This window comes from Glycine max, chromosome 16 (assembly GCF_000004515.6).
Source record: "Glycine max cultivar Williams 82 chromosome 16, Glycine_max_v4.0, whole genome shotgun sequence".
Taxonomy (NCBI): Eukaryota; Viridiplantae; Streptophyta; class Magnoliopsida; order Fabales; family Fabaceae; genus Glycine; species Glycine max.
Genome location: NC_038252.2, coordinates 28402739 through 28474827, shown reverse-complemented (window position 1 = coordinate 28474827; position 72089 = coordinate 28402739). Strand labels below are relative to the sequence as shown.

The following is a 72089-nucleotide window of genomic DNA, read 5'->3' as shown; positions in this document are numbered from 1 at the left end:
AAAAGAGAATTTTTTTGGAAAACAAAATAAAAAGACGAGTGTGTGAGAAAATTGTGGAATTGGAAATAGCAACTGCCCGTTTTTGTTATATAAGAGTAGATTACATACCAAATTCTTCAGGTCTAGAACGAAAGCATTCTGTGAAAAAAGCTCATGCTTAACAGATTCCCCATGCAACCTTCTCAGTTTGGCCCTAACCTTCTTGGTTTGGGTACTTACTCCTTAGCATTTAAATAAAGGGTGTTGCTAGGTGCACCCAGCATTATTGCTGGTGCACCCAACACTTAAGATGAAATGACGAAAATACCATTGATCTGTAGGCCTTTTAAGATGATCCGTAAGTCTTTTATGGATCAACTTGATCCATAGAAGCCTTACGGATCAACTTGATCCGTAAAAGACTTACGGATCAAGTTGATCTGTATGTTTAATATCAACATACGGATTAACTTGATCCGTATCAACCTTACGGATCAAGTTGATCCGTACGATTTACGGACCACCCTCACGCACACCTATCACAAATGCAAAAAAAACACAGAGACAATTTTGATATTTTTTAAAGATGTTGGGTGCACTAGCAATAATGTTGGGTGCACCTAGCAACACCCTTAAATAAATTAAGCTAATTGTTAAACTTATTTATTTTATTATAACTAAATATAATTTTCTTAGTGATAACTTTATTTAAATACTTTTTAATCTTTTTTCACTCGTTTAAACATCTCTTAGTTTTCTCTTTACTGTTACTTTTTCTTCCCTTTGTTATCTCTGACACTTCTAGTTTTCCTTCTTTATTCCTTTGAAGTTTGATCATCTGGTTCTTCATTATAGTGACATTCTTCTTTTGCAATTTTTTTATTACCTTTAATCAACATAACTTGTACAAAAGAATTTTTCCACCTTAGAATTTTTCCTATAACCCCAATAGCATAACTCTTGCTCAAAGTTTTCTCTAAGTTATTTTGTCGTTATGCTCCAAGACCTGGTGATCGATGCACCATTACATATGTTGTAGGAAAGTTCGTAAGTACTCAAGATGAGGTATGAGTCCTTTGTATGTGTGGTGTGTGACTCAAAAATCATAAATGGCACAAGTGGGAAGACTTTAAGAGGTGCTGGCATAACTGAATTCAGTTATGATAACTGAATTGGTTTTGGCACCAAAGCATAGCTAGAGTGTATATATATATATTCTTGATCATGTAATGCAGTGTGTGGTGGTTTTGAGAGTGGCTGAAAACAGAGAGGCAAAAATCAAAGTTGCTGCAGAAAATAGAGAGTTCAATAGAGAGAGAGAGCTAGGTGATTGAGAGAGGTTTTCAGAAAGAAACCAAGAGAGATCAAAGCTAGCTGCTGCTTGTATTGAACTTGTAATTTCATGATCAATGTGATGATGAGGAGCTGCACTTTCCCGTGGATGTAGGCACATTGTTGAACCACGTAAATCTTTGGGTTCTTGCTCTGCTGTGTTTGCTTGCTGTGTTTTTCTTGTTTTTTTTTTATCTTGTGTAGGTTTAAGAGTAGCAGAATTTATACGAAGAACCAACAAGTGGCGCCATCTATGGGAAACAAGATCAAGATCAAGAAAGATGGGAACAACAAAGTACGATATTGAAAAGTTTTTAGGGGAAAATGACTTCGGGTTATGGAGAATCAAGATGGAAGCAATCTTGATTCAACATGGATGTGCATAAGCTTTTAAAGGAGAAGAAAGGATGTCTGAATCTCTAAGCTCAAAGGAGAAATCAGAGATGATTGTTAAAGCCAGAAGTGCAATCATTCTATGCCTTGGAGATAAAGCTTTAAGAGAAGTTGCAAGAGAAAAGATAGCAATCTCAATGTGGTTGAAACTGGAGTCATTGTATATGACAAAGTCCCTTGCAAATCGGCTATGCTTGAAGCAACAACTGTACACCTTCAAGATGACAGAGTCAAGAACAACCACAGAAAAATTGGCTGATTTCAACAAGATTCTTGATGATTTGGAAAATATTGAAGTAAAGCTTGAAGAGGAGGATAAAGCTCTTTTGCTTCTAAATTCCTTACCAAAATCCTTTGAACATTTCAAGGATGCAATTCTTTATGGCAAAAATCAAGACATTATTACCCTAGAAGAAGTCCAGACCTCAATAAGGACCAAGGAGATGCAAAAACAACAAGACTCCAAATCTGAGGATAATGGTGAAAGCCTGAATATTTCAAGGGGAAGGAGTGAAAAGAAGGGAACAAGAGGAAAGAAGTCCAGATCAAGGTCAAGGGATTCAAAGAATGGCCAGAAAACAAAGTTCAAATGCTTTAATTGTCACAAAACTGGTCATTTCAAGAAAGACTGCCCAAACAAGAACAAGAAAGGATCTTTGGACTCTGCTGACATTGTTGAAGCCTTTGATGGTTATGAGAGTGCAGGTGTTTTAGTAGCTTCTAATACCAAAACACAAACATAATGAATTATGGATTCTGGATGCTCATATCACAGCAGCCCGAGAAAGGATTATTTTGAAACCTTGGAACTGAAACCAGCAGGAGTTGTACTGCTAGGAGACAACTACCCCTACAAGGTACAAGGCATTGGAACTGTGAGATTGAAGATGTTTGATAATAGAGAGTATCTACTGAAAAATGTAAGGTACATTCCAGAACTCAAAAGAAATCTTATTTCCATAAACATGTTTGATGATCTAGGATATTCAACTAGAATTTTAAATGGTGTTCTTAAGATTTCAAATGGATCTTTAATCATAGCTAAGGGTAACAAGAATAAAAGTAATGGCTTGTTTATTCTTGAAGGTTCCACTATTGTTGGACATGCATCGGTAGCTAGTAATACTTTGATTGATAAAACAAAACTTTGGCATTTGAGATTAGGTCATGTTAGTGAAAGAGGATTACATGAACTTGAGAAACAAAATCTGCTAGGTGGTGATAAACTAGATAAACTTGAATTTTGTGATCATTGTGTGCTTGGTAAATCACATAGAATAAGCTTTGGCACGGGTATTCATGTTTCATCTAGGCCTTTTGAGTATGCTCATTCAGATTTATGGGGGCCATCTAGAGTGAAAACTCATGGTGGAAGCTCATACTTTCTCACCATCATAAATGATTTCTCAAGAAGAGTATGGTTGTATGTTTTGCAAAATAAGTTAGAAGCTTTTCAAAAATTCAGAGAATGGCATACTCTTGTTGGAAATCAACTTGGTACAAAATTAAAAGTTTTAAGAACTGACAATGGCCTGGAGTTTGTTTCAGAGCAGTTTAATGAGTTTTGCAGGAAAATAGGCATCAAAAGGCATAAAACAGTCCCTCACACTCCACAGCAAAATGGTTTGGCAGAAAGAATGAATATGACCATTTTGGAAAGAGTGAGGTGCATGCTTCTAAGTGCAGGACTGCCAAAGACCTTTTGGGGAGAAGCTGCAAATACAACAACATATTTGATTAATAGATGTCCATCATCAGCCTTAGATTTCAAGACACCAATGGAAGCTTGGAGTGGTGAACCACCTGATTACTCAGAATTAAAGGTGTTTGGATCACTGGCCTTTGCTCATGTTAAACAAGGAAAGCTGGATGCAAGGGCTGTAAAGTGTGTGTTCATTGGCTATCCTAAAGGAGTTAAAGGGTACAAGCTGTGGAAATTGGAACCGGGTGAGACAAGATGTATCATTAGCAGGGATGTGACCTTTGATGAGAGCAGAATGGAAATGCTAAATAAGGAGCAGAAGGATAACAACTCAAGTGGTGAGAGTACCAATTTTGAGGTGGAGCATTATGAGATTTTAGATCATAGCAGCGTAGATACTATTGATCACACTGATCAAGGAGAAGCTGGAGATAATGAAGAGCTAGCTACTCAGCATGACTTGTCCAATTATCAATTGACTATAGATAGAGAAAAAAGGGTGATAAAGCCTCCAAAGAGGTATGGTCATGCTGATATTATTTGCTATGCCTTGAGTGTTGCTGAGGAGATTCAAAATTTAGAACCAGAGACCTGGAGGGAAGCAATTGAAAGTGAAGACAGCCAGCTGTGGCTTCAGGCAATGAGTGAAGAAATGAAATCTTTGCGAAAAAACGAGACTTGGATACTTATGGATCAACCCAAGAAGCAAAAGGCTGTTGGATGTAAGTGGATTTTCAAGAAGAAAGAAGGCATTTCAGGAGTAGAAAGGCCTAGATTCAAGGCAAGATTGGTAGCAAAAGGCTTTACACAGGTTGAAGGAATTGATTACAATGAGATTTTTTCACCAGTTGTAAAGCATTGCTCAATTAGAATCATACTTGGTTTGGTAAATCAGTATGATTTGGAACTTGAACAACTGGATGTTAAAATAGCTTTTCTCCATGGAAATATAAAGGAAACCATTTACATGAACCAGCCTGAAGGTTTTGAAGAAGGAGAAAACAAGGTGTGCTTGTTGAAAAAAATCTTTGTATGGACTAAAGCAAAGTCCTCGAATGTGGTACATGAAATTTGATGAGTTCTTGATCAGATATGGCTTCATTAGAAACATATATGACAGCTGTGTATATATCCTGAAAAATGGGAAAGTGTGTGTTCTTTACCTTCTCTTGTATGTGGATGACATCCTCATAGCAAGTGCTAATAAGGAAGAGATTAGGAAACTCAAAGAAAGCTTGAACACAGAATTTGAGATGAAAGATCTAGGATCAGCTAGAAGAATACTCGGGGTTGATATTCATAGGGATAGAGCAAAGGGTGAATTATTCCTGTCCCAAAGCAATTACCTCAAGAAAGTGGTTAAAAGGTTTAGGATGCATCTAAGCAAACCTGTTAGCACACCACTTGGCCATCATACAAAGCTATTTGTTATTCAAGCACTGAAAACAACTGAAGAAAGGTCTAAAATGGATCAAACACCTTATGCCAGTGGTGTTGGAAGCATAATGTATGGAATGGTTTGCAGCAGACCTGACTTAGATCATGCTGTAAGTATTATAAGAAGATTCATGGGAGATCCTGGTAGTGCACATTGGGAAGCTGTGAAGTGGACACTAAGGTATCTAAATGGATCTCTGAAAGCTGGATTAAGGTACAAGAAGACAGCACACGAGGCAGCAATCACAGGCTATGCAGATGCAGATTTTGCAGGAAATGTAGACACAAGGAAATCTTTAACAGGATATGTGTTTACTTTGTTTGGTACAACAATCAGTTGGAAATCAAATCAATAATTAGTTGTTGCTCTTTCAACAACTGAAGCAGAATACATGGCCCTAGCTGAAGGAGTGAAGGAAGCAATTTGGCTTAAAGGTATGATTAATGAACTTGGAATAGCACAAGCTTGTGTCACAATTCATTGTGACAGTCAAAGTGCCATTCACTTAGCAAATCACCAAATGTACCATGAGAGGAAAAAACACATAGATGTGAAACTACACTTCATCAGAGATGTGATTGAATCTGAGAAGATAAAGGTGGAGAAGGTTTAAACAGAAGAAAACTCGGCTGATATGTTCACAAAGTCCCTCTCTAGTGTCAAGTTCAAGCACTGCTTGGACTTGATAAATTTTGAAGATGCCTAAAGCAGATTGGTAGAAGTGCAGCCCTGAATCGCAAGATGAACACTCGCTGATTTGGAATCAAGGTGAAGATTTGTAGTGTGTGACTCAAAAATCACAAATGGCACAAGTGGAAGACTTTAAAAGGTGTTGTCATAACTGAATTCAGTTATGATAACTGAATTGGTTTTGGTACCAAAGCATAGCTAGAGTATATATATATATATTCTTGATCATGTAATGCAGTGTGTGGTGGTTTTGAGAGTGGCTGAAAACAGAGAGGCAAAAATCAAAGTTGCTGCAGAAAATAGAGAGTTCAATAGAGAGAGAAAGAGCTAGGTGATTGAGAGAGGTTTTCAGATAGAAACCAAGAGAGATCAAAGCTAGCTGCTGCTTGTATTGAACTTGTAATTTCATGATCAATGTGATGATGAGGAGCTGCACTTTCCCGTGGATGTAGGCACATTGCCAAACCACGTAAATCTTTGAGTTCTTGCTTTGCTGTGTTTTTCTTATTTTTTTTTTTATCTTATGCAGGTTTAAGAGTAGCAGAATTTATAAGAAGAACCAATAGTATGTTTTATCTCGTGCTCATTAATCTCAAATATCACAAGTAGTGATCGGGGTATAACCACTACATCAAGAAAGATTGCAAATAATGGTGGGACCATTTAAATAACTTGTTGTGTGGACAAATCTTCCTACTCTACAGTTGAAGGGTACGTTTAACAATTATAAAAGTATTTTGAATAGAAAAATATAAAAAATAGAAAGGGGTATGTTTAACAATTACAATAAATTAATGACTAATATCTCTTTCCAAAAAAAATAAATTAACGACTACTATCTATGTTGATAAACATGATCTCTTTTCTTAAGTATAGATAAAGAGGAAAAAATAGAAAAGAATATGATAGGTGAAAAAAATAAAAAATAAAGAAAGTCTTGTTTTTTTTTTTTTTTTTTTTTTACTATTCCGTATAAAAAATAAAAAATAAAACCTCTTCCTAGCTAGCTTGGCACGAAATTGGGGTGGCTAGTGGGAGGAGGAATGTTTGTTGCATTATATTATTTTTTGGTTTATTTTTCTAAAAAATAAATAATTTTATGAAAAAAATTGTGACGAAATAACGATACAATAAAGTTAAACTTGATTGGTTATTTTTTATTAATAAATATTTTTTAATATAATTCATTTATTTATTTTTAACTACCTTTTTACTCATCGAAACAAGTAAAGAGAATTCTCTTCACTTTTTTATATTATTTCTATGAATTCAAATAATACATATTTTTTATTTTATTTTATTTCTCTTTTACTTCTATACTTTTTATTTTTTTTCTTGTATTACTGTTTTTTTTAACTTCTAATCCAAATAGAGAAGAAGAAAAAACTTTTTTTTTTTCTGTTTGAGGAATTATTTTTTACAAAATTTTTGTATATTTAACAAAGAGAGATAATAAATATGAAACGATATGGTGAAAAGAGTTAAGGAGAAAAAAACAATATTATTATAGAAATATTATATAAACTAGTGCAAAAAAGGCATTATGTGCTTGTATTTGAAAATTACATGTATATGTAGTTAGGTGTAACTTATTTGAAAAGATGTAATTTTTTTGGAAGTTAAAATAAAATATGGTAGTGTTTATAATAATTGAGGGTACAAATGTCCAAAATAAAGATGACATAAAATAAAATAATTATCTTTATTAGTAGTTATAGATAATATATTAGATTTACATCTTTATCCTTATCTCTGTTCCCACTCAAGAGTTATCTGTAATAGAATTTTAAGTAGAACTTGCATCAAATATAAAATATTCTATCAGTCAAGTGTATTATAAAAGGTAATGTAAAGATTAAATTGTAATTTTGATCCTTCTATAATTTTGCATATTCGTGATTTTGATCTCCCTATCTCTAAATTAAGACATTTAGTCATTTTATTATTTTGAATAAGTAAGTTTGGTCCTTCCATAAGTTGATTGGTAAGAGTTAAACTCATGATCTTTTATTTAAAGACAAAATAATAAATCACCCAAACTCTTGCTTTGTTTAGTTAATTTTATAAATATTATTTTACATGTATCATTAGTCAAGAGTTATTAATTTTTTGAATTATAAAAATTTATGATTTAAAATAAAATATTTAATATTTAAATATAGTTAATATTTAATTTTACATATATATATTTTTATTATAAAATTTTATTTTAATATAAATGAATAAATGATTATATATAAAAATTTGTTCTTATTTTATAATAGTTTTAAAAAATTAAATAAAATAATATATAGATTATTTGAAAAATTTATTTTATGTAATTTAAACAAATTAGTAAATTTAAAGCAATTTTAAAATAATCTTTAAAAAATTATTTTTTATAATTAAAATAAAATTTTTATTATTTTATATATAAAAATAAATTTACATAATTTATAAATTACATAAAATAATTTATATATTAATTTATGAAATTTAATTATAAATTGGTAAAATAAAAATAAAAATATGTAAACTATTTAAAATAAAAATATATAAAATGATAATAAATAAAATTTAAAAATTTGTATATTAAATAATTTTAATTTATAAATTTTTATTATTTTAAAAAAATTGAAAACTCTTGACATATGATATATAAAAAATAATTTTTATAAAATTAAATAAATAAAGCTAGCATCTTTATAATTTATTATCTTATATTTGAATAAAATGTCATGAGTTTAACATTTATCAATATTTTTTTTATTTTTCATTTTATTTAACTTCTTGTCACATAAGTCATATCAACATTTAACTTTAGATGATTAATTAAATGGCAAAAGGATTAAATTTTTTTTTTTTTTAAAAATAGAAACACTTCTTAAAAAGAGTTAAGGAAAAAAAAAGAATATTATTATAGAAATATTATATAAATTAGCACAAACATGGGTCTTGTCATGTCTGTACTTCTATTACGTTAAATTTTTTATTGCATTAAATTTGATATATCTCGAAGAAAAAATTATTATTATATATTGATTTAAGTTTTATTTTTTTTTCCAAATACATGTTTATTTACATGCATTCTTTTTACTTTTTGTATTCTTTTTTATCCAAATACATATTTATCTAGTTGGAGTACTGGAGATGACATGAATCTTAAAAATGACAAGGTGTCTGAAATTTATATTTTTCTGAGAAGACATTAAATTTGATAATTTTTTACTCGTAAATTTTCATTGATATAGTTTTGATTTACTAATATCTTTTCTTATCAATCGTTTACATTTTTTAAGTTCTTTAATTTTCAAAAAGTAAGTACACATAATAATTTCATGAGGGGAAGTCCACACGCCCGTTTCATATTCACTTGTTTTTTTGGTTAAAAGTATTCACCCACTCACATATTCCGAGGGGTAGTCCACTTGCTTGTTCCATATTTACTTGCTTTTTGGTTAAAAGTATTCACCCACTTACATATTCCTCTGTATATAACTCTTCACATTTAGTAAGTTTTTTTTTTCTTTTGAAGAAACCTTTAGTAAGTTTTTAAAGAAATAAATAATGAATTACGAAATCAGATCTTCAAACTCAACATTTTAATTAATCAACCAGCACCCGTAAAAAGAAAAAAAAAGCTCTAATTGACTATAAATATGTTATTATAATGAAAAATCATAATATCATAAACAATGACAGCAATAGATGAGTCACTAATGTTGTTGAAATTAGACTTTTAAATCTTTCTTGTCCAACAGAATTCCAAGGATATAGATTACCCATTTCAAACTATAATTTATAACCTTTTCTCCATTTTAACAATCTGTCACATTGAAAAATTATTCCAGAAAAGGATAAATATTAGAGCACAATAAAGAGCTGACTTGAGCAAAACCAATGTTACAAATTCACTAATTTTCCATCCTCAGTTACGTATACTATAGAGTATGCAATCAAACATGCATATTCAAGAAACAAATGCCAAAATAATAACAAAAAGAAACAATTTGTTATCTCTCAACAATTTGCCATGTGATCAAATTTTTAGTCACGTGAAGAGGGTGAGATGAAAAAACTCGTTGAACAAAATCCCAAAACGTACGAAAGATCCAGTGAGTAAAACAGAAACAATGGAGGAGAAGAAATAGAAAAAGACTGAGGAGAAAATATGCAGAGAAGTTAGTAAATCTTTTAAGCCCTTCATGTTAGAATTTAATGTGGTTCATGACCTTTGTCTGTTCTATCTTTATTTCTTTTTATGATTTTGTATCTTTGACATATATATATGTCTGTTCTATCCAACATTGTTTCGTCTTGCTCTTAACGCGTGTCCAACTATCCATAACATTGATTTTCTTTTTTCTCTTTTTTGGAACTTGCATATACCCTTCCTTCCACTGGTGGACAAATCAATGAGCCCTTTGGATGCTGCTCGTAATTAAAACCTTCTACGTCGTCAGCCAAGTTTGTAACGCGCATGAAATCTTCATGAAGTGATACTAAAAATTATCACATATTGATATCATAATTAAATACCTCTAAAAAATAATAAAAGAAATAAAGCAAAATAAAATAAAATTAAGACATGAAGTTAACCCTTCAAATTGAGTAGATTCAAACAAATAGTTACTCTTGAAAATAATTCAAGTTTCACGTCGATTAAAAGTAATCCCACCTTAAAATATATAAGTGAGAGACAATCCTCACCCCTTAAGCTAACTTTTGGAGTTGAGTTAGATCTCTCATATTATATAGAGTTACGTTAACAACTCTTTTATATCACTTATATCACCTGTAAAGAGCAAAATAAAATAAAAGGTTAATTTAAAATTGTCATAACATCCATAAATGGTTTATTTTCTGTAATGACCATGGAAGTATTTGGAACAGAATCGAACAATTTTCCAAGTTGGTAACAAATGAACAAATGGCCCATTCAAAATAGAAAACAAAAATAATTTGTTAGTAATAATATATAACTATTAGAGATACCGCATAACACAAAATTAAGAGGCTACATAAAAAAAGTCAATTGACCATAGAAAAACCACAATAAGCTTTGTGCTTCTGCTGCAGTTCTTTTCAAAGTGGAAGGGATACAAAGGATAAAAAACAACAAAGAATGATGTACTTTCTCTACAATGGCAAAAACGTGAACTTGATTAATGACTTTTTAAAAAAGAAAAACACATTTAAAAGGCCGGAAATGTTCAAATAATACCTTTCAAAGTAAGCTTAAGAAAACAAAAGCAAATCCATAAGTTATCTTCTCACTATAGCGACATGTTTTCCACTTCATTCACTAATCAATAGCAAGTACGAAACACATAAAGGGCAAAAGGAAATGCAGAAACAAAAGTCACCATTTTTGTTGCTATAGGCAAGAAAATAACAGAGGCGGACTATTGGAATTAATTGACATATTAGGTGCATGTTTGGTTTCAAATTTGATTAAATTGATTTTGATGAAATTAATTTGGACCATATATTTACATTGTGCTTTTCATTAAAAAAGTGTTATAGAGTTGAAGTGTTTAACACATGAATATATAACTTGAAACGATGCCATAATCTTGCGCAAGGTAACAAACCCGCCACGCCATGAAGAAAACCAAGCAATTTACGAATGCAATTAACCAGTTGTAATGACTCTGTAATATGCATAAAATACAAAGAGACTATGAAATTAGGCCAATAATAAGAAAATTTATGGCAAATAATTATTTGAAGGACGAGATTGTCGGGAAAACATGATTGTGGTGAATAACATACCCACAGGCACTGCATAGATGCTCTCAAGCACACGACATTTGGGGGAAGAGGAGGGTAACAGGCATTTGAATTTCATTTGATGAATGAATCAGACAAAAAAAGAGAAAGAAGAAACTAAATAGAAGATAATAAAATGTTCAGAAAGAGGATAAATGATATATCCCACGTTTTAGTAAAGGGTAAATATCTTAAACAAAAGTGGATATCAAGAACAGTTATAAAAAAATATATTTCCTTTATATAATAGTATATATAATATAATATGTTTTATATTAGCTATAGGCCCTTTTTATCCTATCTGGTGTTTTCACCCAGCTGAAGTCATCTTTAATAAAATTCTTACGTAAAACTTGCATAAAATAAGGAATATTCTACTGGTAAGTGTCTTTTAAAAGGTAATGCAAATATATAGCAAAAATCAAGAAATCCGTGATTACCTTCAATTATTGAATGTGTAACTTTAGCATGTGAACTTAAAGTTGTTAAATAGTCGATACGATCCTTCCTGGAAAGTGTTGTTCTCATTTGAATGTGTAGTCTTTTCTTTCTTTCATGCAATTATTATCACTAATTAAACAATTGATTGTCATTACTTTTATCTTTCTCAGATAACAATAAAATAATAAATCCGTTCCTAATTCCTTGTCCACCATTACCGGCCATATGATCAGACTTCTAAAATTAAGGGTATGCTTGGTAAATATTTTGATTATTTTAAATTTTTTTATTGACTAAAAAACTTGTATGGTCATATTAATAATATTTGATAAATAAATTTATTTTAATAGCTTAATGTTTTTTATATGTTAGTCCAGATAACGTGTAGATTCTAATTTATTATATTTTACTTTTTTATTTAAAAAAAATTATTAACTTTAATTTTTAATCTTTTACATAAAGTGAGTTTTATTATTTCTTTTTGGTTTTTCTACTTTAATTTACTCCTTTTTTATGTCTACTTAAGTGTATGTTATATTAAATTTGATTAGAATCTTTTAAGATATAATATATAAGATTAATATGAAGCTAAAAATGCAATTAAAATAATTAATCTTTAAATAAAAAATTACAAGAATTCAAAATTAACAAATAAACTAAAATAATTACCATAAATAAATTTATCTATAAATAAAATTATAAAAATATCATATAAATATATAAATTTTAATATTTTACATTTATCAAATACTTTAATAGACAATTTTACTAAAAAAATTATATTTCAATAAACTAGCATAACAACTTTTAACTTTCAACTACTTTAATCAAAGATAACAAAAACAACATTAGTGGGTGATTAATTAGTGAGCGAAGTTAAAGTTCTCAACAATGCCATGCATGTATAGGACCACAGTTCGATTCTAGATGGACTCTTTGGGACTCCCTGCCACAAAACCTACACGTTCATAGCAGCCATGAAATATCAAAATTAAAACAAGAAAGAAAAACTTTTGCTCTATTTATGGGGCAATGGTTTCACATCATGTTAAGGAAGGACAAAAGGATTGAGGGTTTAATTGTCTAGACCCCGGATGGCTCATTCCATAGACAATGAGGTCCCATTTACACGTACATCAAAACAAGATTAAGCATGTGCTTTTTATCATCAGAGGCTTATAATTTAACTGTGATATCATCAATCATGGAGTTTGTAACGACTGTTGAGTTGGCACTAATATAAGTCCAATTATCAGAATTCAATTTCAAATATATTGAGATTCAATCAATCAGTCTAATTCTGATTCTAACAGAATAATCATCAATTATAATTACATGTTTTAATTCATGTAGAGAGATAAATTATTGTACAAAGATGAATAGAATCTCTTTGTTTTCCTATACTCAAAATCCATGATGAAAACTAAGCGTACCTGGATTATAACCCGTTATATTGGTGACGACCATCAGTTACCCTAAATTTGATAATTATAATTTGGTCTCTCATCAAATTATAATATCATTATCTACATAATTATCCTTTCATGACATATATGTCCTTAGCCATACTTTTATATTGATTAGACCACTTTAATATTCTAGCTAATTATATAATGGTCCTAACTCATTCAATTATGTGATATATATATATATATATATATATATATATATATATATATATATATATATATATATATATATATATACTTATGAATGTGTTAGACTTTATGAGCTCAAAATTTGTCATTACATGCCTTGAGCATATTCCAAAAATTTTGTCCATTGATTACATCCGCATGTAGAACCAAAGTAGTTTTCATTGTATCAATCACAACTAAACTCATCAATGATCATTAATGTTGACATAATCAAATTAATGACATAGATTCATCATGAAATGTGTAACATAAAAATTATGTGAAGGTGGTCTGTACATATCTATTTTCAACTGGTCCTACTTTACCTCAATGAGATCACTTAATAACCTTAATGTACAAAGTGTAATAACTGAATAATAAACCATATTTATATATATAATCAAATATATCCAAAAGTCAATGTATGCATACATAAAATCTAACATATAACATAAAATACATAAAAGTGACTAACTCCCACTAAACCAAAGATTCCTCGAACTGTAAAACACCCATGTGAGCAACATGCTCATGAAAGACCTTGGGTGGAAGTCCCTTAGTAAGAGGATCTGCTATCATGGAGTTTATTCCTAAGTGTTCTATGGAAATTTGTCCATTCTGTACCCTTTCCTTAACAACTAGAAACTTGATGTCAATGTGCTTCGACTTGGTCGAGCTTCTATTGTTGTTAGAATACAATACAACTGATTTGTTGTCACAATATAACTTAAGTGGTCTTTCAATTCCTTCCACAATTTGCAGTCCTGTGACAAAAATTTTCAGCCATATTTCATGATTTGATGCCTCATAGCATGCCACAAATTCTGCTGCCATAGTGGATGAAGTAGTAAGGGTTTGCTTAGCACTACGCCAAGAAACCGCACCACCGGCTAACATGAAAATGTAACCTGAAGTGGATCTCAAACTATCTTGGCATCTTGCAAAATCTGAGTCAAAATACCCAGTGATCTCCAACTAATCTGACCTCTTGTATGTAAGCATATAGTACTTTGTTCTCTTCAAATACCTCATAACCCTTTTGGCTACTTTCCAATGATCCATTCCTGGATTGCTTAAATATCTGCCTAATACTCCAACTATGTATGTTATATCGGGACGCGTACATACTTGGGCATACATCAAACTCCCTACAGCTGATGCATAGGGAATCTTCTGCATTTCCTGAATTTCCAAATTTCCTTTTGTGCACTATTTGAGACTAAACTTGTATCCCTTAGCAACTGGAGTATCCCCGGATTTACATTCCTGCATGCCCCGAGATCGATCTCAGTGTATCTGCCTAATACAAAGGAGGCGTCATCAAGATCTTTCATTTTGAAGTTTCTTGATAGAAATCTCTTGGTTTCGTGCAACATGCCTATATCATTAGTGGCAAACAGTATGTCATCAACATATAAGACCAGGAAATTGCTCGCACTGAATTTGTGATACACACAATCATTAACAGGATTCATCTTGAAACCAAATGAGAGAATTAGTTGATGAAATTTGTGGTACCATTGACGAGATGCCTATTTTAACTCATAAATGGATTTTGTCAGTTTGCAAACCATATTCTTTGGGTCTCCTGACACAAAGTTTTTTGATTGCACCATATAAATTGTCTCATCAATGTTCCCATTGAGAAACGTCGTCTTAACATCCATTTGATGAAGCTCCAAATTATAATGTGCAACAAGAGCCATGATTGTCCTAAAAGAGTCTTTCGATGAAATTGGGGAGAAAGTCTCTTTAAAGTCAATCCCTTCCTTTTGGGTATAGCCCTTCGCCACAAGACGAGCCTTATACCTCTCCACATTACCATTGGAATCCCGCTTGGTCTTAAATATCCATTTGCAACCAAATGGGTTTCACACCTTCTGGTAATGGGACAAGTTCTCAAACTTTGTTGTCTTGCATGGACTTATACTCCTCATTCATTGCTTCAATCCACTTTTCTAAGTTGGAATCTTGCATGGCTTGATGGAAGTTGACTGGTTCATCTTCCATCATACCATTATTTTCATCATGTTCCTGGAGAAATGCCACATAATCATCTGGAATAGCACTTCTCCTTTCTCTTGTAGATCTCCGCAAAGGTACTGGCTCATGAAGCATAGGTTCTTGAGGATCTTGAGTTTGTTCTTCATGAATGACCAGATTATCTTGAGTGGGGGATTCAATAACAATATCTTGTAGAGGTTCCAAATTTGCTTTATCAAAAGCAACTGTATGAATCGGTTCTGGAATTGTTACTGATTCTTCCTCTAAGACAAAGTCTCTAACCTTATTCTTCTCCCCAAACTGAATATCCTCAAAGAATGTAGCAGTTCCCGTCTCAAAAATTGTCTTTAATTTGGGATCATAAAATTTATAACCCTCGGATCTTTCAGAATAACCAATAAAGTAGTTGCTCACTGTTCGAGAGTCCAATTTCCTTTCATTTGGCTTATAAGGCCTTGCCTCAGTTGGACATCCCCATACATGAAAATGTTTTTGACTAGGCTTTCGCCCAACCCAAAGCTCATAAGGTGTTTTGGCAGCTGCCTTGGTTGGCACTCTATTTAGAATGTAAGCTGCAGTCTTTAGTGTCTTTTCCCAGAGTGGCTCTGGTAAGTTAGAATGACAAATCATGCTTCTTACCATATCCTTAAGAGTTATGTTTCATCTTTCAGCCACACCATTCATGCTAGGTAACCCTGGCATGGTGTACTGTGGGATGATTCCACATTTCTCTAGGTACTTGGCAAAAGGCCCCGGACGTTGTTCACCTGAACCGTCATATCTGCCATAGTATTCACCACCCCGATCAGATCTGATACACTTTATTCTTTTGTTTTTTCAACTTCAACTTTAAATGTTTTGAACACATCCAAAGATTGTGACTTTTCATGTATAAGAAACAAGTATGCATATCTGGAGTAATCGTCTATGAATGATATAAAATATTGTTGACCATTCCATGAAGGTGTATGAAATGACCCACAAATGTCTGTATCTATAAATTCCAAGACGTTTGTAGTTCTATATGCACCTAATTTCTTGCTTTTGGTTTGTTTACCTTTAATGCATTCAACACAAACATCAAAGCTTGTGAAATCAATGGAATCCAAGATTCCGCTTGACACAAGTTTTTCAGTTCTGTTCTTAGAAATGTGACCTAAGCGCTTATGCCATAATGCTCATGAGTTTGTATTATTAATTCTACGCTTAGTACCACGCAATTCTGCATTAAAGGATTCACCATAGGAAGCTACAGTATCAAGTAAATATAGATTATCATTAACCAAGAGTGAACTAGTTCCAACAATATCTGAATTAAAAGGCAACTTGAACACATTGTTTCCAAATGAACACAAATAACCTAATTTGTCCAAATAAGAAATTGAAACCAAATTCCGTCTAAATGATGGTACAACAAAAGTATCTTTCAAATCCAAATAAAAACCAGTACATAATAATAATCTAAAGTGTCCTATAGCTTCCATTTCCATCGATTTACCATCTCCAACATAGATCCATCTTTCAGAATCAATTGGTTTCCGGTAGCTTAGGCAACTCTGCATTGAAACATTGATGTTAGTTGTGGCACCAGAATCTAACCACCAAGTGTAAATTGACCTCAGAACAGACCAAAGTAAGAAACATACCCTTCTTTGCACGCCAAGCATGATATTTGGTACATTTCTTCTTTACATGTCCAGGCTTACTGCAAAAGAAACAGTTGTCACCTTGATTTTGTTTCTTTTGTCCTGAACCCTTAGCAGCTTCATTCTTGGGCTCCTTAGTCCTTTTTCTTTTGCCCTTGTCTCTAGAGGTACTCACAACATGAGCACTTTTTGTTTCAGCCTTTCCATAAGCTCATTAAGAGACCATTTCTCCTTGACAATTGATCTTAACTGACTAAACTGTGAAGGTAGAGAAATCACCACTAAATGAATAAGCAAGTCTTCTGATAGCTCAAGCTTTAGTGCCCTTAATTTTGAAGCAATATTTGACATTCCCATAATGAATCCCCTGACATTTCCTTTGCCTTGAGACTTCATGGAAATCAAGTTCTGAAGGAGAGTACTTGTTTCCGCCTTATCGCTTTTTGCAAAGCGCTTTTCAATTTCAGCAAGGAAATCTTTGGCACTAGTTATGTCATCTGAAACAGTGTCCCTAAAGACCTCAGGAATGGCACGCTTAATGATCATAATGCGCTTTGAGTGATCCCACTTCTGATGAAGTCTCCTCTATTCAGAGGTACTGGAATCCGTAGGAGAAGGGGGTTTCTCAATCCTTAATGCAAGGTCTAGATCCATGCAGTAAAAAACAATTTGCATATTCTCTTTCCAGTCCTTAAAATTTGCACCATTAAGAACTGGAACTGATAAATATCAAAACAAAAATACGCTCACATGTAAAGTCTTTGGACAATGGTATTAATTGCTAATGATATCCTTGTTGTAATGTTCAAACATTGATGAAAAAAACATGTCAAACATCGTACATGAATCAAGTATGGGATGCTCTGATACCAAATGTTGGGATTCAATTCCAAATATTGAGATTCAATCAATCAGCCTAATTTTGATTCTGATAGACAATCATCAATCCTAACCACATGTTTTCTATTCATATAGAGAGAAATGACTGTACACAGATGAATAAAACCTCTTTGTGTTCCCATATTCAAAATCATGATGAAAACTAGATGTGGAAGCGTAACTGTATTAGCCATAATGGAATGATGATGATGATGAAAGGTTGATAAAAAAATTGGTTTTATGACCTTCCAATTGTAGAGAGCCCTTCTTTTCTTTTTCTCTGAATTTTCTCTTCTAACGAGGATACAGAGGATCTAGCGTTGCGTTGCTCCATACAAATGGGGACCATAGCCCGTTATATTATTAATTACCCCAAATTTGATAATTATAATTTGACCCCTCATTAAATTATAATAGCATTGGTATCTACACAATTATCTTTTCATGACATATATATCCTTAGTCATACTTTTATATTGATTAGACCACTTTAATATTCTGACTAATTATATAATAACCTTAACTCATTCAATTATGTGTTATATATATATATATATGATCCAAATTACTAACACCAATGTCGCGCGTAATTCTCCGGTGATGAGAAGAAAATGATGTCTAAGTATATCAACAATTCGTTAGTCCAAATTATTTCAATTTTTTTTAGTAAAATCTTCAATTCAAATTTTATAAATAAAAAACATACTTAGGCGAAAAGATTTCACCAATAATTCAAGTTTTCCAACAAAAATTTATAATCGACAAAGTCAGGAAATTAATACATAGTACTAATAATATGATAATGATAAAATCAAATAATAAAAATAAAAAGAAATAATATAAGTACTGTTCGTATGGACAACTTTATCCTATATGTGGGGTTGGAGAGTAAATGAAACATTATTATTCAGAATGGTCAAGTTTGGATTAGGACTCTCTAACTTCCTTAATCATGCTTGGGATGAGAGTTTTAAACTCATACTACTACTATTTCAGTCATTGAAGTGTATGTCACACTTGTTATCTGAGATAGCAAGAAATTAATGCTTGATGTCGTTACTCGGAGTCATTTTTTCCAATGCTTGGCTACTTCTCCCATATTTACATAATTATTTCCTTTGGTGAATAAAACTTCCTTTCAATGAGAAAGGAGAATGTGACATAATGGTCAATTATGTATCAATTATCGTGCATGATTAATCACGACGTACACAGGGTGGCCATCAACTAAGCCGATATTTTATTCACAAACTACCAATTAGAAATATGTAGCCCTGCAGTTTTATATTGCAATTCGTGATGCTAATAAAAGGTTGCAATTTCATAATGGTGTACCAAACTGTCCAAATACAAAAAGTATCATGGTCCATCGGTTCCTTTTGTCTATACAAAGTACATTTTTGATGATAAAATAAAATGAAGCTGTTCACGACAGTCGACATAGCACATATTTATTGTGCAGTAAGCTATGCCCTATTTATTGAGTGTGTCGTGGTTTCTCGAAATTATTATAGTGGTCTGATTAAGAATCAAAGGCTCACCCATCTTTAATCGAACCGTCCACAACTTCAAACATTAAGCTTAAAAGGTGCACTTGTTCACGAGTGATCAATCCACAATTCCTTAAGAGTGCGTTTGGATATAAAATTTTAATTGAGAAAAGTAATTTATCAGAGAATTTAAGTTTTTGTAATTTAAAATTCATTGTTGGGATGTTATTTTATGAAGAATTTAAATTTTTTGAATTTTAAAACAGAATTTTAAACAACTAAAAATATGGAATTTCAAGGTGGGAAATTAAAATTGTCTTCTTGATGAAAGAATCTTTCAAAATGTTTATGTATTTTCTTTATAACCTTCATCCTGTTTCTTCCACATGAAAGTTTCTGAAATCTTGTTCTCGAACTCGCGACTCTTTCCTCACGCCGATGATCTTCTTCTCCAAAAACATCGTCTCAGCTCGTGGAGCATCAATTGGGTGTGGACGTAGGGGAACACGTAGAACTGCACCCGCCAGTCAGGAGAGCAGCCGTCGCTACCCATCACGCGGTGGAGGTGCTAGTCGGCGCAGACGACCTTAGCCATGCCTTGCGTCATTGACTGAATGTTGTGCTCGGGTGTAGTGGTGTAAGCCGCCGTGTCTCGGTTCCCCTGCAACTTCCCATGTCACATCAGTATTCTTCTCTTTGGAAGAACACCAACCATATCTTTTCTTCTCTTTGCATTCAGTTTTTTTCACCCTCACAATTTTAATTTTTTTTATCCAAACACAAAATTTTGAAAATAAAAGAATTTCAATTGTAGTATTTGAAATTCTTAGAATTTAAAATTTCTAAGAATTTTAAATTTCCTCATCCAAACAAACTCTAAGTGTCAAAGTCTAAAAGACACAAACACATAGTCGATCAAACGATCCATAATCAGTTGGTCCATAAACAATTATGAAACAAGAATAAGATCAATATAGTGATATCTAGTGCCATCAAGATCTTGTCTTGAGATTTTGGGATTTGAGAAACTGGAACTTGTAAAATAACATAATTAGCCCTCCAACCCCATTTCTATATGGTAAATTGTAGTCATAGGAATTGATCGACTACCAAGGGATGGCGGAAAACCCCCTAGGCCAGGATCAAGGACATCAAGGAGACACTATCCTCTAGACATGGATGGATACTCCCTCAGCCTTAGACAAATACCTTCACATTTAATACATACCCTTCAGCCAAAGCCAATCACCTCTTAGGCCTAGTCAAACATCCTAGTTTACAACATACTCGTCGGCCATGCTTGAACACCTCGGCAGCCTTGTTTGAACACCTCCTCAGCCTTAGACGAATACCCCTTCTAACAAGGCTGAACACCCCCAACGATTATGGCAATACAAAGAGCTCATTAAGAATTAAGAGGAGAGAGGAGAGGATTACTTAAAGGTAATATAACCACCATCAAAACTTCTTTAGAAGGCAATCACGGATTAGCACCCTCACTAACCTTTAAGTTAAGACCCATATGGATCCAAGATAGGATAAAATTTTTGAGGTAATATACTGTTGATTCTCATTTATTATTCTCATTTACTATATTTGGGAAGATCGCTGACTTGGATGTAAGAGTTTCTTTGCAAGTATCTTCCGTCGGGAGTTTACAGAGTAAGAGGAGGAGGCGACACCACACTGAAGAAGAGAAAATTAATCTTTTACATGTCAAGTTTAATTATTATATATAGTAATATAATATTTTTTACACTATCAACTTATCATATATGATAAATTGGATGATAATATTGTTGAAAAAAATCCAAGTCCCACATCGGCTAAAAATAAAAAGTCAAATTAGAATATATAAATGAAGGACAATCCTCACTCTTTGAGCTACCTTTTGGAATTGAGTTAGATCTATACTCATGAGCGGATGTGTTGGGAAAAACCCAAGTCTCATATCAGTTAAAAATAAAAAAATCAAATTAAAATATATAAATAAGGAACAACATTGTAATTAAATTGTAGTGGATTCTAATTAAGTTTTAATAAGTTTCAGGTATCCGGGTATGAATCTTAGACTTAGGCAGTTTTCTATTAGTTTGGCTCTTTCCCTTGTGCTGGAAATAACTGTAACTTCAAAGCTTAAAACTTGGTACTAGCTGTAACTTGGATACGAGTTGGAACTTCAAATTCGAATCCGGACGTTGTGAACTTAAAGGGGAAAAAGAATAACTATAGGCACAATCATATCATACAATTATTAGCACGATACATTATTTACTTCATAGATTTTCTTAAAAAATATTTCGTTATTTTTAGGATTTTATTAAAAATTATAAATCATTCAATATACTACCAAATGAGTGATTTTAAAATGAGCTCTCATATAATTTTTAATAAAATATTTTTCTTTTAATTTCTGATTAACAAAATAATCTAAAATGATTTTATATTATTAATTAATAAAAAAATTATCAATATCACTTTTAAAATAATTATTATAATAAATTTATCATACATAATATTTATCTTATATTATTAGCATAAAACTTTTTCCTCATTACATAATAATTATCTTATATTATTGGCATAAAACTTTTTCCTCATTACTTAATATGTGTTGTGGCATCCATATCCTAATATTTTTTAAAAATTATCATACACACGGATTAATTATATCCATTGTTGCATTCATACTCATAGTCATAGACGTGCAACTTTGAATAAAAGAAGAAAGAAAACATCTTTTACGCTTGACACATTTGAACGTATGAATTAAACTCTTTCCTTGAAGGAAGCCACTGCTCTTTCAATTTCCATTAATTATCAAGCAAGCAAATGCAGGTAATCAAGTAAAAGCAGAGAGAGATTGTAAAATTTGAACAGGGTAATACCCCGATGAATACCATTGCTTTATTGAAATCTTCACCGGTTAACGATCAAGAAAACAAATGGCATGGGCCAAGGTATATATACAATCACAATACCAAAAGTAAGAAAGTTATTAGTTCCTTAGAATTTGGCACTTAGAAAAGGGGCTAGCTTTTAATTGTGGATATAAGCCTCAAGAGCGATCAAATTGCCTTAATTCTCATCTAATCATTGAGGTAAGAAACTCAAAAACAACTTCATCACATGGGATGGTAAGGCCCATGTCATGATTGAAGCCAAACTCCTCCTCAGCTCTTTGGAGCAAGCTTTGAAATTGTGGATGAGCTAACCATGAAATTGGGACAATATATCTTGTCCTGTTTTCACCAACATACACTGCAAAGTGCCCTTTTGGCACATCTTCTGGAAGACCACCCTCTTCATTGTAGCCCTGCTGCTTCTTCCCAAAACTTGAACACCTTCTCACAATTTGCTTGATCACATCTGCTTGGGGTAGCTTATTGGATTTTTTGATGGCCATTGTGATTTGTGATTGTGTTACTTAGTACTCTTTGCACACCTTCAAAAGGGTCTCTTGAGGGTGCTGAAAGTGTGTGATTCATGGGGCGAGTTTGGATAGGCATTTATCATTGGGACATTGGTGTAAGTGGAAATGAGAAATTGAGTTTTAGAGAAACAGGGTCACGTGGCTGTGGGGACACATGTAGCAGACCACACCCAAATTGTTCGTACATGTCTGCGAGAGTTGCAAGCATGAAAAGAAAAGATTGAGATTTTTTAATGGTAGAATGCAAGAAATTCAAATATTTAATTATTCATATGTAGTTAATAATTGTTTTTGGATCAAGAAAATGAGGATAGGAAAAAGGATAGAATGAAACTTGGGTATTGTTGTGCACAAGTCTACTTTATACAACTCACTTCGCCCTGTCCCATCATATTATGCTATTCTAAGGGTCCCAAAGTGTGATTAGGCTAAATTTCACAACAAATGAGATAATTATAAGGTGAATTGAATATACCTAAAATAGAGAATCATATTTTGATTAACAATAGTCACATAGTATAACTTTTGAGTATTTAAGATAGTTAAGATTCAAATCCAAAATTAGTAGTTACGTTTAAATAATTCTGACAATTAATTTATGCGTTCAATGGTGATGTGAGGTATGTTTTAAGGACATTTACTGTTAATCTACAAAAATTATTTCTCCGTTTAACTTTTGAGTATCTTTGCAACTACTTCAACCTTTCGCTCCTAGCCTTCGTTGAAACAAGAGGGATAATCATCATATTGGTTGGAACAACTTGCAATTATGTTAGAAAAGATATCAGACATCTAAAAACTAATTTAGATATAATATTATAATTATTTTATATATTGTTTTTTTGACTAAAATTAAATCTCAATGATAAATATAATAAATGTCAGTAGTTACTAGTTAGTATTAATGGCATTGAAATAATACTCTAATTTTAATTAAAAAGTAATAACAGATATTTAAAGTACTGCCAAACTTTTGTCTAATGTAAAAATATTAATGTGCCTGAAAAATTTGATCTCATTCCATATGTTGTTATAACACAACGCATATATAAGTAGGACAGACCTAATTAAATTCCAACTTGTTTAGTTAAGCAGATAACGCAAGTTCCAAGTCCAACATCACTGGATTTTCGTTAGCGTGTTGCTTCCCAAATAAGCAATGTGGGCCACTTTCCTTCTTAGATTCAAATCTTTGCCATTTCGTTCTTATCACTGGTCTATCACTCATCCTATAATCTGGCTGCCAAATCTGAACTGCAAATATAATTTTATATTTGAATAGATCTCTTTTAAAATTATAAGTATTATTCATTTGTGTTTGATTTTATTAAATTTTTACTTCTTTTTATAACATTTTTACTTCTAAATCATTAGGTGTGTGATTGTCGCTGATCGATAAAAATTTTACGCATTATAAAAATTAAACATAAATTATTTTATTAGATGGATCACACATGCAAATCCAATGGTGTTTTACAAGATTGTTGTGCATCAACGGGTCAACAGTTATACAATTTTTACTCTAATCCTTTATTTTATAAAATTACATTTACTTCAGTCATTTTTTATTTTTAGAATGATATTTTATAACATTTCATAGAATTAAAATAAAAAGTATTTTTTTTGCAAAGTGGAGCATTAAATGGATCTACGGGAGAAACTAAAAAGTCATCTCTTTAAATAAATAGTCGTATATTAAGAGACCAAAGTATACACTACTTTTGGAACTTTGTGCTTTAAACCCGATTAATCTATAATCTATACTAGTTTACAAATCAACTTGACCACTACTCAGAACAAACAAATTATATAGTTGTGCCATGTATACTTAACCCTCTCTCCTTTTTTTTTTTTTTAAATTTAAAATATTATAAAATATAAATATTATATTATATAATTTTTTTAATTGGTTTTAAAATTACTTATTTATTAAATTAAATTTTATAATTTTTTAAATTTTTTTAAAGAAAGATATACAGATAAATTAAGAAAAATAAAAAATTGAATAAAATTAGAGTACAATTTTTAGTTACGTTGTATGTACTTTTGCAGTTAAATTTATGTACTGTTGATATTTTTTTGTTATGTTCGTTAATTAAAAAAATAAGACATGTATCCTGCACAACATATTTCAGATCATCATTTGTTTTGTCATATTTGTGTTGTAATTGTATTTTTTAATATGTTTCATTATTTTCGACTATCATCTCAGTTATTACTATTTGAAATTTTATGTCTATAGTATAAGATTGATGTATCAATTATTTTTTTATTGTTTTTTAGTTTATTTTAATACTACTAACTAATTTTCTTATTTTTTAATTAACGAACATAACAAAAAAAATATCAACACCACATAAATTTAACTATAAAAATACATATAATGTAACTAAAAAATTATACTATAATTTTATCCAATTTTTTTTATTTTTCTTTATCTGTATATTTTTCTTTGAAAAAATAAAAAATAAAAAGAAAATTATAAAATTTAATTTAATAAATAAGTAATTTTAAAACCAAATAAAAAATTATATAATATCTATATTTATATTTTATAATATTTTAAATTAAAAAAAAAACTAAAAGGACAGAGTGTATATTTACCTTCATACAAAGCAAAAAGTTATTCATGGAATTAGTGTAGATTGTATTCTAAATTTATCGGTTTCAAGCACAAAGTCTCAAGCAATATAGATTGTGAATTAAATTATAAAGTAGTTTAAATTGAGAAAAAATAGGAGAGAAATGATGTATTAAAAAAAAACATCTTTAAACCTCAACTGGAGATATGAAAGCAAATAATGCTTTAAATTTTGATCCTAGAAATCAAAATGGAGATTTAGGACATGCTTAACTCTCTTCTCGTTTTTATTTTAAAAATTATTTTTTAAAATAATTTCACACTACTCAACAACTAATTTTTCATCCAAAATCTAGTAAGTTTTAATTATTTTCCCGAAACAATTATTTTAAGCACTAAAAAAAACAAAAACTAAAAGATATTTTTTTTCTCATTATTTTCATTTACCTAAGTCTCTTCCTCAATTTCACACTATTTTTTCGCCACTTTCCTCCAGCATACTGAACTAGCCTTTTAGTTGCATTTTAAGATCTAAATAATTTTTAAAAATAGAAATCAAATAACCTTTACTCTTTTTTTAGCATCTCTTTTCTTTAACCAAAGGAATTATCTTTTTCTTTCAACAAAATTTACCTTCCACTAATAAACTCGTATTATTAATTACATATCTAGTACGGTAGATACCAATAATAACTGCAAATATGGGTTTTCTATCAAGTAGTGGCAATATTAGATCCCTATGTTTAACCCTAATTAAACTACCTTAGTTAGTAGAAACTCAGCAAATCTGCAATTTTCGCGTTACTGCAAATTCCATGGAAAAGTGTTTCCTTACATCTACTTCAACGACAAGAATAAGCAAATCTCCCATTCAGAAGTTCAAGTGCCCCATGCATAAAGTACAATGAAATCCCACTTGTGCAAACACGATGTGAACCCGGAAAGATTGCAATCACAATAAATTTAATGGCATATATAGTCCGCATAATGGAAGCAATATATAGGTAGAGGTGCCTTAGATTATAATGGAACAAACAAGATTTTGTTGACATTTGATTAATAGTAAAGATTGTATCTATTTTGTGAAAGAAAAATATTTTTAAGATAGTAAATGAATTTTTATTAAATGATTTTATTAATAAATAAATATTTAAAAGTAAGAAATAAAATTCATTTTCGATTATGAATTCTTTTAAGTCAAATAAATAAGTTCACAGTTTTCAACTTAATTAAGAATTTTTTAATATTTAATATAAATTACGAAAATAATTTCAGTAAACATATCCATTTTAGTTATAACAAGGTTATAATTCATAAGATAATAGAATAACTTTTAATAAAATTGTTTTTAATTATGTAATTAATTTGTAAGGAATTTTGATAATAATAAGAATTAGGGATGGGAAAAGTCAAGTTTTGAGAAGAAATAAAGATTTAAAAGAGTAAATGGTTTAAAAATGTGCAGTAAAATAAACATATATGAATTCATAAAAGTGGGGAATTGAATACATACACAATGATTTGCTCAGCATTTGCTAATTTCGATAATAAGTGTGTTGGTGTTGAGGAATTAAGTGATTGCGTGTATCAACCCTCTTGAAATTGGTAGTCAATAGTTTTATTTATAGGTTCACAATACTAATGACAAAATTATATGATTTCGACACGTGTACAAAGATATTCCTAATTAGATTGATCTGATACTAGTAACTATCTTCGTATAACTTTTTCACAATTGTGTCAATTGGTACCTCGATTTGTTGAAAATACTTTACTCTTTAGCACTTTTCAATCTCATGTGCATGAATGAAATTATTGTTATCAACAATCTTAATTGAAATTACTCCCTTTGATCACAGTCTCGTTTCTCAAACTTTTGCCCATATTTCAATCACTTTTGAAGGAATTCTTCTACTCATCTCGAGTCAAGTATATCGAAATTTGATCTTCATAACTTAATCAAATTTCACATAACAAAGGTAACAAAAGCCCTCAAAAAATAATGTATTCGAGTAATACCTTTCGAGAATGTAATATTTTTTTAACAAATATTTAGATATTACTTTAATATCTTGTCTAGTAATAATTAGGAAACATCATCTAATCATGGTTGTGATTTTCACACTAACTAATAGGAAATGATTGCCTATTTTACAGTTATAACAACCTACCTTATTAATGTGTCATATGATTGTATCATTAGTTTAAAAGATATTTATTTTATTCAAAATTTGAAATTTCCCAATCTTTTAAACTCTATATATACTAAACTCAAATGTTAGTGACATTCTCACTGTTTCCTTGCTACCCCTAACTTTCAAAATTGAGCTTTCTCTTTCTCATGATTGTTCTTCTCTCCTCTTTTACCTTCTTGTTAACAATGGTCGTTTCCTCTCAACGCACCAACATCATCAAGCAAGATGCTTTTGCTAACACTGGAAGGAGCACACCACTACCAACACCCATTGTGTCTTCAACGAAGACAAATCAAGGCCTAGAATTACTCTCAATCCCTAGGCATGAAGAGGAGTGCAAAAAAGTGTGGCAAACTCAAGTACTACTTCCAATTTTCTTGAACTCTAAAGAAATTTGTTTTGCAGGTTCGTATCGCCCTGAGTTGGATTATGAAGCCATTGACTCTTGATTCCCTACTTATGAGAACACATATCCCATAGTTCATAAGGAAACTATTAGGGACGAGTTTTTGAAGGAGAAAAGTGGGATTTTTAGGACCTCCCCTCCAAAAGATAGGAAAACCTTTTTTAACTGGTTTGCTAGGGTAGAAGCCAAAAAATCCTAACACTGGAAGAAAATAAGCATTTATGGTTTAGTCCAATTAAGAAAATATGACATTGTAAGTTTGGATATTCCTATGTTGATGGCCTTATTCCTATTCTGGAATCGCAACTTACATGCACCGGAACTCCCCTATGGCCCAATTAGACTAACCTTACTAGACATAGTTGTAATCACTGGTCTTAAACCCTTAGGCAAGACTTATGTTCTTGGTTTATTCAAGGACCAAATCAAAAGAAATGAAATATACATAGATTTTAATGTGAATTCTTATGGGTCTTTTATTGAGAAGAAAGTGAAAGATACTGAAGAGGTTTCTAATGCAAAACACATAACATTCTTGATGTATTGGGTATCTTGGCACATTATTTGTACTTGTTCTCTTCAAATCCCAATGTACAACTACAATTTGGCACAAACTCTTCACTTTGGAGAAGATATATGCCTTGGTAAATTTCTATTAGCTTCAGTTTACAAAGTTATGAAAGAAGTTGTCGAAATTATGGACACTCCAAGCAAGATGAAACCAATAGTTAGACCATTATGAATTGTGAAATTGTGATTGAATTCCATTTTAGCCAATCACATAACCCTCGAACGAGATATCCCTACTCACTTTAAACTCAAGATCGAATGGGCTCAACTAACTTATCTGAGTCCAAGTAGAGAGTTGTGTACATATGAATGCTATATCAAGTACATTAAGGCTTTTGATCAATTTTGATAGTACTTTAGCTTCATTTTTTATTGCTACTCTGATAGGCCCCAAATGGTTGAACTTAAGGTTCACTTGTGATACACCTGGTCAACATGCTGAATTAGTCGAAATCTGGAGTAACTTTCTCACTTTAGATATCATATTTATTGGAACCATCTCGAAAGACCTTAGATTTTACCTCTATTAACCATAAATTTTTTCAAGATTGTTTGGTTTGTGCCAACTTCCCCCAACACAAATATAAAAAAAAGGATTAGGCCTAATCAACTCTTGGGAGAAGAGTCATTAATCCCAAAAGTCATTCGAAATGGGATCCCAAAAGTGAAGCTGCACTTTCAACCATTGTCATTCGAGAATTATTATCTAAGCACACAAGATTTCCACTCTTAATGGACAACTTCTTATTCTAAGAGACCTATTTTGATTGCAATTTGCTTAGATAAACTAATTAAATCTCGTAGTTCTGTGTAGAACACCAGCAAGCGAAGTAAAGGTAAACACAAATTATCTGTCAAAATTACTTGCTTGAAAATTTCTATCGTATTTGTTATCATCCAAACTATCTCATACAAACTTATCGAGAAGTTGTATTTGCCATTAGGGAAAAATAAGAGAAAAACAGAGCCACTGGTAGAGTTATTAACAAGAAAGGAAACACCAAATTTTCTCGATATTGTCCAAAACACCTTCCTTTCTTTCCAAGAGCCTATTTTGGTCTAAGTCTTCAAAATCCTCCTTGGGTTCGAGAACTATTGCCTTTCTCAACCATGTATAAACTCAAAAATACTCCCTCTTCTTGAAAAGTAACCTTTGCTAAAATTTACCTTGGATATTACCTTCACTACCCAAAAGACATTTTACTACTACGATGTGTAGAAATCAAAACTAAACAATTAAATGGTAAATTTTGTATTTTATCATATTAAGGTACATGAATCAATCTTTACTGAATATTGCAATGTTCTGATTTCAATTTTCAGTTGTTCCCATCAAGGGGAAAATGAAGACTGTGAGAATGATGATCAGGGTCTTCAAAGAAGACTTCGTGAAAGAGAAAAACTCCATTTTCAAGCAACATAGGACAACGGGTATTCAAATTTTTTAACACTCTTAGCTTTATTTTCTAACTTTTCCTAAACATGATTGATTCTATTGTAGGTATAAAAAAAACCAATAAAGCCAAGACTGATGATTAAGTTAGGCTTCCACCAAAACCACCTAAATTTCATAAACCATCCATGGTTTAAACTTTCTATTTAACTTAATTTATTTATATAATCTTCATAATTTAGCCAATTTTCCTTATCATTTTAGTCTACCACCTCCAAACCATCGAAGACCAATGTCTTGAAGGGATTGGATGATTCTAATGAGGGCGTACCTATTAGTTCCTCTTTCAAGACTACTTTTGTTACTACCACAAAACAAAAGGTATTCCAAGAAACTTTGAAGAAAATTTATTTCACCAGATCTTGATCTAGGGAGTTTCTTGAGACGTATCTTTCAAATGGAATACCGAGGGATAGATCCTAGCTTTCTACCTTGCAGGCTGGAAAAATAGTGGATATTTCATCATCTCAATATCCCTCTCAAAGCAGTGATAAGGAGGTAAATTTCCAAGCATTCATAATTTCTTTCTCGTTGTAAGTTCTTTTTAGAGTTATAGGATTGGACTTATAAGACTAAACTCTTTATCTTTTGACAGGAAATAGAAAAATCAAGATACCCTTGCTATTAGTTTGAGTGCCAAGAGTGTAACTAAAGAAACAATTGGTATTGAACAAGCTTTGTCTTTTACATGTCCAACTCTCTTGAGTGACATTTGTATTGATTGTTATATTATAAGTTGCATCTTAGTCTCTATCATAACATATGTGCATCATGCATCATCATGTGTGAGTAAGGAAAAAGTTTCTAAAGTTAGAAAATTTCTTCATAAGGCACAACTCTTTGTTTTAATCGATTACAACATTACTAGAAATCACAGTTTTTACATCGGTCAAAAATGACATTTTACATCATTTTTGGACCGTTTTTGAATATGATGTTGTTGAAACTTAAAAGTTTCGACATCGTTCCTCGATTGATCATTGTAGAAATACAATGTTTTCTACATCGGTGCTATCCTGACCACCGATGTAGAAATTATACCTTCTAAGTCGATGTTGTATTCGTGAACAATGTAAAAAATGTGTTTTAACATCGTTGGTGATGTAAGCACCGATGTTAAATGTTGAATAACTTGCAAACAATTAAAATTTAGGTTAATTAATAATCAAAATTTATATTATCAATATTGCTAATAATCAATAAATATTATTATATAATATTAAAATCTCTCAACAAGAATTAATTATACATAGACCAGAGACAAAAAAGAATTTAATGTCTAATCTGGAAATTAATGGAGACAATAAGCCAAATAAGGGGGAATGATTTACCTCCTCCTTTTTCTCCTCTTGCTAAGGTTATTTCTTCTTCTTTTTTCTCCTCTGGAGGTTTAGGCAAAGGTGAAATGAACTCTACTTTCTTGCCACTTTTCTTTTAAGATACTATACTTAAAAACTATATGAATGTCATAATCATAATCTACGCGTACAAATATAAAAAAAAATAATACCAAGCTTATTCACTTTAAACAGACAACAATATATGACAAAGACAACAAAGAGAACTAAAATCAAACAATAAAACAAAACAAAATTTAGATAAATTTTGGGAAAATACATGGTACCTATGTTATAAAGAGTCTCTACAAAAAATTATAAATTGCAATACTTCTTAGAGCCACAAACCAGCCAATGTGGCTACTTATGCAAAGTTGCTACCTCTAGCTTATCTTGCTACAACACCAGGTACTAGCAATTTTAATCAATTACATTTACTTTCGTGGTACTCAATTTTTTAATACAGTGCTGTTGCAACTACAACATGATCTCATGATTGGTCTCTTTCTCTTTCCTCTTATCTCTTATCTCTTGCCCTTCTCGCCTACAACAACTCTTTGAACCTTTTGTCATGACTTTGGGCTGCTTTGGCTCGAGAACCAAATTAAAATGCATATTTAGATAGGTTCAACAAATATCGTATCCTGTTAGTCAAATTGTAAATATTGAAAAAGACACAGGAAACTAATTCCTCCACTTCTAGCTAAATGTTCCATTAAAACACAAGATGAAATTAAGAAAAATCAAATAATAAAGTGAAATGATATTAACATCACACTCATCCCAAAAAAATTGCTCCTAAAGAGTGATACCCACTACTGATTGTAGACAAGATTATAGTCTATGGAGGAAGTTCAATTCTTAAAAAAAGGCAATGTGATTTAAAAAGACAACAATAACATTATATTCCATAAAATTACTTCATTATATAGTTGACAACATTTGTGGGTAAAACGAGTACGATCTCCAACCTACCTTAATTACTTCATGGCTCTATTATTAATGAGACTTGGTGAATCTTAATTATCTCCTCTCTACCTACGTCCTTGCATTATGGTACTAAAGTTCTCAAAGAACTTAGATACATTCCACCATGTCTTGGAATGTAGCTCTTAACTTTCTACTACTGTATTTATTTGAAAAATTGAATTAGTGTCCCAACAAATTACTTGCTTAAAAGTGCAAAAGAATCATGAACCACAAAAATTACATTTAAAACTAAGTAAGGAACTTTCATCCCAACAATTTAAAGAGACCTGAGTGTCAGTGTCATTGTCAACTATCTAAGTAATGTGTAATACACATTTTCTTTTCATATTCAGATTTCAGTTACAACTTTATAAGCACAGTATATCAAGTTAATCATGGTAATTCATATTTGAACAGGATGAAAAACTACGTTATTTTACCTGTGATGCGCCTATTTGGATCAAGGACAAGCATCTTCTCTAACAAATCAACAACACCAGGAGACATGCTTGGAAATCTAGCAACAAATTGTTGCCTTGGATATTGTGGAAGTTGTCTCACATATCTACAATATACTAATTAGAAAACAAAAGAAGAAAACTTTTTTTCCCAAAAAAATAGATATAAAATGTTATGAAGGATGTAAATATCTAAGTAAGCCTAAAACATGGTACTCAAAAGCATATATAATGTAAATATATATATAAAAGGCAAAAGTTCTATTATATCAATGTATATTGATATCCTAAAAACATAAGTCAGAATACACAAAAGAGATATTTTGGTATGGTCTAATTTTCAAGAGTTTTAAATTTATCACAATAGAAAGGGTAACCAAAAGTATATCAATGAGTCTGAAAATCCTAAGGATTGTGTTTAAGTGCCAACAAGTACACCAAATTCTCATAGTCCCGGCTATGACACTCAGGTCAGGTAGCTTCAGCCAAAATGTAAATTAAGCTCTATAACAAGATAATCTGAGGCATAACCCTGCTGCCAGAGGTTTACCATTTTTGAACCCCAAATCCTCTTTGATGCACCCAAAGAGAAGGAGTTCATAGTTATCCTGCGCAACACATGGTATCAATAATCCTATATGGCACAAAATTTGGAAAAATGCAAAGCACAGTCAATCATAGCTTGTGATGAATATGTTTAGGTATAAAATTGATAATAAACCCTCTACTTGAAGCCCAATCATACTATCACACATACTAACACTAATATACACATAATAGGGGAACAAAAGTTTGAAAAATGGAACCTGATCAATGGCGAAAACCAGCAACGCCTCTGCCACCACCACCATCGCCCCCACTGGAACTGCTGCTCTCCTCTGTCAGTTGGATCGTGTCAGCAAAGATCCCTCTTCCAAGGCCCATCGCATCGGGCTCTCTGCGTAAACCCTAACCGCACTCTCCCTCCTCTCTTCCCCAATGGAGGTCGAAGTCAAGCTGCGTCTCGCCGATGCCAATGCCCACCACCACGTCACCACTCTACTCTCGTCCTTTCCCAGCATCACCCACTGCTAGCAGAACCTCTTCTTCGACAGAGCCGCATCTGAGATCTCCGTTCACCGCATCGTTCTCCGCCTCCGCTTCTATGGTGATGACGAGCGTTGTGTCATTTTGCTGAAGGTGCGGGCGGTGCTGGTGGACGGCGTCAACGCATGGAGGAGGACCCATGCCATCCTCCCCCAGAGAGAGATAAAGTGAGAAAAGTGAGAGAGAGAAAATGAGAAAAGCAAGAATGAAAGAGAAAATAATTCACTAATGACAACATAAAATCTTGCTCCTTATGAGACTAAGATGTTATTTTCGATATGTATTGAGTATTCTTTATTGATATGTAGATGTGAACACAAGTTGATAATTTATAGAGAAAACAATTATAACCATTTGTAATCAATTAAATCTATAAGGTAATCAATTATTTTAACAAAGTAATTGATTAGATCATCTATGTAATCGATTAAAGTGTTCATCCAACATCTAGAAAACAACTCAAGAACAATGTAATCGATTAAAGTGTTCTTGTTTACCTTTGAAAACATGAACAAGAGAGAAGTCACTATCTCAAACTTTAACAAGGTAATCAATTAAAGCAAAGACTCTTGAATAAATCAGTCACTATCTCAAACAGCAGTGTAATCAATGAAATCGATACGAGACTTAACTCTTTAAGTTTCAAAAAACTTGTTGTAATCGATTACGACAACTTTGTAAACGATTAAAACAAAGAGGTTTGTCTGTGAAAAAAATTTCTAACTTAGAAACTTTTCTTCACACACTATGATGATGTATAATGCAAAACATATATCAAGTGTACTAAGATACAATAACCAAGATAACAACCAATACAAATGTCACTCAAAAGAGTTGAGCATGTAAAAGTCAAAACTTCTTTAAAGCTTCTTCAAGCTTTTCCTTGAACTTCAAGCTTTAGCCATAGGTTGTTCACCATGTTGCTCATATTGTTCCCCCTATCTCTAACAAAATTCTCTGTCGCCAACCAAGGAAAGCTATGAGAAGAAACTAATTCATACAATTCGTTCATATTTAAAAGCCAGAAACTAATTCAAAAGTCAGGAACTAAATATTCCATATTAACTTCATAAAAGGTTGCTAAAAAAGTAGCAATACAGAGCTTTTTACATAATCTTATCATATAAAACCCAAAAAGCCCTTGCACAACTATATATCAACTAAAAAAAATTCACTTATTAACTATAAGGACTAAAATGAATAAGTTTGAAAACTATAGGGACTAAGTGGATAATTAAACCTAAAGAAACATATAAAATGAGAAATTTGCAAAAGACAAGTGTAATCCAATGTATTGGATATAAACAGTGTAGCTTTGGAGAAATTACAACGTACAACAACGAAGTAGCATTATGTTTGACTCATTTTTAACACAGTAGATAAAAACTTAACTATAACACTATTTTTTTAGGCCTTGGTATTTAAAATTCTTATTAGATCACAACTAATTTGAGATAAGTAGGGTGGGGGTTAAAGTTCTCCTGGCATCTATTATTTTTTTTTAACAAAAGGTTATTTGTACAACAAATTTAATGCTGTGATGGAAAGAAATAGAGAGAAAAAACAAGTATTATATAAATTCTCTAAGTACTCTTTATTTTTATTTATAAAATTAAAATTTAAATCCCATGGTAAGAAAAATTCAATTATGTCAAGAAGATCTAACTTGGTTGAACTTGATATATGAATTATTATAAATTTCCCACTATTATCTTTAATTCTCACTTATAAAAAAAGTCAATTGTTTTTTCATGGTAAAGCAAAGCAATAAATATTGCATATAATTTTTCATAATTTCACCATAATTTTGAAGAATAGAATCAATTTTGTGTTATCCAAACACACTTACTTATTTCTTAAGGAAAGCTAAGTTTTCTCCTACTTAGACCAATTTACTGGTGACACTATTACTATACAACATGAAGGTTCTATAATTAACTTCATTGCAAAGGCAAACATAAAGGATCCTTCCTCATCTCTTATAACCCATTGAATGGAATCTATTTTGTTTTAAGTTTAGTAAAATAGCTTCATGCCTTGGATAAGTTAAATATGTTAAGATGAACATACTAGAAGCTCAAAATTGTTTAAAAAGCAAATTCTGAACAAAATAATTACTGCTTGAGTTCAAGAAAATTTGATATCTTAATTTATAGGAAAATAGATATTTTATTATAAAATAAAATAACATGTTAGACTTCTTTAGAATTAGCTAGGTACCTGTTGTTGCATGGGGCAATGGTGTAATCAAACTCGCTCATTGGAAGGGGGATGTAAAGGGATACAAGCATTCTCCAGATTTCATGTAAATTAAAAAAATCTAAATATAACACCCAAAATGTTAAACCAAACCAACCAAAAAAATTCAGCAGCAAGAAATAAAGTAATAGAATTGAAATTAGCAGACTAAATGCTACACTTCACATACAGTTATTAATCAAGGATGTTTGGGTGTTCCAACCAAAAGGTTGGCCCAATAATGTCAATATGTCCTACAATAACCTTTCCATAATTTTCAGGAGTCTCTCCATTCTCCTGATGAATTAGAGCAGTGTCTACCTTGTCCCTATAAATTATTTCAGTACATGACTGGTAAATTATTGTAGTCAATAGCCAATTCCTCAATTTTCTTTTCCAACTGAGCACCCTTTAAACTATTTTGGGCTTTCCTTTTGCTTTTTCTAGATGCAACTAACTTCCAGAAACAAGAGTTATAATGATTGTTGATGTGGCAATCCACTTGTCTCCATGAAAGGTAGTCCCGTAGAATCTCAGTAGATGAATTGCACAACGCTCGTCCATCAAAGGAAGAAGGGTTCTTTAACTCACTTTGTGGGAAGAAGTTTTTCCATCTCATCACATAAGTGGATGTGAAGAAAGACACAATAGCTGAAATTATTGTATTAGCTCTCCTTTGATAAAGATTAGTGGCCTTCTTAAGAATAAAGCTATACTCATCACTAACCCCATAGGCAAAGACTATATCCTCCCAAAACTTTTCTAAGACAACGACTGCACACAAATTCATCAAGTTAAGAGTTCTATCATCATTTGGCTTCACAAATTCATGTATCTCAGAAAACCTATGGAAGTGGCATCCATCTATTTAAACTACAATCCATGTAGACGACATCAATTTGCTATCAAATTCAAAGGACCTCACATACTCTGGAGTCTCATTGTTAATTTCTTCAACAAAACCACTAAGCTCCTTCAAAAAACGGTATGCTCATTCCAAAATCTCTTACTTGTTATTTTCTTGGAACACACTGCGATTATCTACCTTCTGCGCCTTTTAATTGGAACATCATTATTTGTGTGCTTCACAATATCTTCAACGATTATCTTCAGAACATAAGACCCTTGGCGGAATATCGACTCTAGTGCATTGTAATTGACATTGAACTCATCAAATAAAAGATTATTTAGCTCACTTTTGTCAAAATCCTTGATGAAATCCCATGCTTCTTTCCCATTCATTTGTATTGGTTGTTAGATTGATTGTTGCATCTTAGTACATTTCATATTTGCTTTTCATTGTGCATCATCATAGTGTGCGTAAAGGAAATTTTCTTAGATTTTTTTTTCAGAGGCAAAAACTCTCTATTTTAATCGATTACAACAAGCTCTGAAGCTTGAAGAGTTAAAGTCTCGTATTGGTTTAATCGATTATAGAAGTATTTTAATCGATTATAGAAGTATTTTAATCGATTACTCTATTGTTTTGAGACAATGACTGATTTTTCAAGAGTCTCTGCTTTAATTGATTACTTGGTGGATGAATTGATTACTTCTCTCTTGTTTAAGTTGTTCAGAGATGAACAAGAACACCTTAATCGATTACTTAGGTCATCTAATCGATTACATTGTTTTTGATTGGTTTTCTAGGTGTTGGATGAACATTTTAATCGATTACTTGGTTGATCTAATCGATTACTTCGTTGAAATAATCAATTACCTTAAAGATTTAATTGATTACAAACGGTTATAACTGCATTGTCTATGAATAACCAACCTGTGTTCACATCTAACAATTATGAAATCATTAGTGGATATTCATTACAAAAATGAGTGGTTAGTTAAGCACCATCTTAGAAAGGTGGCTTTCTAAGACAGTCTTGACCTAACCACTGTCTTATAATGTTATTTTAAAAAAAATTAATTAATTTTAAATAATAAAAACATTATTATGAAATGACAAAAACAACATTAAGAATTAGAGAGCTAGAGGTCATATTTGTTGTATTACTAGATCATACCACCACTGAATGAGCCACGAACAGGGTCATGCCACAATTTGTAGAAATCTTGTATTAGTTTCTATTTATGAGCTTGAACACACACTAAACCAACATATTTTGTCAGTTCGGGCCAGTGTTGAGATGCTACTACCAAAACCCTCAAGAACCATCGCAAAATTAAAAAAAATCATGACAAATGGATCGTAAGCTTACAGTTCGTAATGAAGGGTTGAAGTCTTCTCCATTTTCAGGACGGGTAGCATCCGCTCCAAATTTTATACTTGGTATGTCACTAACCAATGGTATTCTACATCTTACAACATCAACCATAATGGTGTTTCTACCTCCCACCTGCATTAAGAAGAGGTCAAATGAGGATTAATTAGTAGTTGGAAACATAACAATGAAGTCAAATAATTTCAACAATATCCATAGAACAGAGATGACTACATTGGCCAACATGACATTGTATTTTAGTAACAGGATAAACTGCCAAGAATTTATCATCATTTTTGTAGGTCAAAACACTCACAACTATGCAAAAAGCTTAACTGACTATTGAAGTACAAATATATATATTACTCTTCAAATATGCATCAACTACTGACATGTGGAACCCATTACTAGGTCCACAAGGGTGGACACCATTGCATGCATTTTAGTGAACAATATGATTGTGATGAAGGCATGAAAGGAGGACATCAAGGTCAATAATGAGGAGCTCCTGTTGTCTGATTGTAATGGAATCATCACCAAATCCATTGGGTGCAAGCTTCATTAGATAGAAAAGCCTGTTGGATTAGAGCTAGATTAGGCGCTAAGCGCTCTTGGCTTTGGATGGGGTTGTTAAGCTCTTCAATTTGGAAGAAGGGGTGCCTTTATGTTGGATCGAGTGACCTCAGAATAATTAAGAAGGGGGGGTTGAATTAATTATTCCTAAACCTTTACTAATTAAAAAATTACTCTTTTAAGGCTTTTACTAAATTGTTAAGAGAATGAGGAGTAGAAGAGAAACTTAACAGAAAGTAAAAGCGAAAATTAAATGCACAGCGGAAAGTAAAAGAGTAGGGAAGAAGGAAACAAACACAGAAGAGTTTTATACTGGTTCGACAACAACCCGTGCCTACATCCAGTCCCCAAGCGACCTGCGGTCCTTGAGATTTCTTTCAACCTTGTAAAAATCCTTTTACAAGCAAAGATCCACAAGGGATGTATCCTCCCTTGTTCTCTTTGAACCTAGTGGGTGTACCCTCCACTAGAACTGATCCACAAGAGATGTACCCTCTCTTGTTCTCAGTCAAACCCAAGTAGATGTACCCTCTACTTGTATCACAAAGGATGTACCCTCCAATGTGTTGAGACAAAGATCTCAGGCTATTAAACCTTTGATACTTTGTGAATGGGGATACAAAAGAATTCTTAGGCGGTTAGTCCTTTGAACACTTTTGTATTAGGGAATGGGAAGAATCAAAAGAATTCTCAGATTGTGTCGTTTTGAATTCTTTGACAAGGGAGAAGGGAGACACAAAAGAATTCAGGCGGTTAGTCCTTTGTTCTTTTGGAAAAGGGAGAAGAGAGACACAAAAAGAATTCAGACGGTTAGTCCTTGACGAATTCTTTTTGGCAAAGGGAGAAGAGAATGAAAAGGATGAATAGCACAAGTTTTCAAGGTTTGGAAAACCAGAAAACTTCAGAAAGCTTTTGGTACAAATAAGAAGAAAAAGTTTCAAAGAGATTCAAGGCTTGTAAAGGATTGTATAAAATAAGTGTTCAAGATTTTTTTAAATGTAAAACAAAGCCTTGCTTTTATAGGCTCTCCATGTCTGGTCAAGAAGACCATTCAGAAGAGTTATAACTTTTAGAAAAACTTAAAACCCATTTGAAAAAGTCAAAACCTTTTTTTGAAGAGTTACATCTTTTGATTTTTTCAGAAATAGTCACTGGTAATCGATTACCAAATCAATGTAATCGATTACACAAAGCTTTTGAGTGAAAGGATGTGACTCTTCACATTTAAATTTGAATTTCAATGTTCAAGGGCACTGGTAATCGATTACCAAAACATTGTAATCAATTACAGCCTTTGAAAATAATTGGAACGTTGTAAATTCAATTTGAAAACTTTTTCAAACTCATTTTGCTACTGGTAATCGATTACCAGAGAGTAAAAACTCTTTGGTAAATGTTTTGTCAAAAACTCATGTGCTATTCAAAGTTTTGAAAAAACTTTTTAATACTTATCTTGATTGGGTCTTTTATTCATTCTTGAATCTTGAGTCTTGAATCTTGATCTTGATTCTTGAGATCTTGAATCTTGAATCTTGATTCTTGATTCTAGGCTTTCTTCTTGAGTCTTGAATTCTTCTTGATTCTTTAACTCTTGACTTGTTCTTGATTCACTTGAGATGTTCTTTGATTCACTTGAGTTGTTCTTTGATCTTTGAGCTTTTTTTTCATCACCTTTGTCATTATCTTTTTTTGTCATCGTTGTTATCATCAAAACATCTTTGAATCACATTCACCATGAAGCCTTGCTTCTACACTTTACTGTCAATTGAACTCCCTATAAGTTGCTCTATTGGATAGTATATATTCTACTTGGGTTATGTAATCTCTACATGGAGGAAGGGGTGCCTTTACTGTCAATAAGGATTATGATTTGGCTTGTGTAATCTCTATATGGTTGGAAATGTAGATATCCTATCAGTACCAGTAACCTCTCAAAACATGAAGCTAGCCGATGTAATTATTGGTAGCATACCTAAGCGTATTGACTATGTATAACCCCTACATACCAATATTTCATTAGTAAGTAGTAAGTATCGTTTGTAGTAGCAAAAATAAATTGGAAGAATTAGCTGCTCATGTATCATTCTAAGTTTCTTTTTGAGTCTCTTGATTTGTAAAATCAAAAAAAGTTTAACATCATGGACAACAAAGTTGGCATATATGGAAATTGTTCATGAGAAAACCATGTTATATGAATTAAGAAATACCCTTTTCAGTTCAATTTTTCTCTGTCTCTTTTACTGCCCAAATGAGTGTTGGAGATTGGTTATGTCAAAAACATTATCTAGGTCATCTGAAAGGCATATTCTAGGTCTTCCCGGAGGCATTTGTCTAGAATGGGCATCAAACGGAAACAATTGAACTGCAAAATATTCGGTATAAGTAGTGCATAAAAGATAGAAGAAAAAAGTGGTGCGAGAATTCTAAATTATTTTATTTTTTTTTCATAAAAATCAATAGCCCCAAATTAATGTATTGTTAGTGTCTTGACATATTATTGTATTGTAGTTGATCAATAGCCCCAAATTATTGTATTGTTAGTGTCTTGACATATTTATTGGGAAATACCCAAGTCCCACATCGGTTGCCTCAATCCTTCGAGTACAATTTATATATCTGTTGGGCAACTTCACTTAATGCCAATTATTTTTAAGATGAAATCTAACATGGTACCTATAATCAACCTGAACAAACATAAAATTTGAAAGAATGAAAAAATAAATTTATGTTCTACCAAGCCATAAACAATTTGAAAGCATAAATGAGCAAAAAAGAAACATGAGACCTTTAATTCTGTGGAAACCAAGAAATATTCTCTAATGCCATGAAATATCTGTTCTACCAAGCCATAAACAATTCTTTCAGATGATGGTGCTAGCCGCCTATTCCAGAGTGTACTATCTAGAAGATTAGCAAGCTTTGTTTCTGTTGAGAGTGACAATAGAATGACATATAAAATAAGCCATGAAAACTTAACTTAGCAGATAATATATTATTCATTTGCTCTTATAGTTTAAGTGGTGGATATAATCATACAAGCCTAGCTAAAATTCAAAGTAGGGAGCAACATACTTTCAAAATGCAGCATACCAAAGCATGTCTCTGTAAATGCCCCTTAAATCAAGTCTAACTTATTGTGGAGAGACCATGAAACATATCGTGTGGTGCTTACCAAGTCCTCCATACATCTGTAGCAAAGATGCATGGAAAAATGGAATTTAGAAACTAGCAAATAAACAAGCTACAATACTAATATTTAACAGGTATTATGAAAAGGGATAAATTATGGATGAGAATGCGAACATGAAACATATATGATTCGTTGCAAAGTTAAGTTTGGCAATATTATCACATCACATTTGGTACAAATCAAGTTCATTTTTTAAGATCAAGGGAAAAAAATGCACCCTAACATAAAAAAAGAACAAGCGAGAAAAAAAATTAAGCGGAAAACACAAAATCATGATATAATGCAAGACTTCCATACATTACACTTGATGTTCTCTTTTAAAAGCTAAATTATGCATCATATTCCTCATAAATTAAGCCCATAATTTTTATTTATTTATTCATTAAAAGGTTCATTTGCCATATGGAAACAAACTTGTAGCAAATGGGGACAAGTAGTGGTTAACTTTTCACGGCATGATTTTTCAGTAGATTCTGCAAAGTTGTTGAAGGGAGAGGCAATACGCCTGTGGAACACCTCATGGTCATGGCCACTTAGATATTCACTATCTTTCTGTCAAACAAAATACATAAATATAATAAATTTAGGAAAATGAGAAACTAATAATTGCACAAAACTCTTATGATATTGCAAAAGCATAAACAACTGATTCATAAAAATTATCAATAACAGACCATGTCAAAAGCATAAGCTATATACACCCCCATGCAAGAGCCCTTCTAAATTGAATCACTGATAATGAGCAGACCACCCCTACCTTGTCCTAAAATGCACTTTTATTTAGAATAATAGGGCTGGCAATATTAGACTTTACTCACAACACTTAACACTCCTAATAGTCTAAAAACTAAACAATTTATGAAAATTAGTTTGGCCCATCGATGGATTTTATTGCTTATACAAAGATCTTTCTAGTATAAAACTATTAAATACTAAGAAGAAAAATATTTAACGGTTATCTCAGGCTTATAAGGCATCACTTTTTCCTGTTTCTATACTCTTAGCAAAAAGGTTCTAAATCCTTGAAGGAATGAAACTTGCTTTCTGTGGATTGTGCAGTGCAAAAACATTCTGTTATTTGATGCCCTAACAAATCCAAGATGTTACATATCAAAATAAACTTCTCCGATTTTCCGTAGCTTTTAAGTTTTAACATTTTCTACAAGATATGTTACATGATTCGTACCAACAAAACCCAAACTCATTTTTTTCTAAATTTTCCTCAGTTTTAAAATATTTTAAAGTCAATATTCAAAGGTGTTGCTCAATGTCCAAGAACTGTCTTGTTCTAACTTTCCAAAGGCAATTTTTTAATCCACGGCCAGCACTAACCTGTGACATCACGTTGCTGCTAATACTATTGCCTTTGCTACCCTACTTCACTCAAGTACCAAAGCCCAACAATGCATCTATAAATTGATCCGTCAATGAAATACAAGTTTCCAACAATTTACGATCACGGTTCCTACTTATAATATCCTTTCAACTGATTTATATTTTAAGATTAGATAATCACATTAAAATTTTCAATTTATTATACTATAATTTTAAAATTATTATTTTCTTATTTTTCGAACCACTCAATTGCTCCTCATTAATATTTTTTAAAAGAAAATAATTAAGTAACCGATATATAAAAAAATAATTAATACATTCAAATTTTTTTAAAAAATCTTATAAAAAGCCACATACAAATTTTTAAAAAGGATCTTATTATAAGTAGGTAAGAGGGAGTACAAGGAAGAACTTCCCATCCCTTCTAAGATGACAAGTTCTGCATCGCTGGCAAGGTAAGCAAGCTCCTGTGACACTCTTGTAAGATCAATGACCTGTAATCCATTCAACAAAGCACAAAAGATGTAATCATCATCATACAGGTTAAAGATCTGATATGACAGGTTTGAATACCATAATTTTCCTAGTCGACAGAAAGCATTGCTCATTTTCTTACAGGTAAATCACTGCTAGAGTTCGCAATTAAAAGATTTGAAATACTGACTCCCAGAGGCTGTCCTTCTTCATCCTTTAACTGGATAAGTGGAAGCCAACATGATGGGGCAAATTGTCCCAAAGGGGGCACTTTTACAAACTAATTCCCCAAATGAGATTGTTTTGAAAGTTTTTTCGACATGGATCTTTTTTCGACGTAAAATGCATGCATGCAGAAGCAAACCGCTAGTTTCATTGGCGAGTTTGCTGTGTCCGTACACGTGGCATGGAGTCGCCAGCCCCATTGGCGATTTCGCCATGCATGGGGAGTAGCCAGTCAAACTGGCGAGTTCCAAGCACAGGAGGGCATAGGCTAGGATTTTAGTTGGCAGGCTTGGCAGGGGGAGGTTTGCAGGGGTTGCAGTCTGCACGCACAGGAACTCGCCATTCCCACTGGCGCGTTGCAGGGAAACTCGCCATTTCCACTGGCGAGTTGCGTTTTGAAAAAAAAAATTCCCTTATAAAACCTGCACGACTACAGCTACTCCCTTACTCCCTGTTGCGTTCCTCCCTCATCACTTGTTGTTGATCCCTCTTTCCAATCCATTCCTTTCTTCCTCTTCCTACTACGTGCTTTGTGTTCTTGGTAAGTATTTTCTTAACTGGTAACTTTAAATATTTTTTGTGTTATATATATGTTAAGTTAATTTTAATTGATATATTAATATTATTTAGGTTAGGTTTTTGACCCTCTACATTGCTTGGTTGCTATTCCTACTACGTACTTTTTGTAAGTGTTTCTTAACTGATAACTTAAAATACTTTATATATATATATATATATATATATGTTAAGTTAATTTCAATTGACATATTAAAATTATTTAGGTTAGGTTTTGGAAGTTGTAAGTTATTAGTTGTGTTATATACATATGTTAGGTTAGTTTTAGTTGATTTGATAATATTATTTTGTTTAGATTTTGTAAATTAGTATGGTATTATTTGTTTTATATATGTTTAGATTTTGATAATATTAGTTGTGCTATATACATATGTTACGTTTGTTTATCTTAGATGGTAATTTTAAATTTTAAGTAGTACCTTCAAATATTAATATTATTTGTGTTATATGTATATATTATAATTTTAGTTGGTATCTTATTATTTGTATTATACAGTACATTATTTTTAGTTGATTTGTTAATATGATTTTGTTGAGGTTTTTTAAATTTGTATGTTATTATTTGTGTTATATATATATTTCGTTAATTTTAGTTGATATGTTATTATTATTTGGTTTAGATTTTTTAGGTTTGTATGGTATTATTTATGTTATATATGGTATGTTAAATTTAGTTAGAATATTAATATTATTTAGTTTACTTATTTTAAGTTTTTATTGAAATATATGATACGTTATTATATATATATATATATATATATATATATATATATATATATTGTTTAAATTTTTGTTTCCATAGTAATTTTTTGATTTATTTTAATTTATTTCTATAATATATGTTATTTAATTTAAATTGTGTTAATTGGAAAAAAAATTTGGTCATTTATTTAAATTTATGTATGTATTTTAATTTTTAATTTTGTTATTTGTAGAGTATTTTAATTAGTATTTTAAGTTTTGCATGTATTTTAATTTATTTGGATAATATATTTAAATTTTATTATTTGTATCATATATTTTGTTGTTCAAATTTATGTATTTTGTTATTTATTCAGATTTTAATTATTTGGTATGTATATTTAATTAATTTTTTGTAAGTGTACTTAATTTTTTTAATGTAAAATTTTTGTTGTCAATTTTTTGTATTATATTTTATTTTATAGTATCAATGTCATCTTCGTCGTCATGTTCATCAAATATACAAATTAAGTCTGGTCCAATAGATGATGACGTTTTATGGATGCAAGCTAAGCATGTTTCAGAGCATGCTTGGAATGAGGAAGAAGACAGAAAATTACACATCAGACGAGTTGTCCCCATTTGTCAAGGTCAAGAAGAAATACTAGAGGAAATTATTCCTCTACTTCGGCAATCTGGTGTTTACTGGATAATGAAGATGAAGGCCCGAAACACATACGTTTCACATGAGATGCGGAGAGTGTACAATTACTCTTCAAGATTTCTCTGTATTATTAGGTCTGCGTGTTGATGAGGCACCATTAATTGGTCCAACAAATCTTGGTTGGGCTGATTTATGTGAAGAATTGTTAAGAGTCAAACCACAGGAAGGTGAACTTCAAGGCAGCGTGGTTAAATTAAGTTGGTTGGCTCACTATTTTTCACAATTAAATAACCATGACGGTAACGTAGAACAACTAGACAGGTTTATCGGTGCAGGGATCCTTAGATTCATAGGAGGTGTCCTATTTGTTGACAAAAGTAGTAACAAAGTTTCCCTAAGGTACCTGCAATTTTTACGTGACTTTGGACAGTGCAGCACGTATGCATGGGGACCTGCTGTGCTTGCTTTTTTATATATAGAGATGTGCAGCACCACCGTTTACAAAACTAAATCAATCGGAGGTATGTGCATCTTAATCCAAATGTGGGCATGAGAATGATGCACGACTTTGGCTCCAAAGAGGACTCCTCCCGTAATAGAAAATAAACCATTCAGACACAGGTTAGTTGTTTAAAAAGTAAGATTTCATTTGAAAATAATTAATAATATAACGCGTCGGCAATGATGATTTCATATTTTTTTGTAGGTGGCTGCGACGTGGAAATCAACATATTTGGCAATGATGATCTGATAGTTTTCATCGCGAATTGGATATCATGAAACTACACGAGGTAAGAAGATCGTAATGTATTGGTTAAATAATAAATAATATGTCATGTTTTAGTGAAAATTAACAACTGTGTTGTTGTATGCAGTTTCTGTGGGAGTCTTACACAACAACTGTTATGTCAGCGTTGCCTCCAATTTCTTTGGTTGGAATTGTAGCGTGGTGTGTAGTGGTGCCACTCATTTGTTTCCATGTTGTTGAGTGACACCAACCCGATAGAGTGTTGCGACAATTTAGAATGCAACAACCTATTCCCGTGTCAAAGGAACAATTGGGGACAACTATTGGCCCCAATGATCAGTCAATGGAACAATTGAGCTGAGTTTAGGGTAGAAGTTTATCCTTGACAGGAGGGCCTATTGAGTTTTAACTCCGACTACATGGTCTGGTATAGGCGAAAAACGAAGATGTTTATCGACCCAAAGAATGCAAACACAACTACATCGGTATTTATTTGTTTTTGAATATTTAAGTTCAAATTATTTTTTAAAGCATCGACATTAATTTCCTCACCCTAATAATTGCAGGCTGAAGTTGCAGAGACATTACAGTATATGGTGTCACCACAAGGGAGGAACACATGGACAATTGATGATCTCGTGCCTTATGTGGAGAATATAACGATTTTATCTAAAGAGCAAGAGAGAATCACTGAGGCTGTGGCACATGGTCCAGCATCATAGCGTTAATTTCCAGCACAAGAGTTTCACATTCTTCATTCAAGTGTTGAAACTCGGGGTTTTGGCAGAAGAAAGGAGGCTATTGAAGCGGAAGAATTTTCCCAACAAATGGAGGAGCGTGGCCATGGAATGTATTACACGCCACCAACATTTTCTCAGTATCCTTCACAGATATATCAGTATCCTTTCGAAGGTCATCACACTGATATGTCTGCAAGCGAACATTCACTCGGTGGTGTTGCAAAAACACATCCTCATTTTTCATGGCCGACTATGACCCCTTCACAACAACATGATGCCCCAATTGCAACACCTAACGCCCCATTAGCTCCGCAATAGAATGTACCTGGAGCAATACCTGATATGAGTGACTTATTATGTGTTGATTTGCGAGTTTTCTGTTGAGGCTGAGCAAGTAGAAGCGAGGAGACATAGCGGCAGAAGAAATCCTGATCGTCAAGCGCGAAGATGGGATCGACCATGTGGCACATCCTCACGTCATCACGGACATCATAATGAATGATTTTCATGTCTCTGTTTAAATTTGTTGTTGTATGTTTGTCATTTGAATTTGACACTTAATCTATCATTTCTCATTTATTAAGGCTTACTAATCGATATAGTTTATGTCGCACATCAAACTATAATAATAAATAAAGTTTAAAAAAAAACTAAAGTAGACAAACGAAAATAACTATTGGTACTAACTAACGATGAACATCAATGTCATATGTGCACTATGATCCAGATACTTCATTGGACTCCTCACTCACTCAACCTGGATTGATCGGAAGAATTTATTTCAACTTCTAAATGTAATTTTATTTCATTAGATGCATCAGTCTGGACATTTTCCACCTACCTATTTGCTCAAATTATAAGGTTCATCATCAGAAGCAGCATAAATTTCAAGGGTTAGCGTTTACGATTTAGGGGTTATGGCTTAGGTTTAAGGTTAATGGTTTAGGGGTTACAGGTTTAGGGTATAGGGTATAGGGTTTGGTGTTTGGGGATTAGGGTTTAGGGTTTAGTGTTTAGGGGTTAGTGATTAGGGTTTAGGGTTTAGGGGTTAGGGTTATGGGCTTAAGGTTTAGGGTTTGGTTTTAGGATTTGGGGTTTAGGGTGTAGGGCGTAGGGTTTAGGGTTTGGGTTATGGGTTAAGGTTTATGTTGGATCAAGTGACCTCAGAATAATTAAGAAGGGGGGGTTGAATTAATTATTACTGAACCTTTACCAATTAAAATTTAGCCTTCTTTGGCTTTTACTATGTTGTGAAGAAAGTAAAGAACAATAATAGAAACTTAACCAAAAGTAATAGTGGTAATTAAAGTACACAACAGAAATTAAAGAGTGTAGGGAAGAAGAGGACAAACATAAGAGTTTTATACTGGTTCGGCAACAACCCGTGCCTGCATCCAGTCCCCAAGCGACCTGCGGTCCTTAAGATTTCTTTTCAACCTTGTAAATTCCTTTACAAGGCAAAGATCCACAAGGGATGTACCCTCCCTTGTTCTCTTTGAACAACCTAGTGGATGTACCCTCCACTAGAACTGATCCACAAGAGATGTACCCTCTCTTATTCTCAGTCACAACAACCCAAGTAGATGTACCCTCTACTTGTACCACAAAGGATGTACCCTCCAATATGTTAAGACAAAGTTCTAAGGCGGTTAGTCCTTTGAAACTCTGTGAATAGGGAATCAAAAGAATTGTCAGGCGGTTAATCCTTTGAAATCTTTTGTTTATGGGAAAGGGAAGAATCAAAAGAATTCTTAGACTGTGTCGTTTTGAATTCTTTGACAAGGGAGAAGGGAGACACAAAAGAATTCAGGCGGTTAGTCCTTTGTTCTTTTGGAAAAGGGAGAAGAGAGACACAAAAAGAATTCATGCGGTTATTCATTGGCGAATTCTTTTTGACAAAGGGAGAAGGGAATGAAAAAGATGAATAGCACACTTTTGTTTTCAAGGTTTTGAAAACCAGAAAACTTTTGAAAGCTTTTTGACAAAGGAAGAAGAAGAAAATGATGATGTTCAAAGAGATTCAAAGGTTGTAAAAGATTGTAATGATTGTTTGTAAAGGTTTTAAGTGTTAATAATTGTTCTTAAAATGCAAGTCAAGGTCTTGCTTTTATAGAGTCTTCATATCTGGTCAAGAAAACCATTAGAAGAGTTATAACCTTTAGAAAAATCTGAAAACCATTGGAAGAGTTACATCTTTTGATTTTTATTCACAACTTATCACTGGTAATCGATTACCAAATCCTTGTAATCGATTACACAAAGCATTTTTGTGAAAGGATATGATTCTTTACAATTGAATTTGAATTTCAACGTTCAAACATACTGGTAGTCGATTACCAAATCATTGTAATCGATTACACCATTTTGAAATCAATTGGAACGTTGTAAATTCAATTGAAAGCTTTTTTGAAAACAATCTTTGCTACTGATAATCGATTACCAGAGAGTAAAATCTCTTTGGTAAAAGATTTTGTGAAAAAACCTCATGTGCTACTCAATATTTTGAAAAAAGTTTTAGTACTTATCTTGGTTGAGCCTTTTCTTGATTCTTGAATCTTGAGTCTTGAATCTTGATCTTGATTATTCTTGATTCTTGATTCTTGAAACTTGAAACTTGATTCTTGAATCTTGAAATCAAATTTCTCTTGATTCTTGAAGTGTTCTTGACTCAATCTTGAACTCATTCTTTTGGGCTTTTTGTCATCATCTTTGTTATCATCAAAACTCCTTGAATCACTCTTGATTCATCATTATGAAGCTTGCTTCTACAATCTCCCCATTTTTGATGATGACAACTCTGAAATCAAGAAACACATACACACACTTTTTCCTAGTCGATCACTCACTTAATTTTCCATTCTCCCCCTTTGTTTTTGAGTTTATGCTTCTCTTGAAATTAAGTTAATTACTTATGTGAGTTCTTGATTTAATCCCTATTTCTCTCCCCCTTTGGCATGAACAAAAAGCCAAAGTGCATAACAAGTATGAACATACATACACTACTAATCATCCACAAGACATTCATTGAAGAATATAAACCAATCATGAAGCAAGAAACATGAATAGATCAAATATATAAAAGCCACATAGTTATATAACATAATTCATAATTGTTCAATCATACCATGCAAATAAAAGAAATACTAAATTGTTCAAATATCATAATAATATAGCCAAATACACGGCTAGAAAACAAAGTGCTAGTAATATTAAAAATAATAGAAAAGCTAAGATGATGGTGGCAGTGGTGGTGGTAGATCAAAGCTTGTACGAATGTGAGAAACATCTTCTTCGACCTTGGTGATTCTTGACTTCATCTCATTGAAGCGCATGTCCACTTGTAACTCCAAAGTATCAAACCTTTCACCAACAAAGGTTTGAAGACCATCGAACCTATCCAAAATCTTTTGAAGAAGAGAGGAATCTTCTCCACCATGTAAATGTCCTTCTTCATCAACGGGTCGAGCACCATTTTTCACCCAAGAGCCATCATGCTCTTTTTGATAACCAAAGGATCCAATGACAGCAAAGCCTATTAGAAAGGATCTCTTGATTGGAACATAAGGTTCAGAATCAAGAGGGATGTTAAAGTGTTGAAGGAAAAGGGTGACTAGGTGTGGATATGGCAATGGAGCATTTAATTGCAATGCCTTATGCATGCGATATCGAACTAAGTATGCCCAATCAATTTGTAGGCCTTTATGAAAAGCCCACATAACAATAAGATCTTCTTCAGAAACCTGTGCAAGGTTTGAAGATCTTGGAAGCAAGATGCGAACAATGAGATAATGAAGGATGCGAGTCTCAAAAGCCAATGAACCGGCAAGAAGCCTTCCGGTCATATCTGCTTGGTTGGTGCAAACCAACCGGTGGGCATCATGCACAGAGAAGTCAAATTTTCAATCATCAATCAGTGTACCTTCAAATGGTACACCTTCACTGGATAATTGGATTAAATCATAGAATAGGGATTGGTCAATGACCATTTTTATCCCATAAACTTCAGAAATTAAAGTGCCTTCTTGGATTTCTAGGTTTGAATAGAAGGCTTTAACTAAATCAAAGTAAACATGCAATTTTAAAGACATGAAAGGAATAAGATTGAAGTTTTCAAATGCCTGAATGCATTAAAAACTCTCATTTGAAAAGAAATCGATATCAATGAATTTTGGATCAATAATGGAACGAGAAGAGAAGAGATTTGTGTACCGTATCCACTGTTCTTCAGATGAAAACAATGAGGAAGAGGGAATAGAGAAAGGAATCGGTGTTTCCTGAGTCTCGGAATGTCGTTGACTCTGACTCGAAGAACCCTTTCCCTTCTTTGATGGTTCTGCCATTAGAAGGGATTATTTGAAATTTCAATCGGTTCAAATGAAAGAGAATGAAAAAAGATGAAGTTTAGGCTTTGTGGGGAGTGATTTGGGCAAGAAATGAGTGAGATATGGCAGAAAGGAGAATTGGGAACGAGGGTTTTTGAAAAAGAGAGAAGATGCATATTTCTGATTTTGAAATTTGAATATATAGGTGCAGGGACGCGTTGTAATCGATTACACTAATATGATAATCGATTACCAGAGAGCATTTTAGCCAAAAATAACTGCCTGTAATCGATTACACTAATATGGTAATCTATTACTAGAGAGCATTTTAGCCAAAAAAATAAAAGCTGATTGACTTTTAGAGAAAAAGGGATTTGAATGAGTATCAAAATACTTTCTTAGAGAAAAATATATTAAAAAATACTTTATGAATGAATCTTAATCAAGTAATTCACATATCATATTCAAAATCATGCATAATCATTTAAAGGATATATATATATATATATATATATATATATATATATATATATATATATATATATATATTCAATTATATCATAATAATCAACTCAACTCAGGTATTGAAGAATAAAGGTCATAAATAAAATCAAAAATTTAAAGGAGACTTCATGCTTTGAGAAAGAAATTAACTCAATCAAGAACCTATAAACACATACTCACAATTTCAATCAATTAAGACAAACAAAATATATAAAAAAATGTTAGTCATCATAAACAAATTAATTGAAAGGAAAATTTCAATCAATAGACTTTCAAAAGAAAATGGTTTTGGTGTTACCTTTTTCATGAGTAAAGATGTCTAGATCTTCAAAGATGAAAGTCATACTTTTGCTTTTTGTTTAACCTTCTTGAGAAATGTTCTCATCACTCTCATAATCCTTAGTTAGAAGGTTGATCTCCTTTTCTGAACCATCGGATGAATCATTGTTATCCCATGCAATGTAGGCCTTCTTGGTCCTTCTTTCATTATACTTTTTCTTATCACTTTTCTCAAACCATTCTTCATTTGAAGGACAATTAGCTTTGATGTGACCAAGTTGGTTGCATTTGTAACATCTATGAACTTGAGAGTCTTCTTGTGATCTTCTTCCATTGTTGAAGTTCTGACGCCTCTCGATTCTTCTTTTCTTGACAAATTTCTGGAACTTCTTCACAAAGAGTGAGAAGTCTTCTTCATCATCTAAATCTTCTTCTTCATTTTCTTCTTGCATTGATGATGAGGTTTTAAGGGCTATACTTCTCTTCTTTTTGTCGGTTTCTTCATTTTGATTAAGATGTTGGAGTTCCATCTCATGTTCCTGCAATTTTCCAAATAAAGTAGCAAGAGACATAGAAGAAAGATCTTTACTTTCAGAAATAGCAGTTACCTTGGGCTGCCATTCCCTACTTAAACATCTTAAAACTTTATTGATTAAATCTTCATTAGGAAAGATTTTTCCTAAAGATTCAAGGTGGTTTACTATATGTGTAAATCTTTTATGCATGCTATGGATGTTTTCATTAGGGTTCATCCTAAACAATTCATATTCATGTGTAAGGGTATTGATTCTATATCTTTTTACATCAGTGGTTCCTTCATGTGTTAGTTGGAGAGTGTCCCACATCTCCTTGGCATTTGTGCAGTTTGACACTCTAAAATACTCATCTATTCTTAGGGCTGAAGTAATAATGTTTTTGGCTTTAAGATCATACTGGATTCTTCTCCTATCTTCTTCTGTCCACTTGTCTCTAGGTTTTTGTGTTGTGGTGCTAGTATTTGCATCTACTATTGTGGGTATGTAAGGTCCTATTTCTATTGCTTCCCAAATGTTTAAATCTATGGCTTCAATGAAAATCTGCATACGGGTTTTCCAATAATGGTAACCCTCACCATTGAAAATGGGTGGTCTATGAATGAAATTTCCTTCAGGAAACAAAGGATTTGAAGAGGCCATGAATCTTGAAGTGGTTAGACTTTCTACAAGATACCTGCTCTGATACCACTTGTTGGATCAAGTGGCCTCAGAATAATTAAGAAGGGGGGTTGAATTAATTATTACTGAACCTTTACTAATTAAAATTTACCCTTCTTAGGCTTTTACTATGTTGTTAAGAAAGTAAAGAACATAAATAGAAACTTAACCAAAAGTAAAAGTGGTAATTAAAGTGCACAGTGGAAATTAAAGAGTGTAGGGAAGAAGAAGACAAACACAAGAGTTTCATACTGGTTCGGCAACAACTCGTGCCTACATCCAGTCCCCAAGTGACCTGCGGTCCTTGGAATTTCTTTTCAACCTTGTAAATTCCTTTACAAGCAAAGATCCACAAGGGATGTACCCTCCCTTGTTCTCTTTGAACAACCTAGTGGATGTACCCTCCACTAGAACTGATCCACAAGAGATGTACCCTCTCTTATTCTCAGTCACAACAACCCAAGTAGATGTACCCTCTACTTGTACCACAAAGGATGTACCCTCCAATATGTTAAGACAAAGTTCTAAGGCGGTTAGTCCTTTGAAACTCTGTGAATAGGGAATCAAAAGAATTGTCAGGCGGTTAATCCTTTGAAATCTTTTGTTTATGGGAAAGGGAAGAATCAAAAGAATTCTTAGACTGTGTTGTTTTGAATTCTTTGACAAGGGAGAAGGGAGACACAAAAGAATTCAGGCGGTTAGTCCTTTGTTCTTTTGGAAAAGGGAGAAGAGAGACACAAAAAGAATTCATGCGGTTATTCATTGGCGAATTCTTTTTGACAAAGGGAGAAGGGAATGAAAAAGATGAATAGCACACTTTTGTTTTCAAGGTTTTGAAAACCAGAAAACTTTTGAAAGCTTTTTGACAAAGGAAGAAGAAGAAAATGATGATGTTCAAAGAGATTCAAAGGTTTTAAAAGATTATAATGTTTGTTTGTAAAGGTTGTAAGTGTTAATAATTGTTCTTAAAATGCAAGTCAAGGTCTTGCTTTTATAGACTCTTCATATCCGATCAAGAAAACCATTAGAAGAGTTATAACCTTTAGAAAAACCTGAAAACCATTGGAAGAGTTACATCTTTTGATTTTTATTCACAACTTTTCACTGGTAATCGATTACCAAATCCTTGTTATCGATTACACAAAGCATTTTTGTGAAAGGATATGATTCTTCACAATTGAATTTGAATTTCAACGTTCAAACATACTGGTAGTCGATTACCAAATCATTGTAATTGATTACACCATTTTGAAATCAATTGGAACGTTGTAAATTCAGTTGAAAGCTTTTTTGAAAACAATCTTTGCTACTGGTAATCGATTACAATAAACTGGTAATCGATTATCAGAGAGTAAAAACTCTTTGCTAAAAGATTTTGTGAAAAAACTTCATGTGCTACTCAATATTTTGAAAAACTTTTTAGTACTTATCTTGGTTGAGTCTTTTCTTGATTCTTGAATCTTGAGTCTTGAATCTTGATCTTGATTATTCTTGATTCTTTATTCTTGAAACTTGATTCTTGAATCTTGAAATCAAATTTCTCTTGATTCATGAAGTGTTCTTGAGTCAATCTTGAACTCATTCTCTTGGGCTTTTTGTCATTATCTTTGTTATCATCAAAACTCATTGAATCACTCTTGATTCATCACTATGAAGCTTGCTTCTACAGTTTAATGTTTAGGGGTTAGGGTATAGGGTATAGGGTGTAGGGTTTAGGGGTTAGAGTTTTGGGTTTTGGGTTTTAGGTTTTGTGCCTAGGGCTTAGGGTTAAACTACACAAGCCATTAAGAGACTGTTACATTCCAAAATAAGTAATGTTAAAAGAATAACTAAACTACACAAACCAAAATAAGTAATGTTTCTAACTAACAATTTCATTGAAGACCACAAAGTAAATACATTAAAGAGAATTTAAACCGATACATGTCACTCGTCTAACATACATAAATCAATTAAATGAACAACTCCCACGGTCAGATTGCATTGGACATCGACGCCTGTTGTGCCCTTCTGCTCCACATCTACTACATTTTTATCGGTGCTCAGATGGTTCGAGCCAATCCATCTCATTCCTTATCCTTGTTGATTTTGGGATAGGGATAAGTGTGGATGCGTCATCAGAAGGAGGAATAGCCACTTCATTTCCAAGAGGCCACCATTGTGTCGAGTAAGCTTTTAAGATGTGCTCATTTGTGTAAACAACATCTATATATTGGTAGTAGTTCATGCTCACGTAACCACAAGCTGCAATAATGTGTGAATATGGATAGTGAAGCGCATAATGCTTTTCGCATTGATAATAATGACCATTCAAGTTAACTGCCCACTTTTGTCCGCCACGTTGCGTTATAGGATTGAAGGTCTCCTTTACTTCAAACCTTGTCGAGTGGATATCATACATGCGAACGATGTGCGAACAGGCTTGTTCTTGATTTTTTCTAAGTTCTTTAACAAGCTTAGAACAATATACTTGTCCTTCATTTAACTGTCTTTGGGCTTGGCAGTCGCGATCAACAAATTACTTTCGACACCTACTATATGTTGATTTGACCAACCTTATTTATACATTCTGAGAGGTTGGTTATCATGTGGCTATATCGACATCCTTCTCTATCATAAGCCATCATCCATTTTTCCTTTGAAATGCGATCAATCCATGTTGCTATGGCTGGACTTAGTTGACAAAATTTTTCTTAATTTTGATAAAAAAAAATGTGCTTGCAAGGAGTGTAGCCTGCATAAAATTAGTTAGCAACAATAGTTTTAAGTATATATGAAACTTAAATTAACGTGACCATCATAAATGAAATCTTACCCAATTTCTTCAACATTTCTTTTTGTTTGGCATTATTGAATTTGCGATTGAAATTGCTTGCTATGTGTCGGACTTAGTAAACATGATAACCGTGGGGAGGTTGCCAACCAAGTGCTTCGTTAGCCACAATAGACTTTATACTCCCGTGACGATCAGATATGAGACAAATACCATTTTTATCTGTGACATGTTCACGCAAGTGTGCCAAAAACCATGACCACGTTGTTAACGTCTCACCTTCGACCACGGCGAATGCTAAAGTAAGGACACCACCATTTCCATCTTGTGATGTGGCCATTAAGAGGGCCCCACGATATTTGCCATACAAATGTGTGTCGTCAACTTGTATGATTGGCTTACAATACTTGAAAGCCTCTTTACATTGACCAAAAGTCCAAAACACTCTATGAAACTGACGATGTTCGTGACTAACCGTATTCCCAATAATAAAATCGTCATGTAGTATTCGAAAATGTGATCCAGGAGAATGATTTTGCATGTGTGTTAGCCACGACGAAAGTTTCGCATATGACTCTTCCCAATCGCCATATTCTATTACAATGGCTTTTTATTTTGCCAACTAAGCTTTCTTGTACGACACCTTGTAGGCAAATTCACTGTTAATCCTCTCTTGAATCAAAGAAACTTTTATTGATGGATCTTCTCTGATCATGCATGTCAATAAAATAACAAAATTTAAATGACAATTAACGCAAAAGTAGCATAATATGAACATAAAATACGTACCTACTACACAAGTGACAATTAAATATGAATCAAGCTTCTCGTGATCTTGTCTCATGGTCATATTGAGACATGTGTGTGATCCACCCCATTGTGTGACTTTCCATGAATCAGTTTTTTTTAGATAAAATTGCCCTCATATAGAAAGGGCAAGGACACTCTGCGCTTTTATTCAAGCAACAAACGACATACTTGTTCGATTTGCTTTCAACAACTTTGAAACTTTGATGCACCTTCATAACATATTGTTTGACTGCATTCTTGATCGCATCTTTACTATCAAAATCCATGCCAACATATAATTCTTGGCCAACATTAAAACTCGATTGCATCTCCAAATCACAAATGTCCTCCTCATCAGGATGACTCTAGTTGATATTATTATAATGCAAAGCATCATTCTAAAATGGATTTTGAATTTCTTGTACACCTAATAGTTCAAAAAAAAAAAGAGTTCAAATCATACTTATTTAGCATTAAATACAATTGTCATCAAATGATAAATGTATTCACCTATTTTTTTTAGAGGAAATTATACCTTCTGCTAGGTGAACAATTCTTACAGGTTGAATCATGTCGGTGACTTCATCGTCTGTATCAAATATACCGTCAATACTATCATCTTCGTTTAAAGACTCTTCCACGTATGAGTTAGACACAAGATAATCATCATCATCATCATCTTCATCGCCATGTAAATTGCTCACATTTCTTGGCGGTTGCGCCTTATTATTAGATAAATTATTTCCACATGATGTAAGAGAATTTGCAGAATGAAACATAGAACCACCAGCCACATCTTTTTCTATGTACAATTCCAGAATTGACATTTGATCTTATTGTTGAAAACTTTTGAGCATGGTTTCAACATCTTCGTCATCACAAATTTGCAACGCAACATATTTTCCAGACACTAAAAATCTACAACTGATAGCACAAATAATTTCATTATTTTCTAACTTTACCTTATCTCCAATTTTTTTCTTCAAAGCATTGAAACTAATTCCACGTTTAATCTGAATCATTTTTTTACTGCATTCAAATATTACATTATCATTCTCTTCGTATACCCTTCCATTGAAATACAACACTATTATAACCGAATTCATGATGTACCTACAAAAATAATATTTTAAATAATTAATCATAATAAATTCAAAATAATAAAATGTAATCACAAAAAGTCCCTTTACTGGAACTTGACATTAAAACTTTATTCTATAAAAAATTATTAACTTTAAATAAATATAATGGTAGACACTTAAAAAACATAAACGATTCCAAGGTAGTAATTTTAAAGGCAAAATAAACCATAACAAAGTTAGTATTATAAATAATTAATCTTACCAATAATAACTTCAAAATAAAAAAAGGTAATTACAAAATTACTACAAATACATTAAAATAAATATGATGCGAGAAACTTAAAAGTATAAATTTAAAAAGGCAAAACTAAAGAACACTTTCAAAGTACACATTTTAATTACATACTACACACTTCATATTGAAATTTTTTTCCGCACTCAACATACTTACTTCAAATAAATATAATGCAAACAAAAAATAATTTTAAATACCGTTCAAGTTGAACGCTCATAAATTTTTAACACACAACAACAAACCATGAACATCAACCTAATCTAATTAAAAAATTACTACAACTTCATATTAAAAAAAATCCACACTAAAAATACTTACTTCAAATAAATATGATTCTACAAAATTTTTTAGTTTTAAACACTTTTGAAAGTACATAGTTGATCAATTTTTAACACACTAACAAAGCATCAACACCAACCTAATCTAATTAAAAATATACTAAAAACTTCATATTCAAAATATTTTTTCGAGACTCAAAATATTTTCTTCAAATAAACATGATGGCACAAATTTCTTTTATTTTAGACACACACAAACAAGCATATGAAATATAAAGCTAATTTAATTTAAAAATTAATAAAAACTTCACATTCAAACTTATTCTGATCTAAAAAATTACTTCAAAAAAAAATTTGATGCCACAAATTGTTTGACTGGAAATTCCGAACCTTATGACTGACAAATTTAAATCTCAACAAGCAAATTTCGAACCTTATGGCTGACAAATTTAAACCTCAAGAAGCAAATTTTGACAGTCAGAAGTTTTGAAAATACTGAAATCTAGTTTTCAACACACACACTAAAGCAATTTTGGAGACACTGGACGTATATAAAGACCCTAAATCGCCAAAGCCACTGGCTATTCCCATTTACCTAACTCGCCAATATCAGTGGCTACTCCAATTTAGCCTAACTCGCCAATGCCAGTGGCTACTTCCCTTTAGCCTGCCAACTGAAAAAGCGCCTGCCAACTGAAAAGCCTGAATGGCTGAGAGCCTACGCCTCCTGTGCTTGGAACTTGCCAGTTTGACCGGCTACTCCCCATGCATGACGAAATTGCCAATGGGGTTGGCGACTCTAGGCCACGTGTACGGACACAGTAAACTCGTAAATGTAACTGGCGGTTTGCTTCTGCATGCATGTATTTTACTTAGAAAAGAGATCCATGCCAGAAAATGTTTTAAAACAACCCCATTTAAAGAATTAATTTGTAAAAATGCCCCCTTTGGGGTAATTTGCCACATGATGGAGTTAGTAAATAATACGGCAATTACGAAAACTTTATAAAAAAAAACTTATTTTCATTACCTTTGATATAATTTCAACTAGCTCAGAACAAGTCACATCATTGATGGATGGTAAGTCATTAGCAGCCAATACAACCTGCGTTCATACAGAATCACATTAAATACGTTAAAGATGGCTGCTGTAAGAACAGAATTTCAAAAGCAGTTTCGATTTCAAACATATAATTAAAATGGAAAAAATACTAATGAACAACATTTACAACAACACAATCATTTACACGTTTTATCCAGAAATTAGAGTTTAGATGATTGATATAGAATTAAAATATCTGAAAATTTTGCTTTCATGGCTTTTGGTAGAAATAAAGATGCAAAATATATGTGGCAATGTGCTACCTATGCTCCACTTTGGTGCATTTGGTTGAACAATAACTCCGGTATTTTTAAAGAGAATTCAATGGCACAACACTTGATTTGGTAAAATTTTATGTATTTGGGTTCTATTTGTTGTAAATCACATGACTTTATAAATGGGGTAACCCTTGTTAGGATCGGACAGCTTTGCTACAATGATTTTCTCTTTTTTCTTTGTTTTATATGTTTAGTTATTATGCTAAAAAAGGGTTCCTTTTCATCCATCTCTTTTGCAATATTTATCTTCATTTTAATGATTTTTTTATTTTATAAATAAATAAAGAAGTCAGCAAACCTGACTCCTAGGCCGAAGTACTTCTCTTGCAAATGGCATAATACCCAAAATGATATCTGCACCAGAGTTATCAAAAAATATGATAACCTGCCATGATAAAAGGCACACATTAGAACAGTACCACGACATAAAATATGCCAGAAGAAAAAAAATCAATTATCAATGATAAACTTGTATCTCTTTATACATGTTAAAGTTGCCTTCTTCCATGGGTTCTTGCTCCATTTCAATTTGAAAGTGTCAAGATCATGAATGACACAAGGTCGAGGAACGAGATTTTGACAACTAGCCAAAAAGGACATTCCATCCTTCGAGAAAACCTCTGCAAGCTTCAAGAAATTGTGAAAACAATAAGGTAATATACATATACATAAAGTACAAATAGATATAGCTTTACACACTACTGTATGATTGTGATAATTAAAAAAGAAAAAGAAAAACAGTTTTCTTCTAGTAGGAAACTAAATTCATACCTAGGTAAAGTTTTTAGAATATCTAGTTACCCATGCAAAATTTCAGCAACCAAGGCAAGATAGAAACATTGTATTTTAAGGATAATTAGCCACTGAATGTGTCCTTATTCTTCGCACAGCAATGAGGAACAAATCCAAATGATATCAGAAAATGGGATAACACCAGTGACAAATATACAATAGTACTAACAGCAATCAACTACGGAAAGTTAAGGAATATTGTATTTTAAGAATAATTAGACACACCATGTGTCCTTATTCTTCACAGAACAGAGGAACTAAACCAAAAAACAGGAAAGCGGAAAGAATGAATAAAGGGATTGTTACTGAAACATGGTACATAAAAGAATATTTATAGATACAGATTGCAGCTTAACCTAGTAAAATTAGTGTTTGAATGAACAAGTAGGTGCAGTCTGGTTTGGCAAAGAATCTTAATTAGTTTTGCCAAGTTATCAAAAGAATGCATAGTAAATCATCCTACCTGTGCAGAACCAAGATCAAATATGTTTCCAGTAAAAATTCCTCTAACTAGATTCTCAAGTCGCTTGCTTTCATCTTCAATGGCATCATTAAGATGAACAACATTCTCAAACAGTGAGATGGCTTTTGCATTTTCTACATCCTATTGAAGTTAATAGAAAAGAGTAACATAACTTGGGTGAAATAAAACTATATTGTGCATTAATAATGTCATGTACCACCCCAGCTCTCCTTTATTAAAATTGATAACAACATATGTTTAAATTCTTCTCACTCAACTTCGGCTAATGAACAGTAGAGCTTCTCAACCAACTACATCTGAAAACAATTCCATTATTTCTCCTCCATAATTCATGCAAGATGTTACATTTAATCAATTACAATCAGATAACACTTTTCTTCCACCTTTTATTGTCCATAGTTGCATAGCAGTAACAAATGGCATCCCAAATAACAGTTAAACTTACCTTGACTTTTTTGAAGATATCACTGAATCCCAATTCTCTAAGCACGAGTTCATGAAGTCTACAGAGAAGCTGGAAAATCCCCCCAACCACCCAGAAAGGGAGAAAAATAGAAAAACATTCACCTTGTGTTTGGATGAAAAATTTAAAATTTTTTAAAAAAATTCAAATACACAATATTTTAATTATCTTAATTTAAATTGTTTTCATTTTATAAATATTTTATTTGCATGAAGTAATTTAATTTTTTTATTTTAATTTCTTAATTTGATAAAGTAATTCAATTTCAATGAAATTTAAAATTTCATTTTAATTTTTTTTTAAATTAAAATTTTAATATTAAATAAATAAATATTAATCATTTTTAAATATTTAAAATAATTTTACTGAAAAGGGATGACTCCATATTGGGGTATGAATGATAACATTGTTTTTTCTTTTTGTTTCAAAGCAATATTAATAGTTGTACATTATGAGTTATGACATGTATGTGTTTGGCTGGATAGAGACCACAATGGAAACATTTGGGTTGAGGTGAGAGACCACTTACCAGAAAGGGACCGGATCATCCTTTTACTCAACAAAAACTTTGAAATTTGATTTGATTTGACTTGATATTTAGAAATATTGTTTATGGTGAGATATTTTTATGGTTTTCTCTATCTCTGCTTTCGGATATTAGAAACCTTGTCATTCTGTAGTCTATTTTTAGAAGGAAAAATAATAATAGTAATAAATGAGAGAGAAAGTGAAATGAGCGTTGTAATAGGGGTTGGGGTTGGCAGGCTAACATGACAAGATGAAGGCTGGCCTACCTCTGTGGTGGCTACCTATTAGATGATTAGTGCTCACATGGTCACGTTGTTCAACCCTGTCTTTTCCAACTCTTTATTTTTCATTTCAAAGTTGCCCTTGTCTAATTCCAACCACACTCAACCTATTACTATTTCTTTTCCTTTCGCATAAAAAAGCATCAACCCTTCTCTCCCACCTCATCCACTCTCATTCCATCTATTGTTCCTACAAGAGAGAAAAAATGTCGAAGGAAATGAGCCAACAGAGGAAAGACTACGTAGACCCTCCACCAGCCCCCCTCATCGACTTGGTCGAGATTAAGCTCTAGTCCTTCTACAGAGCTCTCATCGTCGAGTTTATTGCCACACTTCTCTTCCTCTATGTCACCATCGCCACCGTCATTGGCCACAAAAATAGACCAGACCTTGCGACGGGGTTGGCCTTCTCAGCATCACATGGGCCTTTTTGGTGGCATGATCTTTGTCCTCGTCTACTGCACCGTCAACATTTCTGGTAGCCCTCCGCGGCGACAACAACTGGAATCACCCCACCGTCACCGCCATCTTCATCTACGTCATCCTCATGGCCTTCGCACCCATGCCACGAGTTCTCTCCGCCGCAACGTTCACTTCACCGCCTTGAATTCGGATCCTCGTTCACGCAATTACCTTCCTCCGGCATGGAAGTGTATCTGATGACACTGCTCATGGTTTTCATAATCAAAGATAGGATGTAAGATAGGGTGTGAGAGAGAGAACGAAGGGTTACTGTATGTGAGAGGAGAGCATTTGAAGTTCTTACCAATTAGGTGGAATTTCAATTCCTATTATTTTAGTCTATTAAATTTTTTAAAAAAATTGATATAAATTTAAATTTTTTAAAATTCTGTATCCAAACAACTAAATTATGATAATACTTAAAAAATGAATTACCTTATTTAAATCCTTCATCCAAACACAAGTGAAGAAAATTAGAAACATCAACAAATTTCTTTTTTTTTTCTAATTCCTATTTTGGGGAAGGGGGATTAAGGTATAGTTTTACCTATAGTATAGAACATACAATGCAATCAGGAGGCCCACCATGACTTTCAGGATATTTCTTCAAATCTTCAAGTATATCAACATATATCTTTTGCAGGAAAAAACATAAACAAAACATAAAATTAGTAAATCCCATACTACAAGTTATTAAGTATAATAAAAATAAGAAGTAAGAAATAACCGTTGAGCAAATTTTTCAGCTTTAGTTGCAGCATCAGGAACAGAAGTACACTACTAGAAATATTCTATTTTACGACGCACATTCTACGTCGGTCGTACATAACCCGACGTAGTAGTGCACACGGTGGCCTTTCCGTAAATATATAAGTTTTATATACGGCGCATTTCGTATACGACAACGTTTCAATTAAACGCCGCGTTTGTAGCTTTGGTGGAACTAATCTAAGATGGTGTGTTTATAGACACCGTCGTAGTTGTGGTCAGAGACAAAGACGGTGTTACATGTGCACCGTCTTTAATTTTGTGCTTTAAATACTCTTTGTTTCGCGATGATTCAACACTCTCGCGTCCTCGAAAAAGCTATACGAAAACCCTAATGCGCATGCGCTCTGTTGCCTGAAGTCATCCCAGCGACGACTCCGTCGTGCCCACCGTGACATTGCGTTTTCGACCACCAAGAACAAAAACCCTAGCCATTGTTCTGACCACCATCACGTATCCGATCTCGTGCCCTTTGGAGTGGTGTCGCCACCTTGCTAGTGTGAAGGTAAGGATGTCGAAGTTTTTGAGTTCTTGTTTCATAATATAAGTTTTTTAGTTCTTGTTTCATAATATAAGACTTTTAAAATGTGATTATCGACTTCTTGAGTTGCCCTAACAATGTCATCGTTGAATATGCGAAAAGGATTTGAAGGCCAAAGGGTTTAGTTAAGTCAGAGTACTAACGAAGTTGATGTTGTTGGTTGTTTTGGTTTCGCGTTTTTGTTATCTGGATTGGTGCACTTCGAGCATAGGTTGTTAGATTTATTACATATGCATTTGTGGTTTCGATTATTTTCTTCCATTATTACATATGCATAACCTGTTGGATTCAAATGACAAAAGGAAGTTTTGAAATTAATACAAAAGATCAAATTGGGAGTTTTCAAACTTGGGTTTTGTCCCAATTCATGGGAACAGTTCAATGAGAAGCATGAATCAAATGTGCCAAAATGTTCTGGAAATTAGGTGGTCATACACTCTTACAGTGTAATTGGGTTTTGTTTGGCAATTTTTGTGCAAATTTTATGTTTGTTTGTTTCTTTACCTCTCTTTGCTTATAATTTATGATTCAAATTATTACATAAGATCAGTTTTCTCATCTTCATTTTTTCATAGCAGATAAAGAGGGAAATATCCACCTTGAAGTTGCTGAAGCATCCGAACGTGGTTAGATTATACGAGGTAACATCCTAACCTGTTTTCTGTTTTTTTTTTTGTTGACCATGTGTTTTTTCTTTTTCTTTTTCTTGTTTACGTGTAAAAGTGCAGTTAATGCAGTTTAAAATCATTGATTTTATAAGTATTTCCATTTTTTATGTGTTGTTTTGGCATTTCTCTACTTAGTCAGAAAAAGTTAGCTTCGCTTTTATTTTCTTTGTGGAAACATGTGTTACGTGGTTATCGGATCAACAATGTATACAGTTTCTTCACTCATTTACATAGTCAGCAAATTGGAGTAATTAAGCTTTTTCTGAAACTAAGAGTCCAAGAACTGCTATTCGAGTTGGATAATTATTTGCGTTGTGTACTTTGGGTTTGAATTAATTTTGTTACATTTTTCAGAGGAACTTAGATCAATTGGAAGACTTACTCAAGAAGGTTAAATTGAAGACCATAAGGACTGAACCACCTTCTGCATCTATTGCTGGCACAAGGTACTTTTGGATTATTAATTTTGATTGTGCGTTTAGAAATGATTAAAAAAAAATTCTTATGGGTTGTTATTGGTTGGTAAGTTGGTGTATCTTTGGTGTTTCTGTAGATTCTGTAGTTGCTGCGTTACAATTTGTGGCTCCCTCTGCAAAGGGATTATTTTTTTAAAATCATTTTGACTTGGATCCTATTTGAATGTTTCAACACGACCCACAGTAGGATATCAGATCATTATGGTGTATTTAGGAGCAGATTATCATATTTATACTAATAAGTATATCCAAATGCAAATGTTTTTTTTTGTTTTTTGTGTTTATATTATAATTATAGAGTCAGTATGCTGTTTCCTTTTAGAAACAAATGACAGCCACTCAGAGAATAGTATACATTACTCTCTTTCATCTCTTTTCATTCCTCACACTTTCATCCATTTTCATTCATGTATACCAAACCCATTGTAAAAGTTTGATAGGTCCTGCATTTAAAGTCAAATCAAAATTCAATCCCTAAGAAATAAGGTTGTTGTCTTAAATAGAGAAAAGTAGGACAGTAATATCCACTCCAGGAATAACATAAAATTCCTAATCTTGAATAGTTCCCCAAAATTTAGAATCATAGTTAGCATAAAGTGCTATCTGTCAGCGTATTGATATCAAAAGTTTGATTCTGAAAAATGATATCATTTCTGAGCCTCCAAATTGAAACTGTAGTTGCTATCCACCACATTGTCCTTCTTGTGTTAGAAACCTTTGAAGTTGTTGAGGAGTAGTGCTGGATAAAATTATCCAAAGGCCTACAGTGAAACACCTTGTCTTCCTTTACCCAAGAAAGGTATTCCCACCATATAGCCATAGTTTTGCCACAGGTGAAAAATAGATGGGATGCGGATTCGGGTTGATTGTGGCAGAAGGGACATAAATCATTATCTACCTGAATCTGGCTCTTGATCAAGTTGTCCTTCGTGGGAAGTCTGTCCCATAATAACCTCCAAACAAAAGAAAGGGCTTTAGGAGGAAGTTTGATCTCCCAAAGTTTCTTGAATCCCAGGTACAGACCTTCATCAACCATCTCAGATTTAATAACTTGATAACCAAATTTAGTTGAGAAAATCCCAGAGGATTCAGCTCCCCAAACCCAGGTATCATTGAGATTGTTGTTAACTCTGATTTGGTGGATGTGATCAATGAAAATAGAGGCTAGCTGCACCTCATTATCAAACAAGTGTCTTCTCTAAACCATATTCCAGACCCATCCATTCTCTGTCCAGGATCCCACTTCTGCCACCCTTAAATCTCTTTGGGAAGAAATACTGAATAACTCATGGAATTGATCCTTTAGAGGAACTCCTTCATCACCCCAAGGATCTTCCCAAAAGAGGAATTTGTCACCTCTCCCCAGCTTCCACCTGATTTGATTATCAGCATTGACCACATTTTGCTGTTGAAAGATGGCCCTTAAATCAGCCCACCAAGTAGAGAAATACTGCTTTCGAGGACCATACTCCAATCCCCTCCAGCCATTGTACATAGAGATCAGAATTCTGGTCCAAAGCTGGTCTGGTTGGTGGAACATCAGCCACTTCCATTTGAACAACAGAGCCTTGTTAAGACTTGGAAGATCTCTAATCCCCAACCCTCCCATATGCTTAGGAGAGCAGCACTGGCTCCAAGAAATCCAAGCAATCTTCCTACTATCTGGTTTTCCCCCCATAGGAATTGTCTTTGGAATTCAACTTACTAGTGTGTTTGGATTAGATTGATGGTGAAAAAAATCAATTAAATTTTCATGATAAAGATAAAGTGATAAATAGTTGTTTCTGTTTTTTTTATGGTATGGCCATAATTTTGTGGGATAAAATGGATTGTTGTGTTTTATCCCAACACAATATATACATTGCCGCGGTTTAAAAATTAAAATATTGATTGGCTATAAACGTCACAAAGCATACAGTTGTGGTTTATTTGGTCTTAGCATTTATTGGCGGCTATAATTTGCCACAATGTTTTTTCTATTATTTTTTACCCCTTTTTGAATTTTAATGATCTAAATTAAAACAAAAAAATTTCTAAACATCTTGTCTTCAACAACATTGGAACAGCTCTGAGCTCTCTCTGGTCCTCAATTTGTGCTTTTTATCCTCCAGTTGCAACACCCTAACTCGCTAAGTCACACGCAGCACCGTGATTTTCTGCAGGTTCTCATCCTTAAACCTTAATTTCGTCCCTTGATTAAATTAATAGTTATATATATATATATATATATATATATATATATATATATATATATATATATATATATATATATATTGACATTTTAAAAACTATAAACCCTTATCTATACTATCTGTCAAGTGACCAGAGCAAAGACCCCTATTTTTATCGCGGGTCGTCATTTCTGCCAACAGAACACAGAGGCCAGCATCGTGTGTTGTTCAATCTAAAGGCACCTTCTGCCTGCGTTCGTCTATCAGATATAGGTTCATTGTTTATTCCTCTCATTAAGTTTCTAAATACTGAAATAACAATACCTGCACAATCAATGAGTGTGTTCTCATAAATTGACTTAAAAGAGTTGAAGCCAGGAAAGTGGCAAGGCGTTCTGATTCATTGGAACAATTTGTCTGTGAAATGACGCGTCTTTTGTTTTGAATTCAAATTGTTTACATTTTATATAAGATTAAATTGCACTAACTCCCCTTAAAAGTTTTTGATATTGCACAAAACCCTTGGTTTTTTAACGTTTACAGCTGCTTTCTTACAAGGGTACATGGTGTAATGATTTTCAATCAATTAATGGTATAGTGTAATGTACAAGGATATTAGTGTCATGTTTTGCAAACAATTAATAGGGTTAGTGTAGGAGTAGAAAAAACAGGGATATCAGGGGGAATTTCAGTGACATTTACTGTAATTTACTCTGGATATCAGGGGGAATTTCAGTGACATTTACTGTAATTTACTCTTCATTGATATAATTTTTTTTTTTGGAAAGCAAATATATATATATATATATATTGATTAAAAAAGTACCAGAGGTACTACAAGATACATAGTAGACCTGTAAAACAGGAAAAAAAACCACCCTACAAAAACAGCAGCCTACTAGGTGTCACACTAGCTAAAAGCTATAGACATTCCTGAAGACCAGCAATGGAAATGAGTGTTGAAATCTTTTTTCAAACCCCTCAGCCAAGTCCATAAAAGGAATAACATGCTATCTGTCAACTTAAAGATGTCAAAGGATAGGTTATGAAATATCATGTCGTTCCTGAGTCTCCAAATTGAGTTTGTAGCTCCTACCCACCACATTGTCCATCTTTTGTTAGAAGCCTTTGAAGCTGCTGCAGAATAGTGTTCGAGGAATTTTATAATCTGAGTAATGACACGATATATTGCCAAATGCCAGCCTTAGCCAATAGATGGTTCTTTCAAAGATAAGCTTTTGTACTCTTCGAAATGATTTTCCCTTTTACTAGGCTTGTAGATTATTTTTATTCTTTACATCTAGGAAGTGGAAGTTGCACTGTCATATGGCTCATCAGAAATAGTACTGTATTTGTAAGGAATTAGCATCACAATGAGGAAAGTATAGAACTCCAATAATGCTACAATGTGCCACAGTTTTTCTTGACAGTTACAGCCACTGAACCGTGGCAACAATTGTACCTTCCATATGGCATTGCCTTTCTGTTCATGTGTTGTTCTAGGCTTGTAGCATAGCTCTACCTTTATCTGCCTTTCTATTGTTCTACATAAACATCATCACAACTTCTCCACTTCAGTACAACATTTTTGTTTTTAGGTTTTCTTGGACCAATCAAGTGCTATCATCCTTATTTTCCTATGGTTATCAAAACATAGACAGTCCCTTTTATCAAGTATTATCATTCATATTTTCGTGGCTATAAATGTCACTTTTGTTGCCTTTACATTTGACTCCCTTTTCATTTGTATTTTAAGCTTTTTGGATTATTGCCACTGTTAACAGGTCCACATGTTTTTCAAAAGTGTTTGATGCACTACTGACCTATTTACATGCTTTAGCCTATTGGCTCATATGCCTAAGTTAGGATGTTTAGAGGTCCATTGGCCTATTTAAAGATAGGTCTCTTCTTTTTTTTTGGTCTGCAAAGATAAATATATATATTGAATAATAAGTACCAGAGGTACTATTACAAAGTTAAGGTCCATATAAATGGTTCCTGAAAGCAGACAACAAGAGTCTGATAAGGAACCAAATTATGGAAGGAATACATATGAATTAACATAGACTGTAACCCTACTACTGCAAAAGACCTGTCGTAGGTTACTCGACCACTGATTAAAATGTAAAGAGAAGTCCTTCTCCAAATTATGAAGCCAAGTCCATAATAAAAAAGACGCATCTTCAACCAGTTTGTTGCCATCAAAAGTTGCATTGGAAAATACAATGTTGTTTCTAAGCTGCCAAATAGACCAAGTAACCGCCATCCACCACCACTGCCGCCTCCTAGGTCTTATACCAGCCACTTGCAGGGAAGAAAACCGCATGAAATGATCTTTTATGCTCCATGGAAGAGGTCGCTGCATATTTATCCAATTCATTGTTTCCCACCATATAGGTTGAGTCTTAATGCAGTGGATAAAAATGTGGGGAGCATTCTCCTCCACCCTTCTGCAAAATGGACAAGTCAGATCCGATATCTGCACTTGTCTGGCCCTTAAATTAGCTTTTGTAGGTAATCTGTCCCACAGTGTCCTCCATGCAAACATTACAAATTTACTCGGGATCTTGATCTTCCAAAGGTCCTCAAAACACTCATGAAGGTTGTCAACAGCTGCCTCCTCCCAAAGCGATGAGTAAGCACTACGAGTAGAGAAGATACCTGATGCTTCTGCTGTCCATACCCAAGTGTCAGAACCTTGAGAATTTATGGATATACCTTCAACTTCAGAAAGGAAGGATATGGCTGATTCTATTTCACTGTCAAACAGCTGTTGTCTCCAACTAAAGTTCCAATCCCACCCATGGTTGCTATGCTGCCCCAAGAAACCAACCAGCTTGTGTTGATGGTTGGAATTCACATAAAGCCGCGGGTACTTTTCAGCTTAAGATTGGTCCATACTAATCCACCTATCCTCCCAAAATCTAACCTTATCTCCACATTCTACCTTCCACTTAATTTGTTGATAAAGAGTCTTTCCATTGTAGGGCATATGAATAGGTTTTTTTAAGTCCCTCCACCAAATTGACTGACAGCTTGAGTTTCCTTCTTCAACTAGACCTCTCCAGCCCCCATATTTAGCTTCCAAAACTGCAACCCATAGAGCCCCTTGTTGGTACATAAGGTTCCACATCCATTTGCCAAGGAGGGCCATGTTAAAGGTATGGATGTCTTTAATGCCTAAACCTCCTTTGTGTTTGGGTAAGCAAACTGTTTTCCATGATATCCAAGCAATCTTGTTGTTGTCATGAGCTCCTCCCCAAAGAAAGCTTCTCTGAATTCTGATTAATTTGTTAGCCACCATACGGGGAACCCTGAAAAAAGAAAAATAATAAATAGGAAGAGAAGTAACGACTGATTGTATAAGAACCACTCTCCCCCCCCAAAAGAGATATATCTCTTCTTCCATCTAGCTAATCTCCTCTCATATTTTTGGATAATAGGTCTCTTCTTGTCTGCTTACATGAGTTGAAATGTGACTATATTCTTAGTTTTTTATTTTTTGGAAGGCAAAATTAGATATATATTAATATATGCAAAAACAGTACAAGTGGTACTGGATATAGGAAATACAAGGCACCAGTGGTGCTGCCCTTGAAAAAGCCCAAGCTATCCCAACTAAAAAGGTTATCCCATACAGGTTAACCAAAGGATTCCGACATGTTGGAAGACCAATGGTTAAAACTGATGTTGTAGCCTTTTTGTCTAGCCTTTAACCAAGACCAAATTGAGAACATAGCATCTTCCATGACCTTCTGCGGCTCGAAAGGTTTGTCCTGGAAAATGACGAAGTTCCTATGCTTCCATATAGTACTTGTCAAAGCAACCCACCATCCACAACAAGTACTATGATTTTTCTCTGCTCCAAAACCATCACAAAACTGAAGAAAATGCTCCACTGGAGAAGCTGGGAGAGGTCCCATAGCCTGAATCCAGCTCATGGACTCCCATCATAGCCCTACTATCTTCTTGTAATTGAAAAATAGATGCCCCACCTCCTCTTGTTCATCACCACATAAAGGACAAG

At 33.0% G+C, this 72089-nt stretch overlaps 4 protein-coding genes across 4 annotated transcripts; all 4 read right to left on the bottom strand.

The window, feature by feature from the left end:
• Positions 1-16027: 16027 nt before the first annotated feature.
• LOC102659663 (uncharacterized) lies at positions 16028-17559 on the bottom strand. Its single transcript, XM_006599912.1, has 2 exons — positions 17189-17559; positions 16028-16148 (listed from the first exon to the last, which is right to left on the bottom strand). The coding sequence occupies exons 1-2, from the start codon at positions 17557-17559 to the stop codon at positions 16028-16030; spliced, it is 492 nt and encodes a 163-aa protein (XP_006599975.1).
• A 4690-nt stretch (positions 17560-22249) lies between these two features.
• On the bottom strand, positions 22250-22939 carry LOC100500218 (ARG7 auxin responsive family protein). Its single transcript, NM_001251735.3, has one exon. It carries the CDS (start codon positions 22786-22788, stop codon positions 22468-22470), a length of 321 nt encoding a protein of 106 aa, NP_001238664.2. The 5' UTR covers positions 22789-22939; the 3' UTR covers positions 22250-22467.
• Positions 22940-36303: 13364 nt separating this feature from the next.
• On the bottom strand, positions 36304-37350 carry LOC100817433 (tRNA(His) guanylyltransferase 2). The gene is given in 3 exon segments (XM_041010478.1): positions 36304-36451; positions 36453-37089; positions 37092-37350. Coding segments are annotated over 3 exon segments (1044 nt in total).
• A 520-nt stretch (positions 37351-37870) lies between these two features.
• Positions 37871-66927, bottom strand: LOC100816895 (damage-control phosphatase At2g17340). Its single transcript, XM_041010369.1, has 13 exons — positions 66790-66927; positions 64166-64215; positions 64004-64070; positions 62150-62218; positions 61684-61824; positions 60927-61055; positions 60727-60813; positions 60079-60153; positions 44042-44119; positions 43838-43919; positions 41686-41825; positions 38325-38462; positions 37871-37885 (listed from the first exon to the last, which is right to left on the bottom strand). Exons 1-13 carry the CDS (start codon positions 66925-66927, stop codon positions 37871-37873), a joined length of 1209 nt encoding a protein of 402 aa, XP_040866303.1.
• Between the last annotated feature and the right edge of the window lie 5162 nt (positions 66928-72089).

Excerpts from the sequence above, each read along its gene's own strand:
- LOC102659663 (XM_006599912.1), bottom strand. The coding sequence starts at position 17,559 with ATGATCATTAAGCGTGCCATTCCTGAGGTCTTTAGGGACACTGTTTCA. Across the intron at positions 16,149-17,188 it reads AAACAAAAAGTGCTCATGTT|ATATGACGGTTCAGGTGAAC; the intron begins GTGAGTACCTCT and ends ATACTATGGCAG.
- LOC100500218 (NM_001251735.3), bottom strand. The coding sequence starts at position 22,788 with ATGGCCATCAAAAAATCCAATAAGCTACCCCAAGCAGATGTGATCAAG.
- LOC100816895 (XM_041010369.1), bottom strand. The coding sequence starts at position 66,927 with ATGGTTGATGAAGGTCTGTACCTGGGATTCAAGAAACTTTGGGAGATC. Across the intron at positions 64,071-64,165 it reads GCTGAAAAATTTGCTCAACG|ATATGTTGATATACTTGAAG; the intron begins GTTATTTCTTAC and ends CCTGCAAAAGAT. Across the intron at positions 43,920-44,041 it reads ACTCTAGCAGTGATTTACCT|GTCATTGATCTTACAAGAGT; the intron begins GTAAGAAAATGA and ends AATGGATTACAG.